Source organism: Chaetodon trifascialis, chromosome 19 (assembly GCF_039877785.1).
Source record: "Chaetodon trifascialis isolate fChaTrf1 chromosome 19, fChaTrf1.hap1, whole genome shotgun sequence".
NCBI classification, from domain to species: domain Eukaryota; kingdom Metazoa; phylum Chordata; class Actinopteri; order Chaetodontiformes; family Chaetodontidae; genus Chaetodon; species Chaetodon trifascialis.
The window spans coordinates 10,472,186-10,544,274 of record NC_092074.1 but is presented as its reverse complement, the minus strand read 5'-3'; the positions used below and the strand labels follow the sequence as shown (position 1 = coordinate 10,544,274).

At 41.2% G+C, this 72,089-nt stretch overlaps 1 protein-coding gene across 1 annotated transcript; it reads right to left on the bottom strand.

The window, feature by feature from the left end:
• Nucleotides 1-18,786: 18,786 nt before the first annotated feature.
• Nucleotides 18,787-53,346, bottom strand: syndig1l (synapse differentiation inducing 1-like). The gene is made up of 4 exons (XM_070987639.1): nt 53,047-53,346; nt 46,326-46,999; nt 29,981-30,118; nt 18,787-21,706 (listed from the first exon to the last, which is right to left on the bottom strand). The coding sequence occupies exons 2-4, from the start codon at nt 46,833-46,835 to the stop codon at nt 21,548-21,550; spliced, it is 807 nt and encodes a 268-aa protein (XP_070843740.1). The 5' UTR covers nt 46,836-46,999; nt 53,047-53,346; the 3' UTR covers nt 18,787-21,547.
• Between the last annotated feature and the right edge of the window lie 18,743 nt (nt 53,347-72,089).

Sequence of the window (72,089 nt, the reverse complement as noted above, 5' to 3'; positions counted from 1 at the left end):
CATGTGTCAAAAACCAAATAATTCTACAAAGACCTGTATTGCATTTGAAGCTGAGCTATTTTACTTTTAAATCCAGACATGATGCAGCCAGAACTGAGCACCTTAACAGTCTGAAGCTGCACCGCTGTTCACAATATATCCTCCAGTTCACCAAGTTGACTACAATGGGCTTTAACAAGGGACAGGCAGGCTACAGGACACACTGTTCATCCTAATGTCAGGTATAGACGTCTTGTAAAACTTGAGGATAACAATATGAAATAAAATGGTTTTAACTAAAGAAATACTGTGAAACACAGTCACAAAAGGTTAAAGATTTGCTGCTTTTCTCTACTTTTTGTCACAGTAAATTAAACATATTTGTCATTTGAAATGTTAGTCAAATTAAAAAAGCAATATGAACATCACATTGGGTTTTAAGGCAGTATAATGAGCATTTTCCACCATTTTCTCACAGACTTAACAACATATTGATTGTTTTTGAAACGTAATTAACAGATTGAATCATAAAAATGATCGTGTGCTGTTTGAAATGTCGTCTCCTGTCTCTAGCAGCTATACGGGGCCAGGAGGACGATCTAAAGAGTGTGAAATGAGCCAGATACTGTTTACCAAAATGGGTAGACCAGGAGCTGTTCCCCACTCCAAGGTCCACTGTTATTGCAGTCTGTTGTTTAACAGTCAATAGAGCAGGTAAGTGGCAGTGACTTGATGTTGTGGCACAAGCTACTCACTATCCCAGCTGAACTATACAACAGCCAATATCCTGCTCACATTTCTCTTCTTACCGAGCTTGGGTCCATATGTGCAGGACACTCTTATGGCAATCACCCAGATAAAAAAATGTGCTCACAACTGAGTTGAAAGGATTACTTTCTACAGTAACTCAAGGCTCGGCTGTCCACACATCATCCAGCAGAGTCAAAGAAAAGCCCATAATTAAGCTAAGGAGAGGAAATGGTCTGTCCCTGACATTTTTGCTGTAAAGCTTAAAGCAGTAATGACATGTTGCTGATGACTTTTTGCTAAATACAACACACGTCAATACTATACCTTTTTTATGACACCCCATTCACATTCCTCCTGTGGCTGGGGCAGTCGCAGGCACACGCTGCCTCCGTCCCCCTGACTGCAGACACTGTTATCATCCAGTGTCGGGGTGGATCTGTCTGAGATGTGAGTCATGCAAACCAAGTGCTTTATATACTTCACTCAGGAAAACCCTCCACTGCTCTGTGCTTCCACACCTCCACCAACCCTGTTGTCAGGCAAGCTTTCAAACTGCTGCTGGAGAGTCAGCGTGAGAGGAGCACTGAGAGAGAATAGCCTCCTCCTTGAATTGGTTTTCTCTCCTCTTCATCAAAGGGGTAGCACATCTAAGGTTATATGTAAGGTAAGCAATCCAAATGATCTGTCTGCATATAAAAATGCGTGCTAGCACAGGGTTCGGAGAAAAGGATTTGGCCTTTAGAGCAGACTCACTGTCTGCTGCAGTGTATGGACAGTGTGCTATACTTCTGTTGGCTCTTCAGTTGGAGGTTCAGACCTCACCTGCAGAAGAGATAGACAAAGCCTGTTCCTGTGTGTCAATATAACCCAGAATACTGTGCAGCTTCTACAGCTGCTGCCGTCCAGCAGGCCTGCACGACCAGACACAGGGACAGCTTCATCCTGCAGGCCATACGACTCATAGCGCATGCCCAAGAGCTCTTGGGCATGTGCTACTATATACTACTGCCATATTTATACCATACCTACTGATCCTGTCTATACATATTCCACTGTGCCAGTTCCACCTGCATGCTTTCAGTTTATTTACTGTTCAAAACTTTAAATCTAAGTATATTCATATCTGTATATCTGCATATCTGTGTGTGAGAGAGGGAGCCTGAGATCAAAGAATTTCAGTGCCACCAACTGTCTGTTGGGTCAACAAACAATATCCAGTCTAGCTCTGCTTTAATCTGGCCCTTGTGTCACAAAGCGGGTTTCGGGTCCAAGTGCAGAACCACCACAATATGGGTAAAACTTTTATCATGCTTTTAATCTTAAATTGGCAGAACCAGATTAGCAGCAACAAGTACAGTCTCTGATATTGTGCAGGGAATAAAACATCCAGCAGTCACAGGCAGGCAAAGACTTGGGACGTGCAGAATACAAAGTCTTAGAGTCTCTGTAAGTGTGTACACCAAACACTCAGGCAAACAACATCCAGGAAACAAAAAGCAGGACTCGTGGTCAGGGACAAAAGGCTAAGGTAGTTTCTGGGGAACAGGAGAACAGGCGTGGTCAGCAGCTGGAGATCATTCCATGAGATTTAGCTGGAGAGTCTTGCATGAGAATGATGAGTGGCCAAGAGTGAGTGTGACAGAGCAGATTGCTATGAGCTGCTATCAGGTGTGTGATCAGGTGAGCAGGCAGGTGGGCGTGGCTGAGAGTGGAAAAGTACTGAGGGCATCAGTGCGCAGATGAGGAAACAATGGCAGCAGGTAAGAACTTAATACACTGTGACACCTTGATAGAAAAATGGTGAACAAAGAGGGTAATTGTATGTTCACTACAGGCTCATTCCATCACTGTTATAACCCTGTAGTAGAGATAACATAAATTGGACTGTACTCAATTGCAGAAATTCATCAACATTTTCTTGGAATATCCATTATCTATACCGCCTATCCCTTTCGGGGTTGCGGGGGGCTGGAGCCTATCCCAGCTACAATGGGCGAGAGGCGGGGTACACCCTGAACCGGTCGCCAGCCGATTGCAGGGCCACATGAAAGGACAAACAAACATTCACACTCACACCTACGGACAATTTAGAGTCATCAATTAACCTAATGAGCATGTTTTTGGTCTGTGGGAGGAAGCCGGAGTGCCCGGAGAGAACCCACGCATGCACGGGAAGAACATGCAAACTTCACACAGAAAGGCCCCGCCTGACCCGGGGATCGAACCGGCAACCTTCTTGCTGTGAGGCACGCGCACTACCTGCTGCGCCACCGTGCAGCCCTTTCTTGGAATATGAGAGTGCTAAAGGTAACATTTGGTAACATTTGTTATTTGAGACTAAATGGACAAAAATAAAGCCAAAAGCTGACCCCCCCCCCCCCCCCCCCCATCATTAAATGTTATTTATTGAAATTTTTTCATTCTACAGAGAGTCTATACCAGCTTTGTATTCATGCAGGAATTCACCTCTCATTGTAATAAACTAATATATTTTCTTGGCTTTTAATGTTTCACTGTACACTGGATCACATGTTAAATGTGCAAATATTTATTTTTTTATGTATTTAGTGACTTTCAATATCTTATGAAGGAATGTACTTCCTTAGACATGATGCCGGAGCTGCCAACAGTTCTCAGTGCTTGCATGTGTCTTACAGGCCCTGTACACCACTGAGCCGGCTATGCTGATGGCGAATTTGGAGGTAACGGCTCTGCTGGGATTATGATGGCTGCATTTTTTATTATCATTTAATGACATTATAATTACATTTTCGTGTCAATGTGTCTCAGTAATTGTCCCCGTGGCTTTCAAACTATATGGCTGAAAGAGCATTCAGAGACACAGGAGAGCTGCACTGAATAATCAGGATTAGAGCGAGTGAGTAGAGAAATTGAATACAGAAAGTTATTTACTGCTGGTAGCCTTCATTTATATTACCATGAAAAAATGAGTCTTTTTGTTTTTATCAGTCTAAGAGGAGCTCTCACAGTTTGAAAAGGTGGCAAATAATTAAACTTCCCTCTATGAACAGTCTGTTGTTTGTGTACGGGGATTATCTGAGGAAATCTGCATCTTGGCTCTATTAAAGCGTGTACCTGAAATTAGTATTTGTTCACCACTAAGTATGTGAGACACACTTCTATTCTGAACTAATCTTCGTCATCACTTAATTACAGGCAATCATATCATACCTGAAAAAGTCCGTCCAATAACTTTCAGTAAAATTTTACCCGTCCATTTGGGTTAACAAATACTGTATGTCTTTTGGAAAAGGGGAGGAAAGTGAAGAACATGCATATCCTGACGCGCCAGATGGTTTGTTATCTGGGAAGATGTCCATGGAAACTGTTGGCAGGTGATTGGATGAACCATCTGCCTATTACTGTTTAGCACAACTCACTTCAACCAATCAGATCAACAAACCATGTGATGTAGTCAGAAAGGCAGCTCGAAAAAGAGCCAAGAAAAGCCTTCAGTGCCATTCCTTGCTCTTCTTTTAATAAAGAAATACTCTCCAGTGTCGATATAGCTGATGCTACAGAGGCATCTATGCTGTCATCTGTAGGAACAGTCGCATTGCCGATTGGTCCAAATGACTGGTTCAGCCACAGGTGCTTAACTTGAAACCTGGCAAGCTGGATTCTCCCATCATGTGATCTTGTGTGATCTTACAAGTCCAGCTGCCTCCTATGGTAAGAGCATTCAAGCTCCTCAGAGAAAGTGCCAGCTGGTTCGCAGCTGTGACGCCGCAGTATGTCTTCATCTCCGAGGAAATGGACATAATAAGTGGATGTTTAAGGAGCTCAAATGGCGTCTGTCAGTATGACGGACAGGAACAACATGGCTGGTGTCCTGCTGAGGTCCAGGTTATCCGTCACATGTTTAGAGTTGTGTGTGGATGGAGAGGTTGTTGACCCTTCGACTCTGGCTCTAAATCCATGGCTGAGATTACTGGCTTCCGATATCAGGCCATGCTGAGCCACAGTGGAAGATTGCACATAAATCTCTGTGAGAAAATAATAAAGGGCTTGTTCCTCTCATCTCAAAGCTTTTCATCTTGGCCCTGAAAAACACCCACGCAATCACACAGCTGCAGTGACACACACTGACAGTCACACATATACACACTGCTCAAAAGAGAGATATCGATTGAACTTCTAATAAATTGAAGAATACTGAAGAAAGGATGGTGAGTGGATGAGTAAAACCTAACTACACATCCATGAAGGGATTAAAAATGTATGATTTTTTTCTTGAGGTGTTGGAGAAAGTTGTCACACTTTTCTAAAGGGCCCCAGAGGCATCATTTCAGTGTTTGTTTCAGTGGGGTGCACAGATGACAAGCGACTGTGAAGATGAGCTGGTTACCAAAGCGCATCCTCACAAATGACTGTAGGATCTTCCAACTGTGTGGATGATGTATGAATAGCCTGACCTGAACTTGGTGCTGAGTATACAGCCATATCGCAGCTGCGCTCAGGATCGCAGGCTCACGCGCATACGCACGCAAACGCTAGCCAATATGTGCCACCTGCACCCGCACAGACCACACAACATCACAGCTGCATCCTTCACACACAAGCCCAAAGTTGACACATGGCTGCGCTCATATACAAACGAAGGCATTTATGTAAATTGAGGTGAGCTTTGAAAGGGAAATCAGTGGTGAAATTGCATTCCGTCCTTTTCTTTGTGTGGATATGATTCTCAGCATGACTGTGAATTCAGGTGCTTGAAAACATGGTATGTGTTTACGTTGAAAGGTATTCTGTGGATGTCAGTGGGGGCATCGTGCAAGCCAAAATTCTGGAGAGCACGATAAGAACAGAGGGCATGGGGGGCCTTCCCCAGGAAAAAAAGATAATGATGCAATTTTCTGCAATATATTCCAAGATTTTGAGGGAATTATTTTAAGACTTCATTTAATCACTTTTTGTGGGTCAGTAATCTCCCACTTTACATTCGGGTAAATGTATTTATTAAGAGATTTTCATGTGAATTATTCACTTTTACACCAGCTTCCACACCACTGCCACTTTTCTTCAGAAAGAGCTAAATCTCATCTGCTCTGCCCCAGAATTTCAAGGGGCATATATTCACATTAAAAGATTATGTACACAATGCAAATTAATTCAGTGAACATAGATGATGAAGTCACAGATGAAAGGGACCTGCTGACATGTTAACAGCTGTAGTTTCAAACCAGCTTAGTTTGCTTGGTGTTTCGCTTTGCTATATTCGCTTTATTTTGGTGCTGTGTCCACCACTTTCATAGATTCCTCCTGGTTGCGTGGTTATGGTCTGGTACCTGGTTGTTATCTTTTTATACTGCCCAGTGGTTGTAGCCCGACCACAGTAAAATAAAATAATAATAAGAAAAGAAGAAAATACAGGCAGATGGCAGGGTCTCTGCAGATAAACACTAAATACAGTATATGCTAGTTAATTAAATGCAATGCACATTCACTGACCAGTGTAGAACAGCTTCCACTCTGTCATTTAAAATCTACCCACACAAACATATAGTGCAACCTAAAGTACAAGGAATATTTTCCTGTTTGTCGTACAAATGCTACGATAATTTTAGTTTAATTCTGACAGTTTTTACTGAGCTTCATGTAGGTGGGAGTCAATGTGCGTTTCAGGAAGGGCACGAAAAACGTGACATCGTGCTTCTTGGAAAATGAAGTGAGCTTAATATAACAGCAGTATATCCAAATGAAATGCCGTGTGTGCGTGTGCTCATACAGGCGTTAATAAATACAAGCACATATTAACATTTGTCAGTGTGTGAGCCTGTGGGCCCTTCGTATCCACATATCGGCATGTGTATGCCTTCAAACAGCAACAGCCGCCTCGTTGCAACCCTCTGGCCCCGTATGTGTATACAGAGTCTATTGGGATCCCACAGAGTCAACAGAGCCAGACAGACCTCTATGCTGTGTGTCTGTCCGCCTGCTAATCCTCACATTTTCCATCCCTCCTTCCGAGTTAGATATCAAGCAAATGAAATGAACACACATCCCCAGTTGATGGGCTTCCATTTGAAAGCAGGAGGCATTAATGCGAGCCCCCTCTGCACTTCTCTCACACTCTGAGGCTGACGAGAGGAAAAGGGAAAAAAATGACAAGGCGGAACTCCCATGGGCTGCTACTCAAATGATAGATTTGTACAGAAAGCGCTTCATGCTAGGCAGAAGCATAAGGATACATTTCATCACCAAAGAAATGTGTCAAAGTGCTTTATACACCAAATATGATCCCTGCTGTTTCTTAAATAATAGAAGACCTCCATAAGGTTTGAATTCCCTCTTGATAATGAAGCCTGAAAGAATACTCAAATGCAATTATTTGGAAATGGCATTAGATTCACAGCAACTAGAGCCAGAAAAATAGCTTTTTTTCATTACCATCCAGCACCTCTGTATTTTGCCTTTCCCTTATTTGATCTATACTGCTTAATGTAAAATGTATGTTTCCATATACTGCATGTTTGAAATGGCCACCTGCCAGTCCAAAACGCAGGTAAAAATGCATTAGTCTTGTCACACTGCCTACAAACTGCCTCCTTTCTCCACTGCAGCAAGCTATGCCCTAAAGAGCTGCTTGAGGTGTCAAGCATGGAAACACATGACGAAAATGGCTCGCCAAATGGAGAGGAGAGACAGCTTCCTTTGGAAAACATTTCCCCCCCGAAGCTCAGAATGGCACGGTGCAACAAACAGCACCACAAAGACCAGTATGAAGCCAAATGCAAATGATGTGCCTGTTACATTTGCTAGAATATTGAAAGTCCGCTCACATGTTTTTCATGCTTAATGGTGCACATTCCCTCTGTTCCCTCCAGTTAATGGGTCATCTGCAAGCTTCCCTGCTGGGCAGTAACAGGTTCGCCACTTGAGCAGTAAACCTGGTGTGAGCAGTCTTTGCAGCTGATTGTCAGTTGCAGTAAGAAGCAGGCAAACAGCCCTTTTGCCAGAACCCCTGCACTCCACACAGATGCTAGCTTCTGAGGTCATCAAACTGCCAATGGGGACCAACACAGCTGACGTATGTTTCCCACTCAACAACACTGTAAACGTTAGCTTAGGTGGGTGACCCTAATCCCAGTGGCCCTCTCACAGGTAAAAGGGAAAAGGGTACACAATGCATGAGCCTTATTGCTTTTCCCGAGTTGCTTGTTAACAGAGCAGACAAACAAACAGGTCAAATAAGATCTTCAGATGTTTTTTTATTGGTTGATTCTGCAACTAATGATTCACGTCCAGTATCGCTCAGCACACCTCTGCCGTGGTCGATCAGTCTTCTCCTAACCTTCAGTATACCTCAATGACCATGCTGTGATGTTGTAGAATGTGAGAAGTGGAAATACTTCAGCATTCAATTTTTAAAATACCTGATATTATGATACAATTCAGGGTTGTGCAGAATTGTCAACATTATTGTCTGGCGATAGGATTGTGCACCTCTGTACCTTCTTCTCTCCAACCCAAGCTGGAAGAAATGCATCATTTTTGTGTTGTGTGTACTTTGGCGTGTTAAGTAGAACACACACCGTCCCTGGGAAGCTCGCAACAGCTGTTCATCTATACAAACAACTCGCACGATGGCTATGTGAAGGCTTTAGCCAGGAGGGAGGGCTTTCTGCCAAGAGTATGGCAACTTTAGGGGCTTTGTTCAATGCAGCAGTGATAGTAGACATCTGTGTGGTCATGTCTTGCTCTTTGTCTTGCTCTGTAATCTCTTACTATCTGATGAAATTTAATGAATCTTGCTAAGGTCCAAGATAAGTTGTGGCACTGCAGACATTAAGAGGATATGTCTAAGCAGCTAGATTGGCCCTGCTTTACTCCAATTAGCTGTGGGTAGAGAGTCAAACGAGGTGGTTTATCCCTGAGAGGAGATGAGGTCACTTTGGATCCATATTGATTTCAAGAGCTGTGCATCTATAGAGAGCCTGTGTAATATAGAATCAAGTTGAACTCATTTTACTTGATTCATTTTATGTACCTCCCTGGCGTCACCCAGAGGTGACCGGGGTGCAGGCCTGTGAGACCAGAATTCAGGGTTCACATTGAATCTGCATTTAGCCAACAAAAGCACTTTTTTTTTTTTAAGGTTTGGGAAAGATGGCGATTTTGCTTACGCCATGTGCTGTCACTGCCTTAACACATTCATAAAAAAGTTGAATGACACTGCAGTCACTATAAATGGATAGTGTGTTGCAAACTGCCCACAATGAAAAACAACGTCAGTATCAGCATTTTTGCTACGTGTCTGGTATATTAATTATCAACATTTCCTCATTATGTTAATTACAAAACGTAACGTAAGCCGGCATTATGTTTCCTTCAAAACATATTTGCTGTTTTAATTCGATGTATACAAATGTAATTTCTAGGGACTGAAGGGCCGAAAAAAAGAACATTCCCTTGATTTATTGAATCATCATAAGAAATAACCGAGTAATGAGAGTCCCATCTGCTTGGTGATATTTGTAGAATTATAATGACGCACCATGGTTGATCATATCTGTGCAAACTATGTATATTTCTCGTCATAATTTCTTTATTAGCTACGTGTACCAATGTGATTCTGTGCCAGTTCCAGCATCATTGTTCAACAACACTCAGTCACTTTCCATTAAAGAACTTCCTGGGGCATTAATAGATGAAATTCCTAGATTGTATCAAAGCAATTATTTGAACACAGTGTGATGCTTTTAAAGAATGAAATCGAGTTATTTTGCATTCAAATGAGCAGGAGATGCTGCGGGGCAGCTGGAAGACACATATTCTAAACATTAAAACAAAACAGCAGTGGCACCGTGAGACAAAAACATAGGATTAAGCATGTGAAAACAAAGCCTCTTAAGTTGTGAAATAGTCGAAGCATTTTTTTTCTTTATCCAGGTCCTGGTCTGGCTGTTCCAAAAGGGCTTGCAGAGCGATGCGAGAAGAGTTGGTGTTCGAAAGAAAATGAAAAGAAAATGAAAGTGAGTGAGACAGAAAGTCAAATCCCATCCCTCCCTCCATACCCTGATTAATTAGTTCCACGTTATCCATGAAAGTAATACACTGATAAGGCCAGGAACAAACAGAAGCCAATTACTAGCGTTTCCCTGCGAGCTCAGAGCTCCTGAACACCAGCAGCACCGATGAAAAACATTTAAGGCTTGTGGGCTGACTGGACAGGTGTTGGGGGTTGTTTGCAACCCCTCTCTTTGCCTGGCAGCACACAACACAATTCGTTTCATTACCAAACCGAGCACACACTCATATCAAGCTGTTTTCATCGATGATGGGAGATGAGACCTCACATAAAAAAGCCATCTACAACAACAGCTGTGATTGAAGGGAACCTTGGGACCTGAGCTGTGTCTCAAAGACCTCAAAAAGATGCACCGCGCATAAAAAGACACACACACACATGCAGCATAGCAGCATTTCTCTCTAATATCTACTTGTGTTAGAGCACTTTTTCTTTTTTTATACTGCTCTGATCCTGCTGCTGCAACATCATCAATACATTGATCCTGCTGCCGCTGTGCTTCACTCGCACCCTTTGACCTGGGGTAAGAGTTTTTCCACAATAACCCTAACAGCTGGATTCCTCTGCCCACAGGATAATTAAAGGATTGATTAACAGCCGACCGGTCTGCTAATGTATCGTGCTCAAAACCAGAGGGTCTGGAGCTTTTAGCTCCATCTGTCTCAGAGCCTACAGAGTCTGAAAGTGTATATATTTTTATCTAGAAACACTGCAGCTATGTTAACGTCCCTTATGTCCAACCCAGGGTGGAACTAGACGGTCCGCCTCAAACCATCAAGACCTGACATTTGTTAAAGAGCACATTCTCCTCCTCATTGTCATCATTATCCATTCTTGTAAAACACAGCAATCGGGCGCAACCATCCCCCCTGTAATCAGCTGCTTTTACTCATTGAAAAGCAGCGTCAGTGTAGGTGTGTATGGTCTCCCGGACATCAGTCACGAACGTCCACAACGGGCCTTTTTCCCGATCCTCAAGGGGAAAGGAAGAGTGTTGACAGGCACGATTGATTTGTCACCGGAGTCCAGCCTCGTAAACTTGGCTGTGCCCCGCGGATGTCGACAAAGCCTTCATGCAGACTGGCTCGCCATTGGATGGGGCTGTCATCGGGAGATAATTGACTGTCAATTAGGGACAGAGACAACAACGTGAGAGTCAGCAGGAAGGCAGTAAATCACTACCTGTCTGTCAAACGGCCTTGGCTGCACCCGGTCTCGTCTTCATTCCCTTCACTCTCTGTCTCTTTTTCTCCTCCACACGGTTCACTCTGAAGTATCCTGCTCTTTCACATTCTCTTGTCTGGTCTCATGCTGCCCTGATGATATTTACTGTACGTACAGCAGTGTTTTGCTTCTACTTGCGACCTTTGCGAAGAGTGATCGCTCCATTCACAACGTCAAGATAACTGAGTGAGTGGTCCCCATTTTAAAGGTCTCCCCCTGCCACCAGCTGATTGTTGCCACTCATTTCTTGCTTTGCTTGAAGGCCAGATAGTCTCAGTAACATTCCCCAGGTTACACACATTGACTCGTGTATGTGGCTAACCCTCTTTTATCTCGTCATTGTGAGATCTGAGTGCGCTTGTGGCGCTGAAACAGCATTTATCCTGGTAAGCTCTATTGAGTTGCTGGCTTTTGTCTGTGCTTACAAGCACAAACACAATGCTGTGAGGCTGTCAATACATTGAAGAGCTATTTAAATGGACCAGTCCATGCGCTTCAGCCGTAACAAACCCACAGTACAGTATGTCTCCCAGAAATGGAGGCTGCCACAAATTCAGTTTGCTTTTGCATACATGGCCACAAACTCTCCAAATTTGTGTGTCGTTGGAGTCCTCATTCATTTAGAACAGCGGACCGCTGCTAATCAAAGAGGCTCTAGCGCTGAAGCAGTTAGCCAGGCTCATAATCAGACTGTTGATGCCAGCTGGAAAAATTGAGTTTTAAGTGCAGCCTCCTGCATAAAATCTCTTGTTTCTTGAGCAATAAGCGGGAGAATGATCCATATTAATAAAAGAGACAAATCTCATCTGAAACTAATCTCAATAGACATCTGAAACTTACCACCACTGCAGCGAGGCTGAAAGAAGAAACCATGAGGAACAGGAGGAGTAAGGAGTGGCAGCTGCAGGGGACGCTCCTACAGAGCCGGGCTTATTGTTTAAGATAATGACAGTAGCAGGTGTGTGTGTGGGCGTTTGCCACGTTATTTCCTTTTCATGTTGCCTATCGCTGCATGCCACCATAAGACTCATCTAGTCTGCGGGCTGTAGTAAAAGTCCTGCCGTGATGCTGTTGACTCAGTCAAGCACGAGCACACTAAAGAGAAGGAGGCCCGATGTTATTCATCTGAAATGCTGTAATCTTTCAGGAATCATTAAAGTGACAGTTGTCTGGCTGGCGTTTAAGGAGGTGGACAGATTTATCACTTAAGAGCTCAGCATGTCATCGTTCTTACCATTTAGAGACTCATTCTATTAACGAGATGAGACTATCTAGCATGATCTTTCATCTAATTGGCTCACACACCACAATGGCTTTTAATAACCACATACATGTGCTGACCTGAGAAAGTCATGTGAGAAAAGGAACAAAGTAATTGACTTGTCTTCCCTCAGTTAGGAGTCGTATTCTTGCAACCTTGACATTCGGAAGTCAGTTTTGCCTTGTAGACATTCAATTGCTCTCAATTAACACGTGCAAATTGCTACTATATGGTCATAAAAGCAATGGATGCCCGTATTTCCCCTGCAGTATATCACTGCTTGAGGCAAATCGTTTTGATTAGCAGCAGCTCGGCCATACTTCTGCCGGTGTGAAAGGTCTAAGCCTCCTTTAACAGCTCTGCTGATTCCTTTTCAGTGTTTCAGTTAATGAAATAGCATTTGAATTCAACTGACACAGCGAGACAGGTGCGTCTGTCTCCCATGCCGGCATGAAAAGCATCCATTTTGTGGACAGAAGAAAGAGTCTAAATTCTGTCCTTTTTATCACCAATGTGGAAGAAAAATTAGTTATGTTTGAAAGCGGTTCCTCAGGACCGGCATCTGTCACTAGACACCCGCAGCACTACTCTGAGCAGGTCCCTTTGAGCTGTTCATTTCATTACGTTTCATTCATTCATGTTCCTCTTTGTCCTGATGAAGATAGCTTTTGAATTTCATAGACAGTCGTGACTGCTTGGAAATGTTTATTAGGCAGACAACCCTGAACACACACAAAAGCCAGTATGGAGGGAAAAAGATTAGTTTTCACTTGATGCTAGAACATGGACTGATGTGCTTTTGCCACAGGCAACAGATTTAAATGGCGGTGTGTGTGTGTGTGTGTGTGTGTGTGTGTGTGTGTGTGTGTGTGTGTGTGTGTGTGTGTTATTCTTGGTTTTGTGTGCAGAACAGTGTCAGAATGCTAATCAGTTGTATTTGAGAAGTGAATTATCTGAAAATGTTTAAGTCTGTACTCATGTCTTACAGCATCTTTAGACGTATTTTTACTGTTGTTGAGGAAGCCAAAGTCTGTGTGAGGGTGCAAATTCATGAAACGTGTTCATTTCTGAGACTGTATATTTTGATGACTGAGGACTGTCATTCAGTTAATGGCTGAATTGGCCCTTTGTAAAGGAATAGTGTCACATTTTGGGAAATATGCATATTTGACATGGAGAGCTAGATAAGAAGATCATTACCATTCTCAGGTGCAGTAGATATAAAGCTACAGCCAGCAGCTGGTTAGCCTAGCTTGGTACAGGACTGGAAACAGCTAACTTAACATATTACCCATGAAATTCAGTTAACTGGCCTGTGCGTACTCTATTTACTGTATTTAATGTTCTTACTGTTATTTCGTCCTTGTGGTGTTTCATCAGTGTTTTGTATTTTTGTCTCATTGAAAAAAAAACAACAAAAAAACGGCATATCAGATCATCCCAGATTTCTTAATGCGAGACATTCGATTAAGTATTATATCAGCCAATACAGCTATAACTCATGTCACTTTTTATTTGTGCTGAATATTAGCAGGTTATTAAGGTTTGTCATGCAGAGGTTAAGCATCAGATTTGCTGACTAAGACAACACCTAAAGGAATAGTTCAGCTTTTTGAGAAATAAGTTCATTTAAAGAGAGAAAAGAATAGCTTGGCCCACATGTTCATGCAATTAGCATTTCGATTCAAAAAGCAGCTAATGAACACATTACTTACCTGGACAGTGAGGCTAGTTTCCCCTTGTTTCTAGTCTTTATGCTAAGCTAAGATAACCTGCTACTGATTATAGTGACACAGTTGGCTTGAGAATGGCATCATTCATCAAACTCTCTGTAAAAACATGAATAAGATAACTGGCTGCTTGCTGTAGCTTCAGTGAAAATAAGTATACTGCATATCCCAAAGTGTTTAACCATTCCTATTCCTAAAATCTTCTCTGATATTCCATGTTACCAGTGTACAGGCCTGTAAAGATGAATAATTTAACTTGTAGCATGAATCTGTTATCCACGGTGATATCTGCTTTGTCGGCTTTTCATTTTGTCTTATCTTCCCCCCCAAAAAACGTGTTCCCCTCAGCTGCTGTCTCTGACCAACTTTGAATAGCTGTACATAAATTCCTCTGTGCAATCTCATGTTTCCCCCTTTTTGAGTCTGCTTTCCCTTGTTTGCCATTGAGTTGATAAATAATCTTCACAGATTTATCTGGCTCTCTCCTGAGGGCTTCAGAATCCATAAAATTAGTTCCATCTCAACCCCCCTTTCTCCCTGTCCTTACAGACAAACCGACAAGTGCAGAAGCAAGATAAAAGCCGGAGTTACGTGAAAACATTATCATGTGAAAACACTTTCACTGCATCCGAACAGGCTTTCCTGGAAATGCACCGGCTATACTCTTTGAGAGGTGTGCCGAGTCACAGATGAGAGTTTTTTTCTCAATATGACAGGTTCTTAGCCAGATCTGCATTATTCACTGGCTTTTCAACAGCTGTACAAGCCTGGATATCCTCATGTATAAAGAAACTACTGCTGCTGCAAGTTAAATGAGTAAAGGTGAAAATAATCGCACAGTTTCATTAAACAGCTCTTTCATGCATCTCCTCCAGGATCACAAGTTCATTATTGTGCAGGCATGACAGAATAGAAAAGCACAATCTCGCAATGAACTAGCTTTAGAAGTTAAATTTACAGGTGTCATTTACAGTTTTATGACAGTTTTACAGTTTTTATCACTGATGATGATGATTAGATTCATATTTGTGTGTGTACTGTAAAATGTGCTTCACTGTTAACTGCTGCCAAACTGAACAGTGAGCATTTTGATGCATGTCTCTCCATCTTCTGTGGATATTTCCATCTCAACTGACAAAATACTGCACAGAATTTCTAATCAGTGTTATTCAGCAGGGACACAATTTTCTTTTGTCCACCGAGATTTCCTTATTGACAGAGATGAGTAAAAGCAACTGTACCCCCAGCGAAAATCCAGTCTAAATATAGAGACTGGTGCGGAGAGATAGGTAAAGCTCTACAGCAGCGCTCAGCTTGGAGATGGGAATAAGTTTGTACCAAAGGGTTTTTTCATGACCAGAATGCTTTTGTGATCTATAGCCGTGGCCTTAGGGACTGCTATGGAAATAGAGCCGAAACAGCCTGAGGCCCGGCTAGTGCTGTCATCCAAGATGAGAACATTTAGAGAACGTAACATCTGTGTGCCTTCTTGTTTTTTATGGTTTGGAGCTTTTGAGACATCTAGTTGCCTCGCAGTAGAAGAGGCAGCGCCCACTAAGCTCCCTTTTTCTGAATAGTCTTGCATTACAAATTCACAAGGTCTGTTCAAAACCAGCAACTGTTCATAGAGCTATTTTTATTTTAAGTGCCTGAGTCACATAAGCTAAATGAGCCTCTTTATCTGAGGTTGCAATCTGTCCAAAACCTTTTTCATGCCCCGAGCAATTCCATTAAAACTAAAATTAGCATATCCTTTCAATTTTTTTTTTTTTTTTTTGTACCAAATCAATGAAAAACTAAAGCAACATCATGAACCAGGCCAAATCCAATAGGTTAGCTAAGTATAGATATTTGAAAAAGGATTTGCATTTTTTTTTAACAGCTGTAGGGAATGACCTGAGTGGGAGGAGGCTATTTGCTTGCTTTTCATTTTCCATTTTCCTCAGCTTCCTCCCCAGTTTGAAATTCTTCTATAGAGTTCCTCAAAGGCACTTTATCTCCCCAAACAAACCTCAGAAAGATTTAAGAGGTGTTTGGAACTACTGTTTTACCAGTATAACACTCAATGTTCTGGCAGGTTGGGAAAACAATGTGATTGCCAGCAAAAAAAATGTAATTTCTGCAATAAAATTCAGTCTCTTTCTACTCCTGTCTCTGTCTTCTGATTTAAATAGGCTGTCATCTCCACCTCTGTTGGAAAAAAAGAAAACTGAGTGAACGTTTATTGCAGTGAGAGCAATGGCAGCTAAGAAAAGAATCCGATTCAGAAAACAGTCAGTGAAGGACATGTGCCATGCAAGCTGTACTAAAGCACAGATTGTAGCACAGTGCTGAAGCTGCACCACAGCTCTTTTTGCCTAATCCATCCGTGAACAATATAACTCAAGCTTTGTAACTCCACTTTTTTTGTCATGTGTGGACAAGTGTGAGAGCTCGAGACGTGGAGGTTTCCAGGGTATTGCACTATCCTTGAGTGAAATACAATAACCAATCTCAGGACCTGCACTTGCAGAAAAAGACTGTAGTTTAGTCGCTTCCAGTGAGAAACACGAGGAGAATAAGACAAGGCTCTCCCACGATAATCTTTGGCATGATGCTCTAATGCAGGCAAGAAACAGTTGTTGAAATAATGAAAACTGACTCATCCATGGTTGAGAGGAACTGGAGGAGTCAGGCACAGATTTATGGAGTCAAATCTGAAAAAACTATTCTGTAATGATTGAAAGCTTGTGATCATTTTCTATGTGTAACTTTAGAATAACAGCCCCGTTCCCTTTAGAACCTGTAACTTCGCAAAATTATTTTGTAAGGGAGCATATGAAATCCCTCTTGCACAAATCACACAGAACACAGGAGGACAAGCAAAATATTTTCCTGTTCACTGTCTTGTTTGCTCAGGCCAACTCACTGGATGCTGGGAAGCGCAGCAATACTCTTTTGATCTATAGTGCTTATTAATTCAATCTGCCTGTGTGTCTAGTGTTGAGCAGAGCCTGCTTAGCATATCCTGGTGGGAAAAAAATGGAGCACGCTCTTTGTTTTGTTTTATTTGAGCGTTTTTCACCCTCGATGACTAGGCAAGCATCTCAACACTGTGTGATGTGGTGCAGCGTGTTCACCGACAAAGACATCAGCTTGTGACTCACTCCTCTCTCACTCCTGTAATGAGAGCTCTTCCCCAGCTGGTGCTGCAGTCACACCCACTGTTGTTGCATGTACACTGCCACAACACAGCCATGCTAAGCCTATCAGACCTCAGAATCAGCTCTGACACAGAAGGATTCAGATGCATGTATGGCTTAGCACGTACTTAAATGGGATGATTTTGTTATTTACATCAACTAAAAATACAAATTGGGATTTGATTAAAAAATATATCTACACATTTGAGTTAAGGGGGGAAATAAATCTGGCAACTGGGATTACAAATTAATATAATTCTGATCATAAGAAGATTTGCAATAATTAGTCTCATCAGTCTCAAATGTAGCTTAATACAAGTCACATTAAGAGTGCATGAAAGCAGAGATGTTGAAAAATTAAGTTAAAAGTGATGGATAAATAGCTCACATGTTTAAAAGCAATGGGTAAATGGTTGACATTTTTAAAGAGATGGATAAACAGTTTAAATAATTAGGCAAAAGTAATTAAACAACTGAAATAGAAAGGTAAAAGCAATGAATAAATAACAGAAGTAGCTGACAATAATGACACAGGCCAAACTGTTGAAATAGAGAGCTAAAAGTAGCCAAATGAATAAACAGCTGAAATAGCTAAAGTAATAAACAGTTTTAATAAATATTAAACAGTTAAAATAGTTAGCTAAAAGTAATGGATTCATAGTTGAAACGCATGGTTAAAAGTCGGTTGAAATAGTTACAGTGCAATTCAAACTGTTTTGAGTTGTTCAGCTGAACATACTGAATAACTTACGGAAGTTAATAATAAAAAGTTAACTGGCGAAATAAACTAATGGATAAGTTGTTGAAATAGTTAGCTATAACATAAAGCAGGGGGCTAAAAAAACAGTTTAAATAGTTACCATAGGTTAAACAGATGAGATGACCAAAAGTAATGAAACTGTTTAAACAGTCCACTAAAAAGAATGGATAAATGATAAAAGTGAGGGATAATCACTTCACATTGTGAACTAAAAGTAATGAATAAGCATTTGAATTTGTTAGCTAGAAGAAATAATAAACAGTTGAAAGTGTTCATCCAGTTTATAGGCTATTCAATGTATTTGGGTGGTGTTGATGAAGAGGTAGTTTAGCTCATCTGTTTAAGCTGCTGTGCTACATCAGACAAATAGGTTAGGAACCGCTGACAAAGATAATAAGTCACATACTCACCTAAAGTCTACCTGACAATCAAACCCACTGAAATGCAATGCTCTGTATGGGCTGCATGAATGTGACAGAATAATATGAAGCTGTGAAATGTCAGGTTGTCCTGTACGCGTGTTGTTTAGCATGTGAAATATTGAGCTGAATGCAGCTGTGCATTTATGCCCAATAACCATGACGGTGACAGCGCAGAGAGAGGTGTTCTTTCCTGAACGCAGCGATGAGAACACTGCAGCTGCAAATTTCAGAGCTGCTCCTCCGTCTCTCTCTGGAAAAACCACCTACACTCCATGACTCAGTGTGTGTTTGCTTTTGCTTTAAGGACAACTCGAGCATCTCAATTACTCAGCCAGTTCTCTAAGGTTGTGGAAGGTTTTTTCGATATGGGTCCGACAGGAGCTTCATGTTATATTCACCAGAGAAAAGCCACTTTTTGCTTTTAAGAAAGGCCATCCTTCCTTTCTGATTTATTTGTCATTACATTTGAACATTTCTTTATTTGCACTATGTACATATTGCCTTCACACAAGATAGGAAAAAAATGCCAAAACATAAAATGTAATAAAAAAAAGTTGTCTTCTTTAATTTGGCTTAAGAGCACGACACAAAGAGATCACTATACCCCCCCAGTGCTGAGGAATGCATTCAGCAAACATCTTTGTTGCTTGGACGTGTACATCAGCTCATCACAAAGAGGAAAAAAAAAATAACAACAGTATTTTAACCCGCATACTGTCGGAACACACTGCACAGTACCAGGTTGCCAAAGAAGCCAGATAGAAACACATCATTTCAATGACACGCTACATAACACAAAGCATGTTCATCATTATCAGCAATAAAACGTTCTCCGAGAGATGAAAGCAAACGTACAGTCTTTCAGTATAGTTACAGTGATGGTCATGATGTGTGCAGACACTGACGTGGAATCAGTAGTTCATGAGTTATCACTGGAACGTGTGTTAAGAAGGGGTCAGAGGTTATAAGGCCAAACATATACAGTTTAATGATCAGCTGGTCAGATGACCAGACACCTGATGAGGTGATCTCAGGGCTCAATCAGCACTCACCTTACTGCCTTTCATCAAAGTACAAGTGGATGTTTAATCATAACAGCAGCCAAAAATAAATGTAAAAGAAAAATAAAGAGAAGTCTTAGCTGCAGTCTTTTTTTAAGCAAAGCACACTGGAGAATATGGGCCATCTTCATCCTTCATTAGCACAACAGAACTGACGTACATGTTTATTTTAAAATGTTCATAGAGCCGAGGATGTGTGAATGGATTGTTTACTTGCAGGGTCTGACAGCAACCAGTGACAGCAAAAGTGGCTTATTAGTGAAATTAATGTGGTTGTGCTATTTTAGGGCTATGCTCCAGAGAGTAGACATTCCTTCAGAAAAAGCCATTACAGGGAGCTAATTGCGCACCATAAATGTCAGGTATGACTAATGCAGCACCTGTGCAGGGAAACTAAGTGTATAATGTCACCTCTTGAGGCTTCGCTGCTTGAACTAGCATCTACCTGTCTACTATATAAAAACACAGACTAAAATCTCAGTTATTAATCAGCCCTTCATACAAAGAGAATCCGTGAATTTGTCTGTTGAGCATCCGCTTTATGACTTGAGTAAGAATTCTTGATATTGTGAAGGAACAGATTGAAATATCTCAGTGCTTTATTCCTATAAAATGCCCTCTGTTTTAATAGCTGAACTGGGGAATGTGGGTTAAAGTGTTGCACAAAATATGAGCTTCCCTCACAGCCTGATCAATTCTAATTTAAGCTTTTTTATGATCTGACAAAAACAAGTTCTAAATCCAATCAATCATGCGTAGCAGTATACTGCTGGCATAGCTACAGTCATGCAAAGAATAATTGATCACAGCTAAATTCGAAGCTGTCAGACTGCAACCCTTTGTTTATATGTGCAGCCCGGAGGATATGTAAGGCCTGCCTTTTAATGACATTATCTACCTGATTTATAACTTCCTTGCTCATTGTGAACAGCTGATGTTTCATTTCACATTGTGTTGCCAGATGCAGCGTTTTTGGGACACCGTTTCCCCCTGAATTTCTGACCATCTGGCCACCTCACTTCTGTGCTTTACTTCCAAGGCTATAAATGAACATTCCTTAAAGCGAGATTAATCAAAAGTGCCTTCAGACAGCAGGGAACACACACAAAAAAACAGACAAACATGAAAACAAAGCACATTTGCATGTACGTAGGCAAACTATATCTGGCATGAACAGATTTTTGTTGGATTTCAGGGCAGGTGTTTGATGGATGGACACCTTGTCCAAGCTAAAATACAGGCCTGAGGCTCCATTCAGATGCTTGCAATTCATGCCAGTGCAGATTGTTCAATGAGAAAGATCATATTTGATCTCTTTTTTTTCACTCTCAGAGCTTTAGTCTTCATTGATCAAAATTGTTATCAGCAGTTCTGTGTTTTTTTTCCTAAAGTTTCTCCGGAAATAAAAGCCGTCTTTTGTCGCGATTTAAGAAACTGTGAGTGTGGTCACCTACTGTGAGGCAGGCAGCACAGACACAAACGCAGTCTTGGTATTTTGAGTTGATGAGGGAAGCTCACGGTCTATTGAAGACAGTCCTGGGTGGCAAACTGGGGTGATAGGAGACAAGAGGAGACAGGACTCTACGGAGAAGCTACAATTTTAACTGCAGCTCAAATAACAACAACATGGGAGTGGGTTTAAGAGTGATTCTGTTTTGATTGCTAACTCTCCTCATCCTCTGCTCTTTAATAGTGGCTTAAGTTCAAGGAGTTATCGTCTCAGTCTCTTCTCCTCAGTGTTTCTGTCGGGGCCTTGGAAGTTAAAAATCCAGCCAAAAGAGGATGAAGCCAACATGGGGTTTAAGTCAATGGGATGCAAACGGGACTCCAACGTGGAATAGCTCCATTACTCAAACCCTCTCCGTGTCTCACCAAAAAAACCTTTCTCAATCCCCAAATCCCTCTCTTCTCACCCTCCAGCTTGACCTCTCTCCAGTCACCGTGGCTAATCTTGGCTGACAGAGGGCCTGTGGGGAGAGAAAGCTGGAAAGAAAGGAAGGTGGAGGGAAAAACTGTACATCCCCAAAAAACTTTCCTCGAAGTCTGCAGGAGCAGTGCCGTTCCCAAGAGGGGGGTTGTTCTCCTCCTAGGCTCCCCGGAGGTGTGTTGGGGGGAGGATGCAGATGCTATATGTGTCCTGGTTTAGAAAGGTAGGCAATGAGAGCTACCACCACCCCCACGTACACACCGGTGCCTATAGTGATGGAGAGAGCGGCGAGGAACAAAGCCCGTCGGGAGGCGATGTTGGCCAGTGGGAAGTCACCTTTGTTCACTGCCTTGGTGGTCTTGAAAGGGGAAGATACAAGAGAAGAAGAAAGTCAGATACAGTTTGGAAGGACCTTAAGAGAAAGACTGACCTATTTTTCAAAAGAACCATAATTACAGAGGCTGTCTAGTGGTGGTTTGAAAAAAAGGGAACGCAGTTGGACGTTGGGTCCATTGACCGAGCGACTGAGTATAACCCAGGAGAGCTCATCATGCATGGCAGAACTAAAAAAATGGCAATTAGTGTGAAAATGTCAAGAACCAGAGGTTACGGCCGTATCAGCAGCTAGCACTGAATGATAAATGACACATGAGAAAAGCAGATTTATCAAAGTGTTCATTAAAATGAAAAAGAGCGGCACAGATTAAAACAACATGTTTCAGTACTCAGGCAAACCCAGAAAGTGTAGAGTAAAATTTAACAGAGTTACAGCTGTTTGAAAACAAAAGGAACGTCTATATTCATTAAAAAGCTGGTTCTTCATGTGCTCTTATTTTTACAGGCAACAACCCAGTCAGCATCACCCAGTTGCATTGGATTTAAAGCTATAGTGCCTTTTATAGCCCCCTATAGGCCCATATGGATCCTCTGTGTGGTGTCGTGTTAACTAGTCTGCTTAAATAATAGTTGCTTTTGAATACTACTGTAGCATGAGCCCGCCAAAGGCAATAAATATTACAGGTTGTTACATTTTTATGCACGAAAAGCACTGATGTTACAACTGCTTTTGGCTCAGCAGCAAAACAACAACAAAATCAGGCTTGTCAACAACACTGCCTTTCCTTTCTCCACTCATTGTGTTGGAGGCCCCTTTGCCCGGCCATCTCCCTGCTCTGCTTCAAAAAGGCGCGGAGCCACACCTCACACACAAGCACAGAATCAATCAGCATGCTGAATAACAACCAAGAGTAAATGATTAGGTACTCACATAATACTTTATCATATCATGTCATAGTTCATTTATAATGAATCCATTGTTAATACCCTTGTTTGGTAGATATATGATATCAATATCAATATAATGTACAACGCTTAGATGGTTTTTTTGATGACAAGTGAATTATTGTTCAACCTTTGCATATAGTGTGATTTTTGTCAATAAGTATTCATGAATAAGAAAGAAATCATTTCTACTTTTTGGGATAAAAATAACATGTTTGACATATTATGGACCTGGAAAGCTGATATAGCTATTATGATGGCAAATGAATGTTTACTCATCCAGCAGTCCAATATTCATTCTCCCTTTTGCTCTGGGTCATAAAATCGAAACAATGAAGTGAAGAACGCTGTGTAGAGCTGTGGGGAACTGCAGAGTGGGGCGGTAATTCTCTCTCAGCTTATCACTTTCACATTAAATCTAACATTTTCATCTATTGCTAATGTAAAAAACATTTATGACAGCAGCTTCAAATAATTTGTTCAAGTTAAAAACTTAAATGTGCCCTGTGAAGTTTTTATCATAAACAAACAAATGTTAAATTTAAATTCACTGCTAATCACCAATATGCACTGTATGTGTTTTTTAAATATTCATATACCTTTTTTTAAATACTAATTATTATGTTGGGCCTGATGTTTCGAACAGAAATGAAAAATGCTCGGTCCATATTGAAAAGTGAATACTATTAAGACTAAACCAGCATCACCAGTGGTCCCTGTTCTTGAATTATTACATACCATCTGCATTACAGATATGAACATTTTTCTCAAAAATACAGCAGAGCGGTTGAATATCTGTTTCTCTTGTACAGCCAAAATTCCAAAATCGTCCCAACTTATTGCTGTTGCTGCTAGCATCAACTTCTGAATAAGCATATATGTGCAAAAATAAATGGAGTTGAAATATATTGTTTTGTACTGTCAAACAGGATGACACAATGTCCCAATTCATTTGGAATGGGGAGTTATTCTGCCCATTGTTGATGTGTTTAGAGTGCTGCTTGTGCTGGGTATCCTCTGGCTATCACACTATTTGAATGAACTTACTTCCCATGATGAAGCTGAGGGAAGACAGATGCCTAGCCTGATTTGTTGTTTTCATTTATGTAGCTGGATGGAGGTCAGCGCTAAAGCAGAAAATGCACACAGACAACAGTACAAAGCGCTGCAGAGACAGTGTTCGGACTTTGTATTCGTGCTAACATTTTCCATCTCCGCTGTCGTCCCCTAAACTAATTTCTGCTCTGTTTCATTCCAAATGCCATCACATCTTAATCTATTAATTTGTATTCTAGCTGATGAGAATCGCTGGTGCAATTAGTCCAGCATGTTCACAACCATAATTTATTAGAACAAAATACACTGGGTGCGCTAATGTGCTGAATGTATGCCATTGAAATGTGGCGTGTGAGTATGTGAAATGACCTTCTGTCATTATTCTGCTGAATTCATTCTAATGATAATGGAGCTTATGTGTGAATGTGATGAAGCTGGTTTCGCTGGGTCTCTGTCTCCAACACGGAGGCCACGGTCATCTACAAAAACCCACTCATTTTGGAAGTGAGTCGTAGACGAAGTTTCTTATTCACGGCGTAGGATGAGATTGACTGTGGCTGCGATAGATGCAGTGTCTGCACTGATGCGGATTTTGTGTCAGTGGCAGTGAAGAAAACTAAACACTAAAACAAGGCTCTACATAAATGCTTATTCTGACCTTCAGCTCTGCTCACAAGCTCACACTGTGGATAAAAGTAGCTCTAACAAGGTTCCTTTTCAGGATGCCTAACCTTACTCATCACAGCAGAATGAGAGGCTCAGAAATCTGGGAGGACTTTGGAATCGAGCCACTGCTTCTCCTCATTGAGAGGAGCCAGCTGGTTCAGGTACGTGGCCCTGGGGCTCCTTTCTTTTCAGGTGTGCTCTGCATAGCTTACTGTACTGTGGCAAGAGCCTGAGGTATCTGAATGTAGCACCCAGTGGAGACTCTACAACTCCTTTCTGGAGCACACTGACATGCCCCCGGAGAAGCTGAAGGATGATCCTGATCTGAGAAGCAGCTGAAAAACTGATCGATCGTAAATGTATTCGGTGGAAGTGGATTTTAATCAACAGCTTTATGTGCATCACAACAAAATCAACAAACTAATCATACAGTTTAACAGTTAGTGAATCTTACAGTGTTACAAGTTTGGAACTAAAGAAATCAAATAACGATTAAATTCTAACATAAATAATAGAGCTAGTAAAATGATAATAACAAACAGCTCACATGTTAATTAATGTGCCGTTGTTTTGCTATCTATACAGATGTTTTTATGAATGTTTAATGTTTACTGTCGCCTTTTCATCTATCTACCTAGAATTATGAAAAATACTGTTTTATTCATAGCCTCTCCCCATTTGCACTACACTCATGCAAACAGAGCCAAAGCAGCCGCCCAAGACAGTGAACTCCCATCTAGACTCGACTATTCCCTGCCTGGCTCGACATTCTGGATCGTTCCGTCTGCAGTTTCTCATTAAGTCAATTCAGTAAAAGACGGATGCAAATTAGACTTGACACAGTGTGCTGTGCTAAGTCTCGCGTTTGCCTATAATATTAGAATACCACAACAGAGATGTTATATATATCACTGCAAAATACTGCCAAGCAAAGCAAACACGGAAAGAACAGATACCTTCCTGCATTTGTTTAAGAAGCAGAACTGCACAATGAGTATTTACTCATTTCATGTGGTTTATTATGTTTATTGTATTGGAATGAGATGCAAGTTCCTGATTCTAACGTTGCCCTTTTCAGCTTGTGTGAGGAGGCCGTCCTCAGTGCAACTGCATCTTGCACTGTGTGGTTGAATTGTTTCTCCTCACAAAGCAGCCAGCTCTCCATCTCACAGCACCTTTATCTACAGAATAATAAATAAATAAATAATAAATAGAAGAGACTCAATTCACCATTTATCAGTGGTGGTTGTTACTGCTGAAGAAAACTACACTTTCCGCTGTGCACCATGTGTTTCATTAGTGCTAAGAAGGTCTTAGAGCACGCAGTCCAAGGCAAAGAGAGCCGGATGAAAGGCAGAGAGAAAGACTCTTCAGACGAATGCCTCGAAAGGTCAAGAGGCAAATCTAGACAAAGGACATGTATTCAAGGCAGCTTCCATGTCAATACTGTGATTACAGAAACAAAAGCACCGTTATGAAGGCCTTGTGGGAAATTAAGCTTGAGTTTGCTTTCAAATCGAGACGGAGCACTTTCTATTTTTGAGGATGTATTACGCCCCCTGGCAAGACCTTCAAGAAGAGAGAAATGCCAGAGACAGTCATAACGTGACATCTTTCCATCACTGGCAGCAAACACAGTTGAAGGACACATGCCTGTTATTTCATTTCTCCAGTGAAAGCATTTGTTAAGCACTGCAATTGATTTATCAGCCTTTCCCTCCACTTTACAACAAATAATTGAATCAAAGCATGTTGTGTCTTTCTCTGAGGAACATGAGACTAAAAGACTAAACATAATGATATAACGTTAACACAAAAAGATGAGTACGCTTATGTCCTCTTCTCTCTATATGCCATGCCATATATGTCAATGTGAGGATTTTTCCTTGAATCCCCTTGAGAGGAAAATGGTTAGCAGCATTAAGGCTTTATCGCCACAACCTTGACAAAATGATTGAAATGTGGTCTCATAGAAAAAACGATAACAACTCAGACGTAGCTGCATGGAGACTTATATTGCAGTATGCTCTAGGAAGTCAATTCAGAGCCCTTAACAGGTTTTTCTTCGAAATAAACAAAACATAAAGCCTAAAATCTCTCCCTCTCACTGCGCCTGTCTCTCGACCTCCCCCACGCAGACACATATGCAAATACATAAACTGTTCCACAATAATTAGCTCATTCATTTTCATCCATTATGATGACTTGTATGCCGTAAGATAACTTCAGGGGAGTCTTATTTGCATAATCGTGAAAGGAATTGCTGCCGCTTCTCAACTCTGCACTTTGCAGCACAGATGTCTCAGAGCTGAGAGAAACATTTATCAGCATCTGCAAACAAAACACTCAACCTATTAGTGGCAATAATTGAAACTCAATTCTGCTTCCCAATCAAATGCTCCAAGTTAATTTCCCCCAGATATTCATGGTATTTTAGTCATTATCAGTTCTGTGTGTGGGTGGTTAACACTGAATCCTAAAACTGCAAAAAGCATTATTTACCATAAAGACCTTACACAGAATTAATGACGTTGTCTTCTGCAAATAGGATATGAGCAATTTAAAGCAGCAGATGAATGCATGTCTGTTTCTGTGAGTGTTTATTGATGCCCTCGGCCGGCTCTTCTGTCTGACTAGGCCTGACCTTCCAGCGGGACAAAAACACTATTGATCTGCCGTCCACAGACTCTATTACCGTCACTAACCTGTTTGTTAGTAAATGCCCTCGGAGTAAGTGACGAAGCTGATGTGCTATCATTTCTAAACTTTTCTCCTCTGCTCATTCAGATGCCCTTGCCTAATCCCATAATGCATCTGTCCTGCAAAAGCAGAGAGCAGCAACAATAAAAACAGTGAGGAAAGAAGGGTTTGAAGTTTTGAGGCTAGCTTGCTAAACTGTACAGATACATATCATTGTATTAATGCTCTGTTTTTAGGCAGATTTTTATGCAAAAAACACAATTACAGACCTCCCATATGACCTCACATATTGTACATACTACTGACGACTGGCTGTTACATTTAAATAAGAGCCAATATTACTGTTTGTTTCTGCCTTCACTTGTAAACAAGCCTCCATGAATATGCACACAATAAAGAAGCTATCAAATTTAGCCTATTTATCAGAATAGTTGAAAAAGTTACACGAATCCAGCAAGAAGCTAAAGTGCTAAGCTTCTCTGCTAAGCTAAAAAAACTAGCACAGCGCAGTCTTGTTTTCTCTTCCAACATGAAGGGATTTAACTACTGCCTTTGTTATGTTGGGCAACAAATTTATTTGGTAACTTCCATCCATCCATCCATTTTCTATTGCCGCTTATCCCTTTTGGGGTTGCGGGGGGGCCGGAGCCTATCTCGGCTGTCAACGGGCGAGAGGCAGGGTACACCCTGGACCGGTCGCCAGCCGATCGCAGGGCACATACCCACACCATTCACACTCACACTCACACCTAGGGGCAATTTAGAGTCACCAATCAACCTAATGAGCATGTTTTTGGTCTGTGGGAGGAAGCCGGAGTACCCGGAGAGAACCCACGCATGCACGGGAAGAACATGCAAACTTCACACAGAAAGGCCCGACCCGGGAATCGAACCTGCGACCTTCTTGCTGTGAGGCACACGCACTACCTGCTGCGTCACCGTGCAGCCCTAATTGGTAACTTATCAGATAAAAATTGTTACTTATGGAGCAAAGGTAGGTTAAATTAGCTATCTGTGGCTATCTTACACACTACCTTTAGCTTAACCGAACTGTCTTGCTTTAACCACAGTTCCTGCAATTTTTACATGGAGTTTTCAGAATGTACACATTCCTAAAGTAGGCTGTAATAATTCTTTCATGCTGGAAAGCAAGTGAAAGGTTCTGGCATGTTGGCTAAATAGGTATTTTATTTGGACTTTAGGTCAGTACAGATGGCTGCACTCTTCTCTCAGTGCAGAGCATGGAGCTTCACACAGACAATCAAAATCCAGATGGCGTTCAGCTAAAAACTTACAATATCCTCATGCTAACTCCTACAGAATTAATTCATTTAGGTTTGGGGCTCCCTGAACGACTGAATAAAATGAAACCCAGTGAAGTGGGTTATTGAGCTATAAAACGAAGCAAGACTCCCGCCATATCTTTCCCTGACAGCTCTTCTGGACGGCACCTTCTAAAGGAGGGAGATTGGCAGAAGAGCCATCCATCCCTAAACACAGCCATCACTTCCCCATAATTACCCAGGAAGAATCAAATTAGCTCCTGACAAGATAATTCACTGACTGCCTTAATCTGCCTCGGACTACTCTCGCCCACAGATAAGACAGCTAAATGCTCGAGCTTTTGATAAGAATTCATAGTCAACGGCAGAACAATTTACTGAGAGGCCTGTCTGTCTCAAGCATGCCTTTGTTTATGTGGTTAAACATACACTGCATGTTTGTGTGTGTGTGCTAACATGTTTAGCCTTTTCAGGTTGATGGTGCATGTAAGAGAGACAGAATTGATTAGTGGCAAGTCAAGTAGTGATCCCTTGGCTCTTTGACTGACACACCATCATCAGAGCTGCTTCCTACAGAATTGAAAAGAGGGAGGAAGTGCCGTTGGAATCAATTACACAACCGTTATAAGCAGGTTGTCAATGTCTTCAGCTAGGAACATATTGGAAAAGCTTCAGAATAAACAGTGTTGTCTCGGCCTACCTTGACAGATCGCAGTCTAAAATCACACAGGCTTTGAAAGTAACTGCTGTCTCTGCAGTTCATAATAATGTGGCTTCATCTTCACATCAAGGTAAATATCTCTGGCACGGCAATATCATTTTCAAGAACCTTGCCTTTGTAAATGTATAATGTTGAATGCCAAATCTGCTGCCCATTAAGGGATTTAACATCCAAGCTCTGTATATAAGATCTGAGTTCAGTTCCTTCAGTTCAGTTTTTCAAATGTCAAACATGGTGTATATGCATGAAGCCAGAAAGATAAATAAATCCAGAAAGCAGGACCTAATAGTGTTTTTGGTGTTATGCATTTCTTCCAACACTTTCCAAAACACAGCTCCAACAAAGCTGTTTAATGTGTCTGTGAGCTAATCACCTTTAATATGTCAACATACCTGTAATTGGGTTCATCTTCAATCCTCTTGAAACTTCCACTAGTTCAAAGGCCCTCTCTCGTGTTAGTATTTTGAACACCTCCTTTCTTAGAGTTTACAGATAGTGCCTTGAAAGTGATTTATGTAGTCTTCCTAAAAGCGGCTTTCAACCTGTTTACAGAGCATCAAGCAGCCATTACAGATTGGCCTTGAGTTATTGATGGGTAGCTCAGTAAAAAGTGGCCTTGCATTGGCAGTAAGAGAGTCAGCTGTCAGTCCTTTTTATGCGTGATAGCCCTTAACATTTTGGTGGTGACTCATACATAGAGCATGTGTTTTTTAATGCTTGCGTGTCCAAATTTCATGAAAATGTGTGCACCTCAACAAACAGATGCAGCATCATTCAGCAGGATGTGTGACAGACCACAACTCTGTGCATGTGTTTGTTTGTGTGTGTGTGTGTGTGTGTGTGTGTGTGTGTGTGTGTGTGTGTGTGTGTGTGTGTGTGTGTGTGTGTGTGTGTGTGTGTGTGTGTGTTATATTTGTGTCCTCACCCCCTGTGAGAAGTAAAATGCTGCAATCCCCAGAGGCCAGAAACAGCAGAGCATGGAGAAGATGGCCAGGCCCAGGTGGTCTCGTGGAGGGACGACTATGAAGTTGTCCTCGCTCTCACTGTCGCTGGAGCAGTCCGTCTGCACGGAGAACAGCAAGTCAAGGCAAGCACGTTCACAATTACTGAGTGGTGATGTAACAGCATGCAAACAGGTGGTGTCCAGTTAACTGTAAGATTCATTCAAACAACTGTGTTAAAGATTTACGGTTTGACGGTTTGGCAAATATACCAAGGGTAGAAGAGAAGATCAATACTCATCAATCAATACAATCTCTCGTGGCTATAGAAGTTAAAGCTACTCCTAGCAGCCAGTTAGCTTAGCCTAGCTTAGCATAAAGACTGGAAACAGAGGGAAGCAGCTAGCCAAGCTCTCTCCAAAGGTAACAAAATCACCTATCAGCACCTCTAAAGTTCACCAATTTGCATGTTATATCTTGTTCGTTTAGTCTGTACAAAAGTGTGACAATGACAACTCATGGATTTATGGGAGGTTATATGCAACCTAACAGCCATGAAATAGCCAAGCATGTTTTTATTTCTTATATTGTGTAATTACTGAACTTTAGCCATGCTGATTTTGTTGCCACTGGACAGTCGGGCTAGCTGTTTCACACTTACTGTTTCACATCTGCATTTGTGCTAAGCTAAGCTAACTGGCCGAGCTATGCATGCATGAAAGTGGTGTTAATCTTCTCATCTAGCTCTTGGAAATGTTGGCATGTCATATCTCCACAAATATTTGAAGCACCCCTTTGGGCCAGTCACATTAAAGTAATCAAAATTTGTAGTTTTGACTGGCCAGTGCACCCATTTCCAGAAACATTTGGAAAGATGTAATCATTAGTGAAGAAGACGTACAGACAGACAGATGGATTGAGGCGGATCTCGCAGTAAAAGATGGAAGAAACATTTTTCCTTTGCACAGTACAACAATCTGTGTACAGGTAGAGGTGATTTTCAAGCTGACAGGGTGGAGAACAAATCTGCATTCATTGAAAAAAGGCATTTGCGAAATGGGAAACAAAACATAGACGATTCACTGCATGCACCATCATTTGCTTCCACGTAATGTCACAGCTCGTATTTGCAGACTTTTTGTGACGGCCCATTAGTTTCTCATTAGTTTTGAGATATGCAGATTCCTACATTTTGGCATCTAAACAACAGATGGAATAAAAAAAAAAGCTACGGTTGAAAGTACACTTCATTTCAGATGTGAAATAGTTATGAGTCGAACACACCTCTTCCCTCAAGCTTTATGAAACTATTTCACGCTCCATGCAACATTCCTCACACAGAACTGAAATGCCTTTCAGCAATAGAGAATAGCCGTTCATACATCTGCATGCTGCTAAGGAGATAATAGATTCTCAGTCCTGATCCACAGCGGAAAATATCAGTGTGCGTTGTGATGACCACGTTTGGCCCAACAACCTTTGATACACACACTGTATACTGTATATCTTTGTGTCAGATATTAAGATATACCACAACAAAGGCAAGACTAAGAACCAAGGTTTATTTTCCACAGTGACTGAAAATGAAAAGAAATTGCAGATTGAGGCCATGGTTTCTATATGAGCCATTAAGCTGCATCCTTCACACATCATCCTGTTTGAAGGATGATCCAGCATGAGGGTGGAAGATGAAAAATAAATGAGAGAAATCAAGGCTAACAATAGAATGTTGTTTCAAAGAAATTTAGATTAATATTAAGCTGAATATTTCAATCACAGATGGGAGAAATTGGGGAAAACATGGGAACGTTGTATCGACTGCTGTCGAGAGCTCAGTCAAATCATCATATGTAAGATGGTAATCTGACAAAAGAAATGCTTTTCCTTCATTTTCACAGAGCAATCTTATCACTATATAATCTTTATTTTTGTATGTATTTTCTGTGGGTTTATAACTCTTAATCCTTGCATGTGTTTTTGTGGTTGTCATGTAACTAATGAATTTGGACGTTATTTCAAACACTAAGATTGCAGTGTTTCCTCCTTGACCACAGATTCATATTGTACCAATGTGGATAGATTCACTCCTTGCAGTAGGCACAGGATATAGGAATTGTTTTGACTGTTTTAATTTGAATTTTTGGGGGCATTTTATTCCTTTACTGCAGAGTGGGTGTAAAGACATGATGGTAAATGAAGTGGAGACGCTGCAGCTCACAGTTGGCCACCACGGCATCCTGATCTTGCTGGATTTTGAGTGATACTTTTATCTTGCTAAATCTAAAGGTACCTAAAAAACCCTACAAAAATTATATTACGGTTAGAATAAAGGGATTTGAATAAATAAATAAAGGTACTACAGAGAACTCTTTCAAAAGCATATAATTTTATTGTGTGCAGTAAGAGCATTTTATTTAATTTGTATAAAAAGTTAAATTGCTGTAACTGGGTGAGAGTTTTGGGAATGCTTTTGCTTTGAGGGGTGAAACAGTTTTCAATTAGTTTTAATAACATGCAGCCCTTGTAGTCACGTTCCCTGATTGATGATGGAGATTAGTGGGTGGATGGTTGAAATGTGTGGGGGCTATGCCCACTAACAGTAGGGACAAGACTGGATTAATTTAATCTAAAAATAGACCTCCAGAAGACAAAACAAGTGTACTAAACTCACAACAAAATGCTACTCTATTGTCAAACTCTACTTATGAATATGTTAAAAGCTGTGAGCAGAGGACCCTGCTGAGATGATCGATATATTTTCATTGTCTTCATAATGCAATGCTGAAGGGAAAAAGGTCATAACACATGAGCATAATGCAGCCTACATTCTGCATAATGCCATTCTGTCTTCATGGCCTTAAGCGCTACGGTGCAATCTCTGCAGAGCCAGCCCTGCTCTGCTCTGTGCCTTAGAGCTCACTGACAATATCTGCACAGCCTTCTGGCTGTTTGGAGAATGAAAACACACATCATCCAGGGATCATGGCTGTTTGGCTGGCTTAGGTTACCGGGGAAGACAGAGAGAGAAGTTAGAGAAGCAGAGGAAGTCAGTCAAGCAAGCGAACAATGGGGTTGGCTGGAGTCGGACATCCAGACAGGCCTGCATGTAGCTTCCTGTGCATGCAGACCTGTCTACATGCACAGGAAGGTCATTAATCATAAACCTTTCAAATGATTGCAGGAGATCCACAGCAGATGAAAACAGGCCACTGATTCATCTGCAAAGCTGTCTCATGGAGCAATTATTAGAGTGTGATCACACCATTATCTCCCATGTCCATGTCATCCATGAATTCAAATCACACTCTCCAAACCAGCTTTGGATTTAAGTCGCTGCATTTGATTCAAAGTGAACAGAATTTTGTTTACCAATTTTCTACCTGACTTTTAATGAGTGTGTACGTGTGTGTGTGCCTGTGTGTGTGTATGTGTGCGCACACTGTCATTCGTTCACCGCCTCCCCCGTTCCTAATGACTATGTATGCCAGTGCTGCTAGCTGCGCTCAGATATGTCTTGTGGGGCGTAATTCCTGTCAACATGAGGCAACAGGCTGACAGGTAATGAAGAGCTAATGGATGGTTTCACCACTCTGCCATGACAGCACAACCAAGAAGAGGGCTTGTGTAATTTATTTGCTGCCAAACTGCCTCCACAACATGCAGGAAATGTGCCCCTGTCCACTTTTTTTTTTTGCCCCCCTGCTCTCCATTCCCCCCTCTAGAGATTTGTCTGTGTGCCTTTAAATTTATTCATTTATGTCTTTGTCCTGATTTCAGTGAATATCTCGTACCATACCTCCTGGGCGTACTTGGAAGGCAGATCATATGAAGATGGCATGAAGGTGAGCGAGAATTTGAAAGTGTCTTTGAATTGAATTGTCACATTTATTTTAATGTTGTTTTGTTTGTGATACACTAACATGCCTGCAAATTCAAACTACTACAGAGAGAAGCCCTGCTCATGATTTGTTGAAAACAGTAAAATAAATAATTTATACAGGCTTTGTGCTCAGAACTCTTAGGCCGCATGTTATAACTGCAAAAAGATACTATGAATCTGGCCAGAGCACCGTAAAAGTCCTGTTATGGTACATCTGTTACATTTTCACTGTATATTTTGGATATTTTAGCAAAAAAGTTGCGCCTATTCTGTTCTCATGATTTTTCTGTCCCCCTTTTAATAAAAAATTAATAAAAAATGTGTCTGAAGCTCAATGTCCTTGAAGATGTCAGTCACAGTTTTCTTTATATACTTTTCTTTGATATGCTTATGAATGCAGACTCATGTTATGAGAGCTGACTTCTTCATTTAGATGTCTCTCGCCTCTATAGGGAAAATGTGAATATATTATCTCCCAATGCCATGCTATACGGTTCACCCAGCATAGTCAGTGTGAATCCATAACAACTGTAAGTTTTGTATGGTGGAAAAAGGAGCTTTAGCTTTAAGATCTGAGCAACGCAGCTGCTGGCCTGAATGTATAAGACAGTAAACTACACATTACAAACACACAAATTATGTGAATTAATAGCTTTACTGTGCAGATACACAAAGGTTACATATGTAGAGAGGTCTAGATGCAGGAAGAAACCAAAGGGAATTCAATTATTGGCTGAATGCATAAGAAAAGTTAATGTGTGGATGCCATTACAGATGAAATATAGCACAAAATTACATTTTCAGCACATTTACAACGCGGATACATATATTAGGTATACACAACAGCAGGTATTCATGGAAATTCACAAAAACTATGTATCATGATTGCTTTTGCAAGAGCATCCACATCCAAAAGGGAGCAAGCAGAAGTCATTAATATCTGTGCCCTCTTCATAGTCCCCGCTCATTTAATTATATTTCTACAAACTACAGAGACTGTTTTCTTTGCATAGGAGTCATCTGCAGATCATCTGGCCTCCCTGTCTGTCGCGGGACCATTGGAGCCATGACAACATTCAGTTATGCCCTCTGCACCCTAATACAGCATCAGTGCAACATGCACTCCCTTTGTATCCATGCTGTATTCAGATGGTCATGTTAAGTTATTCTGGGGTTGGAGCACAGATGTGACTGGGGTGTTATCATAAGGGCTCGTAATTTATCAAGCAGTGTGATAGAGTGCTACCAAAGGGGAGAGAGAAATACAAGCTTTACCACATGGTTAATAAGACCTTGTGATTTACAAAGGGTCAGCAGCCCAATGAGGTCCGACCCCCAGAGGGACACTCAGTCACAGAGCCTGTGATCGCAAAGATAAGAACCTTGTCATGATGCAGTCCTCTCACACATGTATTACACTTGTCGTGGGGATGTACTGCCTGCGGGGAATTAATGAATATGATATTTGTTGTTTTTTCTTTCCATTGCCCCAGTGGCCTCTAGTTGACAGGTGTGCAATTTAGGATGGTGTAATGAGGCTACAACACTACACACCCTGTTTAGTATTCCCATCATGTTCTGTAAACAGGTACAACAAGCAAAACTGCGTTGTGCAGCAAAGAAATCACGGATTAAATCAGACAAAAATAACAATAAACTCTGGTCCTATGACTACCTCTTGTTTATTTCATATTATTAGAAACACAGGTGTTTGGAGGCCCTTGTTGGTAGCAGTTTAAGGCGCTGCAGTATGCCTGGTTTGAGTCCAGCCTGGGATCTTTCTTGCATGTCACTCCCCACCTACATCTTATCTCATTTCCTATCACATCTATAATGTTTATCCCTAACAAAAGCATAAAAATGCTGAAAAATTACTTTAAAAACAGGAAAGAAAAGACAAAAAGAAGGGTTCAACTTTCATAATGCGCTCTAACATACTTAAACAACTGGTTGCAGAAGGAACATGCATAGAAATACTACATGAATACTATAACAGTACACAGGAACAAAAAGAGGTACAATATGTGCCTGCATTAAACAAAGGAAAGAAACTCACCTAACACTTGAAAGCTGCAGATGGGGCTACATCTAAATATCATCTTAGGGCCTGTATGCACGCACTCATGCAATCCTCTTTCCACACAAAACAAAAACAAGATCCAAGGATCCGAACTCCAAAGATTTCAGCTACAGTTAAAACAAATCCAACACCTTTTTGCATGCTGAGATAAGTGCCACTCTGACTGAGACTGCAGCTGCATTGGAGCGAAGCTGCTAGCATCAGCCTACTCCTATAGCCGTTTAATATGGGATATGACAAGGCTGTAATACATATTCACACCAAGTGAGAAGGTGACCTGCCACACTAATGGAGAGCAACAGAGTGGATATAAGGCTGACAAGCCCCGGGGTAACTGCCCACTGATGATACGTACATGACAAAAAGAGCCTTATCTCCCTTCAGTTTGTTTTTGAATAAAGAAAATCTAAATCCATCTAAATCCAGCAGACTGGTGGACAATCATGACATGGCTGTCCCTGAAAAAACTGCTCAGATTTGTAACATATAATCATCCCCGAAGGACTGATATTACTCAAAACTCATTGCATGACAGGAGCATCTTTCTCATTATTCACTTTTTAATACTCTGAGCTGCCATTCAGGCGAGGATTAGGGAAGCACCAGTGGAGTTTGGCAGGGAGGCAATACTGTGCTTCTTTATTTCATTTTGAGGAACTTCTTTCAAAACCAAGAATGAGGGGAATCCTTTATTTCTAATTTTCTATTTGACTGATACCACCACATGCCTTATATATCACTTTCTTCACTTAAAAGTGTTATTCAGACCTGCCACTTTGGCAGTCCATGTCACATTTTGAATTTAAAACATTACATTTTCACATGCTCATAAAATACAAAATAAACATCATCTTTTTACAACATATATTCCAGAATTCAATTCGATTCAAAGTGTGTAGTATTGCATGAAAACAAGCATAAAAACATGTAACCATGCTAGCTTTTACAGAGAGAAAGAGTTGTACATCTTTGAGCACAGAAGAACTTTATGGGACATTACAGTGCAAGTCTCTTTTCATACCCCTTCTACTTCTACATTTAAAACTACAATGATGCACCCCAATATAAAGACCGATATAAACCCACAGTGTAAACAATGGTGTTAAAGGGGGCATTTTTCCACGTTTGGTTGTGAGGGGAATAGTGAAGCCAAGTTCCCTACAGGGTCCCAGCATGGGACGGCCCCTCAAAAACACTGTACCTAAAGGCTTGTTTTTATTATAAGTAAAAAAATACTGTTGCCTGACTACATTTGGCAGATCATTTCTTCTACTAAAACAATACAAGAGCCTCTCCCCCTCAACGTCATACACCTTTAAAATGCTTTTAAAGAACAATGTTTTACTGATGCAAATAAAACTTTAGCAGCACCAGAGCAGTTTAATAACTTGAAGTGAGTCATCATTGACTCCCTCTATTAACACCAGGCAATCACTTTGAGAGTGATAACAGGTTCCAATCCTACATCTTCAGTTTTAATTCTGCAGCTACCTCTTCTGTGCACACTTGGATTGTAGTTTAAGTTTGCAATATTTTATAAAAATGAATTTTCCCCTCCGGGGGACTAATAAAGGCTTTCTGATAATGCTGCTTCTGTGGAGCAACAGGCCGAGCTTGCGTCTGTGGCAGTCTAAATCACCTTAACTCTGCAAATTAAACAAGGTTTCATTGAAGTCTTAAGGGGCCAGCATACTCCGTCAATAGTGCTCGTCAGATCGGTCGAATAGCTTCACAACCCCCCCAAAGCTTCCAGATATCAGACTAGAGGGGGCTACATCCAACTATTTCTGTAACTTTCTGAAAACCGACAATCTGACATCCACACCCACTTCATGAGGTGAGAAAGGAGCCAGGTGTTTGAAGCCCTCTCTCAGGCTCTCTTTTTTTCATTCTTGACACAACGATTTCTGGCACTTTTTATGCGTACAACCGAGTGCAACACTAAGAACGTCTTCCAGGAGAGGCTTTCTGAAAATGTACACTGGTATCCCCATGTTTACACAGTATTGCATCTTCCCCCTCTCTATGACAACCAGCTTTTCACTCCACCTTTATGCAGCCGCTGGGAATAATTATAAACACTTTTGATTTCCAACGAGGTCGGACAACAAGTCATATGACCTAGTTCTGATCAAGCATACTCTGGCCCTTATATGGTTACTTGTATAATGTGTGAGTAAGATGGCTTTCCACCTTTGTCCTATACTCTAGGTATAATGACAACCCGAAGAATGTTTTTCTTCCTGGTATGTTTACAGAAGTTCTTCAGAAATCAAGTCAAATTTTTTGACATGTCACAATTTCCATTACTGTTCTGGAGCCACAGATTCAGCTCCTGCTTTCTATAGCTCAGAAAAACGCACCAAACCATGGGATAAACATCTCCAGTTAGCAGTGAGGAGTCCGCTTCTGCTGAATTGAAATGATCCAAAAGATTGGTTTATCATTTAATGCAGAATGAGAAGGGATATCTCTGAAAGACTTCACTGGAATATATGACACAGGCTCATACTGGGTGCAGGGCCTGTCAGGATAGGAACAATATGTGTGCACTGAGCTGCAGCATGACTGTGTTTTGGATTTAATGAAGGCATAAGTGCTCACGTCCCCTCAGACTTAGTGAGAATGAACAACCCCAATAATCAAACCTGATCGGATCTAAAAGAGGGCACTTAGAAATATACTTATTTTAAAAGTCATCTCTCTACTGGTTTCACACCCACAGCCATGATTTTAGCGCTCCAATGCCTGCACTGAAAAAAAAAAAAAAAGAAAAAGAAAAGGTTCGATTAGAAAAGCTGAGAAGAAGCTATTTTTATTGAAATTTGGCAGAGGGGCAGGTCTACCACATGTTCAAATTATTATGTGAATATGAAATGTACTGATAAATGCAAATTTCATGCACTGGAGATGGTGTAACAGATGGCAGACAAATAGAAATGGTGGGTCTTTTCCCTATATCAAGTGCTATTTTTCTGCAGGTGAAAATACAGGAAAAAATAAATGGACTTAGTGCATGGCTCCAAGATCAAAGATATCCAGTGTCACTGGATCCTTAAAGCCATTTTGATACTATTCAAGGTATTTATTCTGTTAGAGCCATTGAATGTACTTCCACTCAATAGGAACCTCTCTACAAAGTAGCTTGCATTGTCAGTGAATCCGCCCTTCTTCCCAGGATGTCAAATACAGACGCTTTGTCATGTCAACTAACTCCAGTGAAAACCCATCCATGGCAATATAAGATGTTTAAAGAGCCAATCAGATAGGTACGTCTTGACGCTGTAAGGAAAAATGAAACAAAGAGGTGTTTTCAATAGCTGTCGGAACTACGGCAATTCCAATTCATTGCCAACCCAGAGGGAGCCACATAACGTTTTCCACCGGGGAATAATGGCTGCAGACTTGAAGCCTGCTAAGTGTGTGGGGCTACAGAGATTCACAGTAGAAATAGCACAAGTTGCATGAATTTCTCGTCATCATCTGTTCTCAAAGATCATTTCCTGCCCCAAATGATTGATAAACGTGTGATTTTAAATCTGGGACTTAAAATGCTCGTTGCCCAGACATTTGTGAGGAACAAGTGCAGCAATAGAATCTTAGTAAAATCAAGGTAAATTAATTCCTGCTCGTTCATTAACCCCTTTTAACTCTCCAATCTGAGGTTACTGCCAATATTCATAGGAATGAGGGGTTTAAACTAATGCCTAGACCCTGGCCTGGCCTGTTCAACCACTTTATTCTTCCTGGGACTCTACTCTGTTGTCAGATTTACTAACTTTGTCAGGTGTGTCCACATATAGCAAAGAGAAGAACTACCTGACACAGCTCCTGTCGCAGACCCACAGGTCCACAGTGACGAGCCTCTCAGATTATTATGGTTTAGCAAGGAGCAGCAGTATCTCCACTCAGACAGGACTGTGTTACTGTATCTAACCGCAATGTCCATCTAATGCAGATGCAGAATGTCAAAAAACACCATAACAGGTCATCTACTGAAAGTTCTCTGTCAACACTGACACACAAAAGAGTAAAATGGCTGAATTTATCCTTCTTCTTGTGTTGAGAAAGAATTACAATTATCTCACCTCCAACTCTCCATGATCACTATTGTTGTTAAGCAACACACACAATTAAGTTATCCTTGTTGACACGTTTCTGATTCTGTGTTCAGACAACTGAACGAGGATAAAGCAAAGCGGTAATTTGTCTGCGGCTCATAAATGCTACCTGTTCACCTTCAGTAATTTGGGCACTGCAGCACTGACAACATCGATCAAAGCACTGATCACAGCCCTAACAAGTTGCCCTCACCTTGCTAGGTATAAACCCTTCTTTTGTGTGATCTCAGAACATTCAGAACGAGTGTTTACAGCTTGGATGTGAGCAGTATGGAATCCATACCCAGTAGTTTTGGGGGTATGGGAAACTTTTTCAGATAGAGCTTGCTGAATGTGGACATGATCTCACCTGCCAGTGAGCAGTCGGACTAGGAGGGAGGCAGAGACAGAGGGGGGATGACTTGGCAGACCTCCAGTGCTTGCTGTATACTTGTTAAGCGCTGGAGCTGGTAAGGGGAGACAGATAAGATTTTCTTGGCTGTCTGGCAGTGAAGCCTCTAACATGGGAAGACTTGAGCTCTGTGTTAAGCTTGTCATTCTCTGAAGGCAAAGGGTTAGGCTTATTATCATGGACCATCTAATAAAAGTTCTGGTAACAGACTCTGCTTTCTTTTCCAATATTCTGCTAAAAAATAAAATGAAGCTGATGAAAAATGAGTGCGAAAGACTGAAAGTGGTGTTCCTTATTATGATATACAAACAGATAGTAAAACAGTAATACAACGGCCAACTAAGAAAAGGGATTGTCATGTGGAGATGGAAGGCATGAAAAGGCTCTCGACAAAGAATTTTGTCGAGACACTTTTAATGAATCGTACCAAAATTGGATGTTTGATGCTTGTACAAAAAGGTTTGTCATCTGCAGCTATACTGATTACTGACACTGATACTATACTATAACTATAAAGTGAGAATAAGAGGCTGAAATCACCCAAGGACAGCAAATTTCTCAGTTAATACCATCAATAGCTGCCAATGCATTTCAAGTCTGACAGGTAGGGACACTACAACAAAAAGAAGTATTTAAATCTCCTTGAAGAAATGTCTCTTCTCCGTGACTGATCCTCCTCCGAGGCTATCTGTAATTTACTTATGCACTTTGATAATTGGAGAGAATGAGCGCTGCATTCGAGAAATCCTTTTAGAAACACTGAATAGAGAACTCTTTATTCCACTCCAGTACTTTCCCTTCTTTAATTTTTGGCAATGAGTTCTGAAAACACCAGGGTTTTAATATCTGCAAGTTAAAGGGAAAGAAAAATTAGTACATCCTGTACCGCCTGGAGTTAATGACCTTTTATAAATTGGTGAGGATTTAAAGCTTATTATTTTACATTGTTTCCTGTACTGTATGCAACACCTGCTGAGCAGTGGCATTCTTCCATAGTACCTCTAAAATCCTTCCTCAAGCCAAGTCGTAGAGAAGTTCACAATAATAATTGATCACAGTAATCATCCCAGTATAGAATATATTGCACTATATTGACATATTTGCTACTGTATAAACCTATGAGGGATGAGTTTTGGTTCACAGGAAGAAAAGTTTCTGGTATTGTCCCCATTTTTGTCTGGTCTAGTTAAGCAGTGCTGATGAAAACATTTCAGATTACCTGTTTAATATGCATTTGTAATCATTCTCAGGATTGTAACGATTATGGATTAGACATCGTACAAGATTCAGACCATGATTGGTGAGAAACATTTTGCTGAATCAGGCAAAAGGCATTACACCTTGCTGGTTCCTTTATGAAATCAATACAGCTCTCTAAGAAGGAGCCGCATGTAAGGAGAAACAGGCAAAAAAAAAAAAAAAATTCAAGGACACAGCTGAGATGTGGACTGTGAAAAAAGGAGCAGTGGTTCAATGCTTAAAAGATGTCCCTAAAGGCCTCATCACACCAAAAACGGGTACAGCTAAATGTCATTTAGCAAGCAATTAGCTTGATCACCACTGGGGCAATAAGTTCACACAGTTAGCTGGAAAGGGTGGCGGTGGCTCAGGAGGTATAGTGGCCGTCTGCCAATCAGGGGGAACCTCAAAACTGCCCCCGATATTGCGCCATTGGTGTGTGAATTCATATGTATGTCGCTTTGGATAAAAGAGTCTGCCAAATGACTAATTGTAACTGTAAAAGGTGACACCTATTTGTACTACTGACTCTTGTCTCATAAGTTTCTGTCATTTATGCAGAGCAGCTTACGCTTCAGCTGAGGAGTAAAACAGCTAATAAGCTATGCTGGTGTCCTCTGGTCCCGAGAAAGCTCTTGATCAATGGTGCAAAATCACAGGCCAAAGTTCAGGATCTGCTCGTCATTCTGATTTTAGGAAGTGATTTTGCAGTTTTAAATGCTGCTGTGCAAAGGCCTTAATATGTTGTATTTTTAAACAGTGCAAAGCTTAAAGCATGTGCAGAATTCCAAGTATGTGCACTGCTGAAGGACTTCAGGATCAGGAACACCTTTGAAGATGCACTTTTTCTACTCATTTCGTAATATATCGCCTTCATACCTATGACAGGAGCAAATGTTGCCGTCCCATGTATCAATGCTCTCGAGCTGACGGTGCCCTTTAATGTTAAGACACATCATTATCATTATCGCTTCCTAAAATTCCTCCATCCAACTATACAGGCGCACACAACCGCTGTGTAACTATGAAGACGTGAACAGTTTAGATAGTAGCAGAAAATTGCCTGGATATAAAGCTATAATTTTCCATCCTTTTGTCACACTCCCAATCCCAACCTCCTCAGAGCAAGCCTCCACTACCTAAATCTTTCTTCTTCTTTGTTCCTCCCTCATAAAAAGAAAAAGAGACTGAAGCACAGCTGAACTGAAACAGAATCCAGAGTTTTCAAGTGAAGGTTTTGAGGCAATAAATGAAATATTCTGCATTGATGTATTTGAAACACGTGCACGTGAATTAATATGGGGACAGTACGGTACGTGTTAACAGTTACGACAACACATGCAAATGCAATTAAACACATTCAAATGAACTCCCTCATTATTCTTAGGATTTACATGAACCAACTGATGTAAATTAAATCATATTATATTATAGTATATTATAGCAATTAGACACAATTTGAGCAACAATCAGGGCCTGCTTAGAGTCCTGATGGCCACCAGAGGGCCCCCAAGAGTGCTTGAAATATCCGACGAGTGAGTGTAACAAAAACGCAATATTATGTTAATGGGCTATTAGCTAATACCACTTGTGTAATCAATTCCTGCTGCCTCTGTCAGAACTGGTGTCACCTTCATGTGCATTGTAACGACGTCAACTGCACAGTCAGTCAGACTAACATTTGGATAGATATGGCACCTCCAAACGTTACGTATTCCTCCCGTGCTGTCAAAAGAAAAATTCAGGTATAACTCAGGTAGGATTCAGGTATTTACAAGAGGAGACAAATAATTTGTCACAGACAGCATTTCAGAAAGTGTCGACAGCTCAAAAAACTTGATTTGTTAAGGGAGTCTGGGCACTTTCTCCCCGGCTGCCAACAGATCAAATTGCAGTTATTGTTTTTATAAAATCTGACAATTTTAGCATCAATAAAATGTTACTTCTTTTCAGAAAATAGTGTTGATGGCAAAAAGGTTACGGTGTGTTTGGCAGGTAAAACCAACTTTATACACAGAGGAGTCTTCACAGCATTACAGCAACACACCAGGACAAACTGCAAAAAATCTTTATACAAACAAAGGAATAATTTATCGTTTTACTTTGCGGAATACAAAAGAGGGGACAGCTTACTAAGATTTTGATCCAGACAACATTTCACAAAGTTCAGAAAGTCTCCCTGAACTCAATGGCTCACAAAAGTCACACAATTTCCAAGGGAGTCTGGTACTTTCTCCAGATGGAATATATTGCGGTTACTGTACTCATGATTCAGCCTCTGCTTCCATTTTACTGTGGTTACTACAACCAGTAGCACAATATACTCTGTTTCTGTGTGTGTGTGTGTGTGTGTGTGTGTGTGTGTGTGTGTGTGTGTGTGTGTGTGTGTGTGTGTGTCTGTCACTCTTGTATCAACAGTATGCACACGTGCTTATAAATCACGTGTGCTGCTTTTATAGTGTATTGCTTGTGAGCCTATGTGTGATTATTGTGGGTGTGCCTTGAGGATATTGCTGAGACCTCTGATTTATGGTCTGATGGCAATTTTTAATCAACATCTATTGATGTTTACTACAAATGTGTGTTTTGCCTACTAATGTCACACAGGGATTATGACCACTATATGGATTACAGGAATGTTCATGCCATATTGTGGACATGCAATATCAAAGAGTTGTTATGTTATCCTCATAAAACAAATAATAATTTTCTATCGTTATATATCATGGTAGAGTTAACCTATATATATACAGAGTTTTATTTCATAGTTGAGGAGAGTCCCTAAAGAAAATGCTGCCTCAAAAACAGCCTCAAATGACTGTAAATGTCGCATTAACCTGTCACCTTAAATCAAAGCTCAGAGAACAAAATAGAAATGAAGCAAACAAATGTATCTCTGCATCTGTGTGTCTGTTCATAAGCATGCAGGCAACACAATACACATTCCAGCTGCCAGTTTCACGCTATTCTGCTCATCAACAGTGGGTGGCAGTAATGTGCAAAGAAGCATCGCGATGCACTGCGAGCTGGCAATCATTTGGAAATGTTGCACGCATTAGAACATTCAGAAAATTGGCTTTATAATGGTTTAATGAGGAAGGAAATTCAACCAAAAGGATTATTAGAGCAGGATACACAATGCATTTGTAAACATAAATTTTGTTTGTTTACAAGAAAACCCCACAGGGCACCTTTAGGCTAATTAACATTATTTCCAAACCAACCCACAAAAACATATTTTGCCCTCAACTTGTTACAAACCATTAAGAGAGAAATTCCACAAAAGTAAATAAACAATGAATACTAAAAATAGTTTAACCGTTCTGTGCTTGCAAACATGCTATTCAGACTAAGGCACACAATAAATACATCTCGTACAATGGCGCCTTGTTAAGTGAACACTTGGAATGCCAACTAGTCCAGAGCATCTCAGTGGAAGGGCTTTGTTGTCTGTCTTCGCATTGTGTCAGGCTGTGGGCAGGGCAGTGGAGACAACCTGCACTTTGTGGTGTCAATGGTCTACTGCTGTGAGGCTGCATAACAAGTCCCACGGTGCATCTTTCTCTCTACGTCTCACAACTGGCTGTGGGGCCTGGTGATGCCTTTTTCATTTGCTTGTTCATTTGTGAACAGGAAACGTGTGGAAAAATATGAACAATATGGTAATGAGTTCACTAAGAGGAACCTCGGTACACGTGTCTGATTTGTTTGCTCTCTTTTTGTGAGCATCCAGTGAAACAGCACAAAGGAAATAAAAAGAAAATGTGCAGGTTATTTGCTCTTTGGCATCTGTACATTATTGTTTTTCCTATCTCTTTCTCTGATTTAAGTTTTTTTTTTGCCTAATTCTTCATTCATAATGTCAAATGCAGAGTGAGCCCCCAAGCTACACATGCACTCATGTCATGTTGCATTTCAGCTGCTACATGTTTATCACAACAATCCAGGTTAATTCGAGCAGACTCTGGGGCATGTGGCTGTCAGTCCATTAGCTCCTGCAGGACACTGGCCGAACTCAACACCCTATTCCGCCTGTCCAATCCCCTAAATCCTTTGGAGTGCTTTTTCCTATTGGCCGTGCCAGTTGAGGGTGAAAATACTGTGGCTAATGCTGTACTACTGTAGCACCTAATATCCCTGGGTGAGGCAGGCGTGCGTGATTTACTATTATCTAACGATGAATTTTTGGGTTGGGAATTGAGGCCAAGGTCAGTGGATCAAATGGGATTTGTGGTTAGGAAATTGTTAGTCTGATCCAGGCGTGGAGCATGTGATGATGCAAGTGGACAAACCCAACAGGGATACAAGCGTCCTCTTTCTCTCACTCGACACAAACACACTGCAGGTATCCAAGCCTATCAGCCTGATATGGTTCTTTCATTGAAAAGGATTGCACAAGTTTGTCCCTGACCGGCAAAGAAATGCACCTCAGCTGCCTTAAAAGCTCTTAAACTGAAATATTTTCATCTGTATCTGTCTCTTCGAAGGGTTTTAGCATCCTTGATGTTCTATACGCTGTTTTGGATGATGGCTACACGAGGTGCTCCATACTTTAACAGTGAAATCTTCAAATTTGTCACTTTCTTCCTCGACTCTACTCATGCATTCTCTCTCTTACCTCATACTCCACGTACTCCTCCTCCTCAACCTCATAGGAGACCGTTTGGATCTTGACGTGCTCGCCGTCTTCCAGCAGCTTCGCCTGGGGATCCTCCGTGCCGGGCGTGTCTGCACCCGTTGTGCTGGAAGCCTCCTTCGCCTTCTTCTCCGTGAAGGTGGTCTCACAGCACTCGCTTTTGTATTCCTTAGCCTTGATGCTGCCGCTGTCCTCCTTGTACAGGATGAAGTTGGGCCTGTAGAAGGCCTCCACCGCCAGATGCAGTGAGGTGGCATCCAAAAGTTGCTGAGATTTCATCTTCCCGTTGGCACTGTAACTACCTCCGCTCACTACGTTGCCGTTAGTCACCTTTCCTCCACCTCCTCCCTCACCTCCACCTCCTCCTCCAGCAAAGTAATTAATAATGTTTTCCTGGTACTGATTATTAGGGAAGTCGCCCCCATAACCATTGACCATGTGCTTGCTGTTCTTGTCCAGCAACGGGTTCTGGAGCTCACTGAGATTCTCCATAGCAACAGGGGGTAAAGGCTGAGCAGGTGGAGCTTCTCAGTGATGCTGGCTCTTGCAAAGAGATGGGACAATGATGTGTGAAATAAGGCAGGGCGTGCTTCTCAATGGCGTGCGCTGATGGGAGTGAAGGTGTTAGTGGCATTCAGCATTCGGCACTCAGAGATCTAGAGAGGAAAGGAACAGAAACAGAGAAAGGGAGAGTTTTTAGATTCCATATGAAATCTGGAGGGAACATTTTATTTGACGTCTTCCAGCAGGTAACAGTTTACCGAACACTTGCTCACGTCAGATCAAAGTTCAGCTGTCGTTCCCTCAGCAGCAACGTTTTACAGCATCCCGCATGTCGAGAGCTGCACCCTGCAGATGATTCAATTAAGTTTCATTTGCTTCCTCCCTCTTGACACTTTAAGTAACATACACACTCACACACACATATCCGGGGTACTGACAGCAATACATCAAAGCACTGCCATCTACTATAATTTCATTGTTACTGCTCCTTTGTTTGGGTCTTCTTAGGTGTCATCAAGCTCACTTCCTGATATGGATCAGGCTAAAAGGGCTGTAATCTTCCACCTCTGTGTAAATCTATAGCTGACAGTTATAGTGAAAGCAGTTTGACGTTGGCTGCAAATTGTCTTTACGATGTGAAAATATGACACAAGTTAAAAGACAGGTTAAAGATAAGCATTAAAAACACAGTTGGCAGAGCATAAAAAAATATTCTTTGCCACTAACCTGTAAGTGTATTGCAATTATTTTAATTAATGATGAAGAGTTATTTAAGATGGCTATGTCTACTACACATCCGTGGCACCACTCACGGCCAGAAAGATTTTTTCAAGCAAAATGATTAAAAAGATTTTCTTTCTTTCTTTCTTTCTTTCTTTCTTTCTTTCTTTCTTTCTTTCTTTCTTTCTTTCTTTCTTTCTTTCTTTCTTGCTAATTATGAAATTTAGTCACTTCTGTGTAAACCTGATTCTGGCTGGATTGCTTATCCTTGGTGTTTTTGCTCTTGGTGTGAATTTTTTGATCTGAATTGATCTTAATGAATTTGAGAAATGTGTGTGTGTGTGTGTGTGTGTGTGTGTGTGTGTGTGTGTGTGTGTGTGTGTGTGTGTGTGTGTGTGTGTGTGTGTTTTATAGGGCATTTGAATATTTGTGAAACCTTATAATTTCATACTTTCAAATTTGGAGTTGAGATGCTGTGCAAAACACAAACAAAACAAACTATGACCATTTGTTAATCCTTTTGGACGTATGCTCAATTAAAAACAAGGCAAAGACAATATATCTAATGTTTTACCTCATCAACTTCATTGATTTTTGTAGATATATTCTTATTATGAATTTGATGCAACAACTAAATACTGGGAAAGATGTGGAATGCTCCAAAAACAACTGCTTGGAACATTCCACAGTTTGGAATATTCCACAGTTTGGAACATTCCACAGTTTGGAACATTCCACAGTTTGGAACATTCCACAGTTTGGAACATTCCACAGTTTGGAATATTCCACAGTTTGGAACATTCCACAGGTGATAGTATCATGATTGGGTATGAAAGGGGCATCCTGGGCTCAGTCGCTCACAAGCGAGGATGCAGCGAGCAACTGCACAACTTGAAATTGACTGCTGAAATATATCCAAGAGGAAATTCAGACCACAATAAATAGTTTCCAAAACAAATTATTTTCGAAATACCTTTTGTGATCAAAAGTGATCAAATGATAACCTTCTATCTCTCCCAGCTATTTGCATGCTGCAAAAAACAACCCAGAGTTCTCTGATTCTCATCTCCACCCTTAACCTTTGTCTGATTAATCTGCATTTAAAATAGAAATGCCGAAAGCAGATTATTTCTTGAGGTTCTGACCCCAATCGTGTATGGCTGGCTTACTGCTCCATCTCCAAATGCTTAAAGGTATTTCCAATTGAAGACAACAAGATTACATATAATACAAAATAGCATTGTGGTGATGGGATATGGATAATGGCTTGTTGGTACACAGTTTCATAACATGTACACTAATCGTTTGATAGATGAGTCGTGTATTCTTTGATCCTTTGGTTAATCATGGTCAGAAAAACCTCCTCTGATTCATATTAAGCAAAAGCAATGTGTTTTTTCTTTTGCTTAAGCTTTCCATTATGTGCCATACATTTATTTACCACAAGAAAATATCAAGATCTCAACATTACAGCTTCATAGACTCCATATTATAGGATGTTATGGAGCTCTACGTTAAAATAGTCTCCCATTGGAGTGGACAGAGTGCCACTTCATCAGTGTCCGGAGGAAGAGACAGACTGGCCCATAACCTGCAGCGTGCTGCCATTTTCATCCTCTACTCTTCATTTCCAGTGTAATCACCCCTTGTGTCTTACATTCTCTTACTCCTTTCAAGCTGCAGTTCTTTGATTCTCTCATTTTTCCCCCAACGTAGGTTTTTGTTTGCTGTACTTTTCATGTTTTCTGCCCCATGAATAAAATACAAGCCCCGCGCTCCCAGGCTTCCTGAAGCTCAGAAAGCACCGGACAGCCAAGAAAGTTTTCGTGGTTCCTCCCCGTTGGACCTTCTGCGTCTGAATGTGCTGACATTGTTGTTCCACACCAGCGCGCCCCTTGGTCTACGTATGGCTCGGGGGCATCGCGCGCTCATGCAGTACTTAAGTCAGTCGACTGAAACTTTGAGCACTTACAAATTCTCATGAAAAACTAAAGATGAGCAGGTGCTGAGGTTGCAGTCTACTTAGGATGCTATTGCTGCATTAAAACTGCTGCTTTTCTGGGACACGATGGTCTATGGCATCTGCCTTGCTGAAGTGTCCTTAAAATACTGCACCCGTGCCATCTCCAGGGGAGATTTGTTGCTGATAATCAGTTGCGACCTCCTGGGTGGAGCTGATGAATAATCTGAACTGATTTTTTGGACATGAGCTGCATCTATTTATTCGTTCCAACATGGTGTCAAAGAGGGCTTTTACGTAACACGCCCTCGTGTCCCAGAGTTTTTAAAATGTCAGAAAGCTTCCCCCTTTTTTTTTTCCAAATCAAAGGATAGCCACTTAAGTTAAAGGAGCTCCAAATAGCATTTTAACATCAATAAATCATTACTGCATTAATACTGAAACACAGCTGTGATTAGCATAATCACATGAGACAGTTTGCAGCAGGACAAGCTACTTCCACTGGTTTCTGATGATCAGATCTCGCAGCTCTGCGATATATGGCTTCAACGACACAAAAAAGGATGTTGCTTGTCCAAAAAGACTTTCTCACAGCAGCAGAAGGCCAAAAATGCCTTCTGTATGCTTTCCCAAACAGACCAGTGCCAACAGATCAATGTCAATGAACTCCCTCTGGCTGACATTAAAGCAGGTACAGTGGCTGTCATGAATACAGCCATAATAAGTATGAGTACTTTCCTGTTTCTGCCACAGTAACACTCCTACTCTGCACAAATGCTACAAGCTGACAGCGGATTACTTTTCATGTCAATACTTAGGGATGCTCAGAGAAATCTTTTTGGTGTTGTCATGCTTCCAGATACGTTACTGCTGTGTTGTTGGTGCAGAGCGGAGCTTTTTTTCCCCAGTTAATGGGAATTAAAGTGTGAATAAGCCGTTTCAGTGCAAACTGAGCAATGTAGGACACCTCAGTATCAGTGAGGATGAACACCAGAGAAATAACCACAGTCCTGCATGTTGATGTGTGTGTGCGCATGTGTTTGTGGGCGTTTGTGTTCCGTGCACGTACGGCTGTGAGTAAATATTCGTGTGTGTGTGTGTGTGTGTGTGTGTGTGTGTATGTGTGTGTGTGTGGGTGGATGTGTTTGAGAAAGAGCAAAGAAAAGACGGAGAGGGGGGAACGAAAGAGAGATCATACTTATATGCGATTCTCTGGTTGAGTGCGTTCGACATGTTGGTAGACAGAAGCGCCTTGGAGGCACGAGGAGCTGGGAGGTACAGCTGAAAGCGAATGAGGCAGAGCAAACGCTGTTGCGAAGAAAACAATTCAGCATGACAGAGATGGCACAAGCGCAGGCTGCAGTGCTGCCGTGTGGGAGGGCCCAGGGGTGTCTGACGAGGGGCTAATAGATTAGTGAACAACCTGTAAGCATCCAGGTGCGTGCGGCTAAGAGTGAGACCGTGAACATGCCAGCCGCACAGATACGTCTGTGTTCCTCAACCCCATTAGACTCCAGTCAGCACACTCTATTTCCCTGTGTCAGCCCGTTGCCAATCAACCCCAGACCTCTGACCCTGAAGCCGAGAGCGGGTATTATCAGCCAGGCCTAGAGGCCAGCGTGGTGAGATGTAGCTGAATACCAATGTGTCTTATCTGTCAGCCATGTTTATCCTCCCATTTCATCCAGCCTGTGTCTCTCGCAGCTTTCCCTGTATACCTCATGTGGAGACCTGCTCACTGCACTTGACAACTTCCTGTAATTTCATTTTGGAAGCAGGGGCTGGCGTTCCATATGCATAATAAGGTAACGCCAGGTAGTTATTGATGATCACAGATCAGGATAATGCACAAGGGCTCATTGCAGAAAATGCAAACTAGTCCCCAGACTGCATTTGTCTGCGAACCTTACCCTCTGGCATCAGCACATGAAAGTCCAGTGACAGATTAAGCAACAGAAAAGGATGAAGAGAGTAATGGGCTTAAAACCCTGTTGACTGATCCTTTTATGAACTATTATCATCAAAGGAGACTGTGTAGAACGTCGTAATCCACTTGAAATTAATCTGAATCCTAGTCCTGTGTCAGCAGCCAGTGCTGATAGTCTGTCCCCTCCGTCTGCACGTCTATCTGTGGAGCTGATAAAACATTAAACCCTCAGCAAGGACCCTTCCACAGAGGACTCTCTCTCTCTCTTTCCTCTGGACCCTTGTCTCCTCTCCCGTACAACAACATTCTTATCACTTGGCTTAGTGTCTTCCACACCTCCTTCAGATGGTTCAAAGCATTCCTTGATTAAATCCTCCATTGAAAATCTCAGCAACATGCGTTTGAATAATTCAATGGGACGCTGCTGTCAATACCCACCACGGACACTGTTGCTACAGCGGTTTGTTGTCAATTAGATGCAGGCTAAGTTGGCTTTGTTGCCTATACATCATGGTCCCCAGTAGCTGACGGCAAGATGCCAGAATTTACATAGATAGATAGATAGATAGATAGATAGATAGATAGATAGATAGATAGATAGATAGATAGATAGATAGATAGATAGATAGATAGATAGAGTTCCACAGTGACAAACAAAACACTTCGAATCAGGCAACACAGTGTCATACATGTGGAGTGAATCAAAAGTGAAGCACATTTGAGAAACATCTGATTTTCCAGACATGCTGCTGAAGCTGTGAGTTGAAAACCAGCCACTTTCTGCTGAAGGTTTTTCAATCTATTAGAGCTGCAGTTCAAGCAGCGATCAGACCTGACATCACTTGTGCCATCCCAATTGTTGCAGACACCAGAGGTACATCAGAAAGAAAAGGTGGGGATTGATAGCTCTCTTGTGTGCGTGCGTGCATGCGTGCGTGTGTGTGTGTGTGTGTTAGAAGGTAGAAGATGAGCTCCTTGCCGCATGCCTCCTGATTTTGCACAAAGCTGCAACAATTATCCCTGTCATCACCCTACAATGACTTCTTGCATGCATAAAAATAAAGATAATCTGACGGAACGCAGACGCTGAACCACTCCTTTTCGTACACTGATGTTTTTTTCTTGGCTTTCTTTGTTTACAGGCTGAAAAATATTCCTGAACGCACTCTCCGGACAAGTGTTCTGACCAGTCTCCACACAGAGAAAAGGCAGTAGGGCAGCGCAGAGCCTACAGAGTGACATGATGACTTCATGCCAGGAGCATATTTCAGTCATAACACACACAAAGACGAGCGGACGGGATTTGTGATCACGCGGTCGCAGGTGGAAACTGTGTGCGGAGTTCTTCATCAACAACATCCTCCGTGACAACAGCCCCATTGCATTGCGACGCTTCACTTCTTTCTATGAAGCAATGAGCTACGAACATGTGCGTAAATGTAAAAACACATTTTGCGTAAAGGCAATTTAAACCAATTTTAAACCATTCTGAACGCGCTTTACAGCGTTAACACGCGCGCGCTCTGGAAAGCAAACTGAACTAAACAAAAGAAAAGACGCTTTTAGCTTTAAAGGGTGGATTCAGTCCCTACCTTTGGCAATCCAAATACTGTTTGGAGGACGCAAACACTCGCTTGTTTCCGCCCGAACATTGTGGCTGTTATGCTGAAGGTGTCGGCCAGGGGGGAAAGACATTTCTTTAGACTTTCTCATTTGAAGGAAGAGCCAATCATTTCGGGCGAACAGGTCTCCGCTCGGCAAAAACACCGCCGTCACACTCTCGTAATCTCTCTCCTCTATAAATGCGAAGGTCTCCCTTCCCCATAAAGCGTTTACCTTGAGAGCTGACTGAAATGTTGTCGCCTTCGGAAAGTTAAAACACCTTCAGAGAGAGAGAGAGAGAGAGAGAGAGAGAGAGAGAGAGAGAGGTGAGATGGTGAGAGGAGGAGGAGGAGGAGGAGGAGGAGGAGGCGCAGAGCAGTCCGATACGCTTCGCAATGCGCGTAAAGGGACAAAACAGCGTCCACCCTGCCCGCATGCATGCGCTTACTTTCACTGACTACAACTGAATAAACGAGGTTAATCTTCTCTTAGAACGGATGTTTTTCCCTGCATATCATCACCAGGCAGCAGCATCCAAAGAGGAAGAGAGCTGGACAAAATCATGTCAGACACCTCCTCATTGAAATTACTGGAAGCCTACAGCAGGAGCTACAGTTTAGATGGCTCCTGTCAGTTATTGAAACGTGTGTAAAGTGTGAACAAACAGCACATAGCTGTCAAAGTGAGCAGGATCATGGCTGGGAGGGGTCATCTCTCATGAGTTTCTTTGAGGGCAGATAGCAGCAGCTGAAGTACCTTTCTTAAACAGCCACTACAATTACTCTGAGTGGGCCTGTCTGCTGTGAGCCCACTGATTTGATTAGTTCATGTGGATGACAATAATGTCAAAGAAAGCAGTGGCTGACATTTTTGTGGCACTCAAATTAGTCACTTTCTTCAGTTTTAAAATAGACCTGGAGAGCCCAAACTAGTGATTAGCAGGCATCAATGCAATGTTCCCAGTCAGCTGCTTATGAGGAGCAACGGGCTCCTGCATGATCAGAGCAGATTCCAGCCATCATTACAGCGGTACTCTGATTGTGTGTTTGCTCTTGCTGTTCTTGCCGGTTTAAAGTGAGCTAACTCAGATTGTGTCAGTCAGCTTGGATCAAACCACACCGATAGAGACCTGATGATGCGGATTAGTTGAGTTTTGAGAGTTAAATTCTCATGAAATATTAACTAAGAGTGTTATATTATTGTTATTAAGAAAATTAAAATAAGAATCAGAATGAGCTTTATTGGCCAAGTATGTGTCCATAAACAAGGGATTTGGCTCTGGTTTAAGGATTACATTTACTTGCAAAGAAAATAAGGATAAACAGCTCAAAACTATAAGTTCTAACAAAATAAACAATAAGAAATATATACACAGTGCAACCTCCCTATAGGTGGCGTTGATGCCTGATCATCCACCATAAATATCCTGCCCCTTTGAACAGATATTAATAAGAATATTGGAAACACATAAACACATATCATAGGATGTGAGGAAAAGAACTATTCTGCTAAATCCATGTTTCTTTTTGTCCATGTTTCTAACCACGTTTTGGAGTCCAAATAAGCCAAGGCAGGACTGCACAAGAGTGCGACTGAAGAGAATAAAATTCCTCAGATATCTCCAGAAGAATTTAGACTGATAGGGAATTCTATTAACGCTGTGTGGAAATGAAAGCTGAAGAGCGGAGCAGTTTCCTGCTGTCGTGCTGAAGGACTGCGCTTCATAAATGTCGTGTCATTTTTGCTGGTGCTATTTTACTGGTGTTTTTATATTTAGAAGCACAGTGTGATTAGAAAAAGCTGGGCCAGGCGTCACCGCAGTGTTCTGATTTACTGTCGATGAAATCACATTGCGTGGATGTTGAATGTTAATATATATGAAGGAATATAAATACATTCTGATTTATGGGCCATAACTGTTAAATAGGTGTGGTTTATGCTCCTACTGTTAAATGAAGGTTATTATTTAAAGTTCAAGACAGCCTCCACAGGGTTAATGCATAGTTTAAGTAGCTCATTTAAGTGAATGAACTTCAAAGGTAGGCAGGCACCAGGTCTGAAATCCCGTATCATTATCTGGGATCTAAATCGTCTTCAACAGCACGCAAGTGGAGTCCTGACCACAATCTTGTCAGTTTGATCTCTCAAGAAAAAGCTCCTACGGTTCCAGCGAGGGATCTGCGGTATTGACACTTCCTTCCTTTCATGTACAATACATTGTGCGTTTGGCATTTGAACGTGGGCACTACAGAGCAACACGGGGGGAAAAAAAGGTCAACAAATAGCCGGAAAGTGAGAGGATCAAAAATAGTCTTGTAGCTGCGCTGATCTTTGCTCAGGATGACCAGGGGAGGGACAGAAAAGAGGGCAAGCACACAGGGAGTTGGCTCTGACAGGCTGTGTAATAGCCTGAGTGTTCTGAAACACTGGTCACACCTCCACTTCAACATTTTTCCCAAACCACCGTCTGTCTTTCCCCTGCAGTGTTTCCTCTTATTTCTCTTTTCATCTTCTGTCCTCTCTTCCTCACCTCTCTCAATACTGCCGCAATCACATCTGACAAACACATTCAGATCCAGTGGCTAGCTGCATTCAGGACCTCATCAGAACCCCATCAATCATAGACATCATACGCCGCTTTCCTTCCTTCCTTCCTTCCTTCCTTCCTTCCTTCCTTCCTTCCTTCCTTCCTTCCTTCCTTCCTTCCTTAAATTTTTAACGCAGCTTGACCATTGAACAGACAATTTAGCCGCATCCTCCTCTGCTTGTTGGAGGGGGTCACTCGGCTTGCTGCCATACCTGCGGGCATGCCTCGCATTACAGATGGGCTGCAAGATCCAATTTGTTTGTGTTGAGATGACTCCAATTCCTTTGCCACAGAACATTAGGGCTGCAAATTAATATCCCTGGGCTCAGCGGCTCGCAGGTTGGTTTCGAGACAGGAGACAGGCTCACTGGGATAATGGCTGATGCATGGAGAGATTCTCTAGGACCTGAGGTAGCTTTTCTTTAACAAGTCCTTGCTCTTCCTTCCCCTCACACCTCTTTTCTTGCTTTTCCCCCATGGTTTCGTCTGTCACCCTCATAAACCTTCTCCCAAAAGAGTTTAGGAGGTGGAGGGCTCATCTACAGTGTCGTGCTCAGAGTTACAACATCTCCAGTCACTCTTACCTCTCAGCAGACACTCACAGGGAGGAGCAGAAGGGAATGCAAATGAGCAGTAATAAGAGTTTTCAGAGCCAGATGATGGTGATGTTTACAGAGGTTGGATGGCAATCAATTGTGGATATCATCATAGATTATGCAGGGTTTATAATGTATGTATTAAGTGTTTAATGTGAACGGTGTGTGTTTTCTTCATTTCTTCATTGTAAAACATTTGTGTTAACACAGACTACATAAAGCTTGTTCAATCATAGATGTCATAATTCAGCGTAATTCAGTTAATTTCCTCCATTGTGACAACGAGAGAAATGTGCTGCTGGCAGCTCTGGTGAGGCCTGCCATCTGTTCTTGAACCTAAACATTGATTATGGTTCTTAGCATAATGTGCTTGTGCTGAAAACTGTGATATGGCACATATGACTGTTGCTCTGTTAGCAGACTGTAGCTTAACTAGCCTCAGAGGAAGTGGTAGTAGCATTTTTCTTACCTTCAGACGGAGCCGATATTTCTCTGATATATTCAATTAGCAGCCCAGCAATAAATGCAGAGGAGTTATTTTGTCTCAGGAAAATGTTCAACTATCCGAATAAATACTGTGTATGATAATCAACATATACACAGTGAAAGTTACCCTGGGTCTGTGAAATCATATTAAACACTGGCAGAGTAAATTCATGACCCTCAGGCTAGAGCGTTGTCTCATGGCAATACTGCAAGGTGGGTAGAGTCTAACCTTTGTTCCGTGTTTTTAATGTGGCTACTGCAGGCGAGCTGAAGGTTTCTATGTGGCATACTAAACGTTACCTCAAGGCACACAAAAAATATGCTTTTATGGGCTGCATATGCCCCAGCTGAAGGTAAGATCAGTAGGTGAGAACATCAGTCAACAGAGGTTGAATGTAACCAAGTGCATTTACTCTGCATTTATGTACAAGTTTGAAGTACATGTACTTGAGTATTTCCATTTTATGCAAGTTTATACTTCTACTCGACATTATTTCGTCTGACAGCTACAATCACAAGTTACTTTCCAGTGAAAACCACGTATCTCCACGTATATTTGGTGATTTTGAAAGTGAATGTTTGAGATAAACTGAAGAATAATTCTCTTTCTTCTTAAGATAAATTAACTATTTAAGAGCCCTCTTGAATTAGCTGTAAAATGGTCACTGCAAACAGATGATCTGACAGAATTTGATGCATTGCTGTAGATTAAATGACTCAACAGTATATAAAGTAGTTATAATTAACTCAACCTTAAACATCTACAGCAGTAAAATGCAACAAATACATGAATACAGCAGTAATATTAATCAAATAATATCATAGAATTGTAAAACACTGACAGGGAGCATTTTACTGCACAATGAGTACTTTCACTTTTCATATTTAAAGCACATTCTGCTGATAATACTTTTTGGATGCAGGACTTTACTTGCAGTGGAGTATTTACAATGTGGTATTAATACTTCATCCACCGCTGTCAGTTACATACATTAAACTATAGCATAGAGCCTAAACACCAGTGTTGCAGCTTCTAAGGCTGTGTAGAAAGACAGAATTGGTGCCCGCATGCTATCAACACACCGCCGTCATCCCTCTGAACTCAGCACACAAAGAACCCAAATTATCTTAATTGTTGTTTCATCTTTTGACTCTAAGCCCGCTCAAACGCGTGGCACTTGCCTCGGTGATTTAAATGAAATCCCATTCATTTTTAGAGGTGGCTCTAACTTTGTTTACACGTTCATGGGATTTTACAACGCGAATGAGAGCAGATCACAGTTGTTTTTCAAACAAAGCTTTGTGTTCTCCGCGCCAAACGGAATAGAGAACAAAAAGAGGTCTGAAAATAATCAAGCAAGGAGTGGACCCATCCGCCGAGCACACGCTGCTGAGAAAGGACTTTGAAGGTCTTTCATGAATTTTGTTCTCGTTTGAATATGAAGAGAGCAGTCAGAGGAGATTACTGGAGGAAGCACTGAGACTGTCAAAACAGACGGTGTTTAGACATATCTCTCCACTCCAGCGACTGTACGTCTTTAATGTACATTCACAGCCATGATTCACAGGCTAGTCTACAATAATGCTTTCTTTCCTGCCCTCCCCTCATGTCAAACATTAATTGTTTTTACGCTTATAAGCACTCTTCTGTTTATAGTAGCTGGCCTTTTACTAATAAGCTTCACTGGAAATCTATCAAGCCTTTCATTTTAATAGTCTCTCTTTCCCTTGTTGAGATTGACATTTTTGCCTTTAAAAATCATGCAGCAATGTTTCGTTTTCTGCCAGAGATCCATTTGTTCTTTGTCTATTAAACGGTAAGAAAAAACCTCACTTCACTGCTCAGTCTCATAAAAGAAGTACAAAGACTCACTCGTGCATTTAAACGTCGTTGTTAATTGCTAATCACATCACGTTTTTCATATTGTGTGTTAATCTCGCCTCTAAAATTGTCCCATATGGAGGAAATGTCTTCCTCCATATAACTGCACACAGAGCATATAAATAAGTTCTTCAAATTTTGATGTATTTTCCAAAATTGTACAGATGAATGAACTCTGGGGCATAAAAGTGTAAGTAGACATAAAAAGCAGTGAGTTAATTCAGGCATGCAGACCTGCTGACACTCAGAATAATCCCTTCCCTCTAAGTCACCTGTCAGAGCAAAGTGAACGTGATTCGTTCGCTTCAGCCTTCTCCCACTGTCATTTGTTTTAATGAATAGTTTTCAGGATAAGAGACTTAAGCGATTCTTTGATAAAATAAGCCTTTCCAGTATGTAACTCATTTGACAAGTTCACAGTTTTGTGAATGATGAGGGTCAGTCATTTGAAATTTCAGCCATTATGCAGCTCAAGATGATGAACAAACAATAAAGTGTTGGCATGAAGGAGATCCCTTGAACAGAAAAAGAGCAAAAATAGGGCAGGATTGGCCTGAAGGTGAACTTATGAAGCTCCCAGCACAGTTCAAGGTTTCCTTTTAAGTGGGTCTGCATGTCTGTGAATGCAATCTGCTGTAGTCTCTTCCAGCGTGGCGAAAAAAGGCCAGTGTACTGTACAAATCAGTCTGAATGGTATTTTGCCTGCATTTGCATTAATATTACGCCATGTGCTGGATAGAGTACAAAATACTACAGCAGCTCTGCTCTCAGCTCGCCCTCCTCTTTGCTCAGGACCCTCTCCATCACTGCTGTATCACTGCCAGACTTTGGGTGTCCTATCAAGCTTCTCTCTCCGCTTCTTTGATTCCACCACCTGCCTGCGCTTGTTGTGCTGCGCCTGCCCATGACTCTTTCAGCCACCAACCAGTCACACTGCTTGTTTGACTGCGACTAACCCCGAAAGACTGCTTTGCAATCACACAACCTGCCCCCCAGTGAGCGCTGGACAACAAACGGAGCCACTGATGTTTGAAAAAGAATATCACCAACAAACGCTCCAGTGTGGATTATAATGACTGTGATTAATCAAGCAGAGAATGTAAATATCTTAATAGCAGTTGTGCAGCTACGTAGAATGTGTCTGTGTCTGCCATTTTTTAATTTGGTCCAGGGGGTCCATATATCACTTGGAGATAAGGTCCATGATCAGTGTTGGGAAAGTTCACTTTGTACATGAACTAGTTCAAAGTTCAGCTCACAGATTTTAAAATGAACTAGTTCAGTTCAAAGTTCATAATTCAAAATTTTGAACTAAGTTCACCGTTCCAAAAATGAACTAGGTCATAGTTTTTTTTTCCATATGCTGCTGCGAGCTATTATTTTTCAAAATTATTGCCACAGCCCATATAGACACAGCCCACAGACAGCAATTATTTTATCAGTTTTAACACTGTAACTAAGGATTTTTCCCATTTTCCCATTTCCTCACCGACCTTGTCATAAAACTCGTTTAAATGATCACACGACGCCTCCTTGCTGCTTTGTCGCCTCCATGCTGCCTTTTGTTTTGATGATGCATGCAGTGGTGCGACACGGTGGCTGGTGTTATCAGACTGGGTGTTTTTTCCGCTACATATTAAGGCCTGTTTACGGTGTGTTTTAGCCAGGTTGTCGCCCGGAAGGCTCTACAGAAATCTGCCACCCTATTGAACAAAGTTAAACTGAGAGAGCGTGCAGTTCAGACACCAGAATGAATGAGTTCACAGTAACGTTCATCAGGCAGTAATACAGTACGTTGAGTTCACCTTCGCCCCAAATATGAATGAGGTCATGAACTATCATTCAATGAATGCATTCAGGCACAGCACTGTCCATGATATATATTGATATGATATATTGATATATATTAACTATCGACTTCTTTCAAGGGAAAGAAAAGCTTCTACTTAGTGGGTTAAGAATCAATAATGTGAGCAGAAATCAACTCAAACTCTTCAACATTTGCATCTTAAAGCTGGCATGGTATCATGAAAGAAGGGTGCCTGTCAGACTACCAGGCCTAATTTCACCGTCCCTTAGAGCTCAGCCAAGCCCTCTGTGGCTGTCTCTGACTTGATCCAGGATACATGATTGGCAACTGTTTAATGAGGACTTGTGTACCTTTGATTACTCAGCCCTGCTAATGAACAGCATGTCATTTTTGCCCTATTAGCAGAGAATACAGTCCTGGCTACCCTGGGTAATCAGTAGAGCAGCGTGTCCAAATGTCAGTCAAAGGGCACAATTGATATTTCATGCAGCTCCCTGTGGAAAATTCTAATCATCAGTTCAAACTTTCAGATATTATTTCTCTGGGTTGATGTCATCTGCTCTTTGGAAATGGCTGGAACTGTGATAGTATATTTATTGAGGCCGTCCTAGTATTTATCGCACAGTTGCACGCAACTGTGCTGCTTTTTCTTTTCTTTTGTCTTCTTTTGTTTGATCAGGACTGACATCCAGAGATATTTTCAGGTTGTGCTGGAAAACTGCAGCTCTGGCAGAATTTGGGGCATCGTTCCTGAACGAGGAGTCATGAGGGACAGTAGTCTGAGTAATCTGGATAGAGTTTGGATATCTGTATGTCAAAATCACAGTAATGCTCATTAATCTTCTTGAGTTTATTACGTTTTATTCAATTTGGGGCCCTTTCTGCCTCTGAAACTGTTATTAAACCTTTCTTTTAAAGATCCAGCTCCAGACAAACAACATCAGACTGTTCATCCTAAACAACCTGGAATGAATTATATCTGACCAGCTGCTCGATTGCCTTGCTTCTAATGACCTTTTTGAGCATTTTCAAAGAGATTAGGCTCTAATCTGTCTGAAATCTCCCTAAAACTGCCTGAAATTGACTTAACTAGAGTCTATTTCTCACCACAACTTTTTTCAAAAGTGGAATTAGTTATTGACTGGAGGTATCCGTTAGTCTCTCCATATTCCCAGGTAAAATAACATTAGACTTAAATGATACTTTTTGAAAAATGTACAAAGCACACTGTTATTTTTGTCACCTTGAGTAGTCCTTGAGTACCACTTGAGCACCTCTTGAGAATACTTGAAGTGTAAATAGTTTGCTTAATTGGCACAACTTTTTGTGTGTCAGTTTGCTTCTTTTTGACCTGGATTGTTGAATTTAGTTTCCCTCAGTGCTCATTGAAATTCATTGCAAGTACATTTACATTGTTGCCATATATTTCCTCTCATGTGCAGAGGACACTGTTACTGTAAGTTGCCATTAGTCCTAATCATCACTCAGAGCTGTGTACGGTCTGTTGGCTTCCCCCTCCCAGGGGTTGTGACTTCTCTGCCTCCAGTATATTGTCCTGCTCCTCTTTCTTGAGCTTCCAAGCTCACATTTTGATTTGCCCCGTGGGTTAACCAGGTTTATTATTTATCCTTTAATTCATTCATTTACTTAGAGGAACTCCGGAGCATAACCACTGACTCATTTGCATTACTTTCTCCATTGTTCTCTTCCCTTTCTTTCACATAAGCATTCTTGGGCTGTCAACGTTTGATTACTGAAAACTATGGTGTAAACTCTCCTCTTGCAGTGAGAAACAAAAACAGGAAGACTACAAATGAAATTCGAGAATATTCTGGGGAGCGATGAGTCTGAACTGTTTATACATTCTGTTTATAATACAGTAAAAAGACTTGATTATTTAGCTGAGATGAACACAAATGTGGATTTCAAGGGGACTTACACATGCCTGCATATTGCTAGCATTGTCAGAGAAGAAGGCGAGCTCTCAGATAGACAATGTCAATGTGCCTTATTTGTGCAGAGAGGTGGTTGATGGAGTCACCTTCATTGTGGGCAGACATCTGAAGAAATCTCGAGATGAGTCAGAATGCTGCAGGAGGAATATTCACAGCTGAGTGCTAAAGGAGGCAAGGGAATCTAATCACCAGCCAAGACTGAGTTCAGAAATGCACACAAAAAACACACACATACACACGCACACCTGGAGAGACCAGAATGACTACAAAACAAGGCACAGCATCAGGACCACGCTTCACTGGTCTCCAGCTGAAACTGGCTCTGCTTCTCAGCTCATTTTGACATTAATACAAAGTGTATGTGAGTTTTACTTTCCTCTGTAAACTTTACATTTATTTCAGCCACCACGGGCCTGGTTAGGTCCATAAATCTACATAAACATGTCTTTAAAAATATGTATTTGGAACAAATAGTGCCACAAATATTTTCAATATATTGAAAGTGACTATACTGTATGCTGCTATGACTGCAATGATGCTGTGCTGACATGAAGCAGATCATAACATGCAACAGTAATTAATTCTCTCTTTTTCTGATGGTGTTTTCCTTAATATAAGGAATAAAGACTTGTTAATAATTCATGGCTCTGGTGGAAATCAATTTGTTAAGTACTGCAGAATAATCACCCTAATTTTCATTCAAATATTGGGACCTATTTATTTATGTAGTAGCACATTAACATCCCTTCACTGCACTGTGATTTTGTGGTCCACAGAATGGCCACAATTACAACGGCACGTACCCGCAGCTGAATTAAACCAAATATGGGGCTGATAGGAGCGAATAGGTTTGTGGACATATGCTTCTTGTTAATGCCCCAATTAAAGCCTCATTTAGCATGTCTCGTACAGCCTAATCTCTTTGTAAAAGATATTGACGACTAAAGGGGGATATGTGTAGAGCAATAAATTCCCTCTCACTCTGCAGAAAGTGATGACACCCTCCAGCTACTCAGATTATGACTGAATGACTCAGCCGGAGGTGAGTATTGGAAATAAAACTTAACTTGGAGTTACTATACCATGCTCGGAGAATCTGGTTCTCAAGGCCGTTTCTCTGTAAATTCAATTAAAATGTCAGACTTTGTGTTGTTCCATGCATAACGCTGGGGTATATTATATATTTTCTGCGACAGAGGAGGGCTGGAGATTCAAGCGGGTGCCTTGTAAGTGAATTTTCTCTAAAGCAGCTTGTAACAGGGTCCTCAGTAATACGGAATAGCAACGAGGACACTGAATGAACATTTGCTCGAGTTTTCACAATATGCTGGACTGTTACCTAAAGAGCATTTCTCTTTGGTGAGGTGTATTAAAAAAAAAAAAAAAGAGCATGATTTGACTGGCATGTATTTGTGGTAAAGTAGTGAGATCACTTTGGTTTAATGACTTTGTTGCAGATTATTCCGATCAACGGACAGATAGCTGCTTCCTTACAACATGCTTACTTAGCGGCTTACTTTTGTTCTTTTCACACTGCCTCTCGGTAGGTCAACATCATAATTAAACGGAAAAATAATAAGGAAGTCTGTGTGTTGTGTACAAAACCAAATCAATCGCAATTTTTTCCATATCATCTTCGCTTCAGTAGACAGACAGAAACGAAGCGCAGCTCTTTGTGAAGGTTGTAAATCTGCCATTTCTTACAGATGAGGATTGATTAACACAGCTGCCAAACCATTAGTCCTGTCATGAGGGAGATTTATTCATTCGAGTTGTTTTTTTGCTTGTTTGATAACAGTCGGTGGTTTAAGTATTCCAGCGCCGCCCTGCTCCAGGTATGACGTAGATAATCACTGAAATGATGCTGAGTGCTCCAACATTATGTCCAACAATACATACAGGGAGTGACTCACTGGCTAATTCACTGTATAAGAGAGTGGGATGTGCATACAAACGTTGCACATTGCACAGTTTTGATGACAGAGCTTTGCCAGTGTAGAGAGGATGACAAAGTCAAATTTCTCCTGTACATGACACTAGAGAAAAGGCTGGGAACGTGAATATGCTGCACAAATCAGCACGGTACGTTATCAAGTGTACCTCAGGATGGCCTCAGGTAGATTATCATAGTGTACATGATATCACATTACATTCATTTAGCAATTCAAAGCGACTTACATGAAGTGCACTCAACCTCCAAAAGAAAATATCTAAAACTGTAAATGCCTTAAAGCCTATTCAGTGCAAATGACTAGAGGTTGTTTTTGTTTTCTTTATTTCTTGTGCAAAAATTTTGACCTACATGGTCATCTTCTGGGGAACATGGACAACCACTGAGATTCATCTGAGGACCCTGAGCCAGGGCGATATGATGCTATACACTCTGTGACAGTAGGAATGTGTCCACTTACAGAGATTTGGTAATACCACTTCCACGGCAGGAGCTATCCCTGAGCATCTCTGCTGTATACTGAGGGCAGGCTATTTAGAAAACCAGGACTTTTTTATGAAAGAAAAAAAATATCTTGAATTAATATTATCAGAAATTTTTTGCGTTAATGTGCAGCTCTGAACAGAGATGAGAAGGAAGCAAAATGGCTCACTCGTTAGCTATTTCCATCATCAGCTCCGGAAAACATGCTGTTTTAATTCAGAATGTTCCCGATTAAAACTTTTTTTAAACAAGTTTCAACATTTTCTGGAAGCATTCTGACGAGGTACAAGAGTATATATGGTAGCTTATACTGACATGTCATCTACAGTATAAGCATTAATTGTGAGAAAGACAAACACTGCATTCACATATTCTGTCATATATCATGTTCATGTTTTGGAACATTGGTCAATAACATTAATTAACAGCACTAGATCAATTACATTCTGAATTCATTAGTTAGTTTTAGTTTAGCTTGATTTTTTTTGTTGTAATTTAGTGTCATTGTTTTGTCATAACTTGGCAGGTCAGCATTAAGATACTGAAAATAGCACTGCTCTGTGTCATTCATGGAGGACAGGAGTTATACACAGAGAAATATGCATACTGAGAAATCCAGCAAAAAATAGTATGATGTTGGTTTGCTTATGTCAACGCTGTCTCACTCTGCTCCTGCCTTCCAAAATCCTCGTCCCTGAGCAGGCAGAGGCAATTTTCGCTCCATTATGCTGTGAGAAGCTGAACAGGCTAAATGAACAAGCTCGGAACAAGCCAAGCCATTTAAATGGCTTTACATGTAAGGCTATTTTTAAAGCAGTGCAACATTGTTGACCAAATTGGCTTTTTAAATCAGCTTGTTGTCTTGTCACGCTGTATTTCACCAGTGTTTATTTAGGCTACAGAAATACACGAGGGTATAAGCACACCATGCCTTCACCTGAAATGCTGAGCTTTCTCATGCTCCCTCGACAAAACAATGATAAATAACAGCCAGTAAAGGGCACATAAATGCAGGCTTTTCTGAGTGACAGATCGAGATTGACAGTGTCTGTTAGAATCCGGTTAGAATAGGATGTTATGAGAGGCGGCATTCTTGGCATCAGGGTTTGACATGTTTTGTTTTCTTGTCTATCCCTCCCGTCTGGGTCTTTGTGTTTTTACAGAGCCTGCCTTTTTCCAAGAGATGCTTTTTCATTACAAACAGACATTTCTCAGAGGAACTGCGACTGATGCAAGCTATTCACAGTCATTCACCTGACAGTGGTGTCACATGTCTTCTTTGTCTTTGCCGTGTTCTTCACAATAATCTCTATCACTTGATGCATACTGGGTGTACACGTTTTTATGATGCAATGCAAGTAAATGAATAGTGGAATCAATGACTTAACCGATGAACGGTTTTCATGTTTTGTGTTCCGGCTCAATTCAGAATATTCCAACACTAACACTGCATTACAGCCTTGTTAGTATGAAACTAGCGTTCAGATGAATGCAGAGTAATTTCATGAAGTAATTATAGCAGTAAATCAAAAGATAATTGCAGGAACAAAACCTCTATTTCACTGCAGGTGCTTTACAGTTGTCAAAGACTCAACTTTCATGCTGGGTTTCATCTTATGTTTGCACATTTATTTTCCAATTAAACATATGGTCTGTTTACTTTGAGTGCGACTCGCAGGAGGTTCATTTGCATGAACCTCGTATGCTAAAGCTTCTGACATATTTTTTGCTCTCCAAAGCATGAATTTTCTTTTCAAGTCCCGTCAGGGCCAGCTGCACGCGGGAGAAGTGAGCCTTAAAGTTTCGTTTTAATTCCCATCTGACGAGTCTGTGATTAAAACAAAGGCGGTTTTTCTGCAGTACCTTGGCATTTCAGCTAAGTCATAGGGGGCATGTTATGGGAACTGACAGACTTCTGCAGAACCGAATGAGCCTTCAGTGTTCTGTGTCTGGAACAAGAGGCGGGAGTCTCTGTGCAGAGAGATAAATTTAGGAGAGAAAATGTCAACTTCTGTTGTGTGCTAGATTTGATGCACTGGAGATGTGAAGGTGAGGCTGGTGCGGCATCTTTTGGTCCAGCATGCACGCACACACACACACACACACACACACACACACACACACACACACACACACACACACACACACACACACACACACACACACAAACCCACCCAAGAAACAACCTTCTGCAAGGTTTGCTTTTTTTGTTCGATTCTCATGCCCATGCTTTCAAGACTTTCATGCCTAATTTTTCTGACATTTTATACTGAATCTTATGCCTTCTATAATAATGCTTTAAGAGACGCAACCTATTGTTTAATTGTTTGCACAGAATTAAAAATTCTCCAGCTTTGATTTGCTGCAGATGAAGGTATTTGCCTGCACTATGCAGTGACCATTAACAGGTTTAATTAAATCTAAATAATGAGAAATATTAATCAGCTAATCACTCAATTAGCTAATCATCAGAGGACAAACAGATAATTACATTTAACATATTAGAAAAATATTCATACTCGCCACCAATAAGGCAAGACAAGCTAGTCACCATAGCAATGTGTTGTGACAGGAGTAATTCTCACACCAACAGTCTGCTTGCACATAATACAGCACACTGATTAGTTTAATGGAATATTAGCATATAGACTGGCAATGTCCCTGGATGGAATTAATGGTGTGACACTGTGGTCAAATATGTTGTCCTGGGTTATTAAACGAAGAGGTCCAGCATATCAGAGAAAGAATTCTTTATGAGAGGCAGGCCAAAAGGTCAAGGAATGCAGACTCCTTTGACAGTTGTGTGCACATCCCCCATGAATGGCCATTTTCATAGATTCTCTCCATGTACTCCAGGCTTTCATATCATGGACTGGTAGGGGTATATTAAAAGTGATTATAGATTGTTGGTGCCCCCCTTCTATCTGTTTGTCCATCTGTGGATCCATCGGACAGGGAATCCAATATATCACATGCTCCGACTGTGTCTGCAGTATACCCGAGGGCATTTCATGTCTGCAAGCCCAGATAGGAAGAAATTCGACCAAGCTTACAAATCAGTTTTAATGAATCGCTGTGCACCCAGACCCCTCCCTTCTGCCGCTTTCAATTTTTTCACTCTCCGCCTCTTCTAATACTTTTCAAAAACAAATGCAAGAGAGATGTCTGCATGCTTCAATTACTATTTAAGCCTGCCCCAACCACCCCCTCCGTCAGCATCATCTGATATGAGAGGCAAACGAGAAGCAAGAAGAACAAGTGTGATATTTGTTTAATGATTTCAGGCAAATTATAAAGGCGGCACATGCTCTGAAACTCTGAAAAACTTTATTAAATGGATTGGTTTCATTTGCCTCTGAGGCAGTTTGCATTATCATGGCATGATAATACCAAGCCTCTAGCTGATATTAGACTGCCTTGGAGATAAAAGTACACAGCTGCCCTTTCATGTATTCTCACAAATGTTCATTACAGTGTGTGAAAGGAAAACAAATCAAAGGACCGGCTAAACCCAGATGACGAAAGAGGAAGAGGAGAATAACTGGTAGCAGTGTTGTGTGCTATACAACAACAAGTGAAAAAAGCACTTTAGAGTCATTCGAAGCCTCTGCTTTAACACTTTTTTTTTTTCCTCGATCCAAACTCCTAGAACCAGGGGAGTTGGACAATTCATCATACACAACAAATGCATTGACACATACTCGGTGCACTTGCAGTGGCCCAGAAACCCACAAACTAAAAAGTATCCACAGTATAGCATATATGCCTACCAGTCAACTCGAGCATACACAGGACACACTCCACACTGTTTTCCCAAGGGGATATGCAACATGCTTTGTGTTCCACAGACTTGTTATCAGGAGGACCATAAATAAAAGATCGACGCTATTAGAATTGCGTTATTGTGCTGATAAAGCAGGTGACATGCTTTGGTTTTGCTGTCTTAACTTTTGGCCTGCTTTCACCAGGCATATGGGGGGAAACTGCTCTGTTCTCTGCCTCTAATGAGTGTGCGGTCTATTGGATGCTACACCGATACACCATCAAAGAGAATGATCATCAGTAGTGCACACCTCATTTACTTCCTCATTTCTCTTTCTTATATTCTCTTTGCCTCCCTCTCCCCCTCACTCTCTGTCACTCTCACCCGCTTCTCCTCTCCCTCTCATGAGTACCATACCTTACTGCGACTACATTAGGACCACTCTAATCTGTATGGCAGGGCGGAATGGGATGTTCAATGGCCTTTTCTCGTTTCCTAGCTGAGAGGGCCGTGTAATGTGCTAATGGGCTCTGCGGCTGCTGCCTGACCCCCTTGGTCGAGCGTGCAGAGTCAGGGCTCACAGCTGTGACTCCCCTCTTGCTACTATCTCAGCCAAACAAGTGTAGCTTCACTGAAAATCTTTTTATAGTTGCAGAGAGACTGGCCATCCGCTTCTACGGTCATTAGGGCGCTCTAGGTGAGGGATCTGAACTGTCTTTGCTGCATGTCTGTGTGCCGTTCCACTAATAGGTTTGGAGAGACATGCACTCTGACATGAAACTGTTAAGCACCAGCACATTATCATCAGCCACATGAAGTCTATAGTATATTTTTGTTCTAGAGTGATGTTTTAGAGAGGAAAAGATATCAGGCGTGTTACTTACTGTAAGTATGATTGGTTTTGAGATGCAGTATAAGAAGCACTTTATGGATCCAGGGTTAGTATGACTGTTCTGAACTTATCTGCTCCTCTTGGCACATTCACTCATGCGTTTTTTTGTTTTTTTGTTTTTTTTTTGTTCTCTTGTTTTATTACTGATTCATTATTATTCAGGGTGTGAGGCCTATTCATAGGAAAGAAGAAAAACATAATTTAGCAAAGCTATTGGCTATGCACTTTGTCTTTCTTGGTCTGTTATGTTGTTCTATAGTTCTTATTCTAATGGATAACCCTGACACTAATAAAAAAAAGAAATAGAGAAAACACATTTCAAGGCAGCTGTCTGCACTAACTTTTTCAGTTTTAAGTCAAACTCAAATTCACAAGTTTTGAAACAAACTAAAAAAAGTTTTGCCAACCTGTATAATTTTGTTGAATTCTTTTCTTCCTTAGAGAAACTTGAAACTTGGTCCTTTAAAATTAAATGTTTGCAACTGAAAATATTAAACTATTAAATGTCATTCACATTAATTAGCAACACAGCAGTGGAAGCAGCTGCAGGGTCCAAGTGTCGATCGAGGTTAAATATAAAAGGCTGACTATCTCAAGAAAAACTGCTCTGAAGGTAAGTGTGAAGACTTTTTGGTGCTGTTCAATATTAAGATCTTGCACTCGGTATTCCACAATTTAAAAACAGTCTGTTACGAGCATGTCCTGCATTCAGAGTCTTACTGTACTTAAAGAAAAGTGTCAGTTTAAGCATTTAGAAAAAAGATTTACTCACCATGCAGCCAAAATGGGCTCTGCAGGTGGTGGATTATTGTTATTATTATTACTGCATTTTAATGCTGTAGATGACTGCAGCAGAGCTAATTTCACTCAGTGTATATACCATTGGCTGTTTAATTTAATGCAAAACAATGCATTGATGTATATGCTCATTGTAAGTTTTCAAAAAAGCATCCAATTAAAACACTCCAGTAAAATACAAGTAACTGAAGACTTCAGTACTTAGTTACTCTTCAGCACTGGTGCCCTTTTTAGTGTGCCGCTCAGTTTGAAAGGCTCCACAGGAGTAATGCCTTCATTATATCTCCATCAGAGCAAGGCGAAGGAGAGCAGATGTGAAACAGGCTTAAATCTGTCAGATGAAGGAATGTGAGACTATAAAAAGTTTGAAATGTTCTGTTCTGCAGGACCTGATGTTGTTCACCACATCACAGATTCTGGCTGAGATCTCAATTATGGTGCTTGCTGAGCACAGAGTGGTGTCATGATTTTTCCCTAATAAAAGTATTTGAAGTAATTCAAATATCAGTGTGGGCTTGGCACCCAACCTATTGCTTTGTTAGTCCCATTGGGTGCTGAGCTAGTTACCAATTTCATGTTTAATGACATTGAACTCAAAAGACCAAAGCTATGGTTGCTATATGGGCAGACTTGAGTCCGGTTTGATAGATCATCCCGTATATGTAACTGAAAAGTGTCCACAATGGTCATGTCCCCTGAAAACCGTTGAGGGAAATGTAGGAAGTCAATATCTAAAGAAGAGGCAGATGAAGCAGTTCACTGAAGGTGGATTCAGCAGAAAGAGAAATCCTCAAATCCACTTAAAGTGACATTTTCTTTAAGATGATTTGGAAATACTCATTTCTGACTTGATGGTTATTGTAATGCAAGACTTAAAATATATTTGGAGTTAGTAATTCAAACGGAAATACTGCTCTCACAGTTCAAAGACATCCTTTAAAATATTTATATATACAAAATGAATAAAATGCTTAGCTTCCCACAAATGCCTTTGCAATCTGTTGACCTCCTCCTCCTCCTGCAGAACCACAATCACAACTGAAAACATCTCTTGGTGTATATATAATAATAGGAAACATCTCAGACCTCTTGTTTAACACTGTGTGTCTCTGTGGTTTTTGCCATTATAGGAAAAAAAAATCTCATGTCTGAGCGGAAAGTAATGATTGATGATCACAGTGATCTGGAGCCAGTTAACGTTGTTGTTGTAAAAATGCTCCCTAAGGTGACATGTAGGTGTTGTTTTACCTTAACAGCTCCCTGTAATATCCTCATCACCTTTAAAGAGCTTGAGGAAACGACCATCTCACTTCAGGGCTGGATTTCTGGCTGACTCTGCGTAACCTTGGAACATCCCATCAGTGGGCTTAAAAGCGCCTGCACCAGTACTGATGCAGGTATAACACAGTTTTTATAGTTCTTTGATTTCTCTGAAAAGTGTCCACACTATTTTAGCTTGTCCCTAAAGCCACTCTGCTGACCACATGCAGTGCGGAGAACCAAATGGGATGCTGGCAGCCAGGGGCAGTGTGACATTTTGAATCAAGATGCAGGCAGTAACAGAGGCTGGGCAGGCCCACTGATGGAAGGGTGGCGGCACTGTCTGCGGGCCTTTCACAGTCACTGCTGTAATCAGTAATATTGTTCATAAACACAGTATAGAAATTGCCTAAAATATGCCTTCTGAATCCTAAAATCCAAACACTTATTCAGTTTATAGTATTCAGCCTTGTATACCTATCATATATTTGCACTGTACAGTACTTGTACAGCACACTGTAGTAAGTTTAAAGTACTCATTATCTTATGCTTTATTGTCTTGACACAAAT

Coding starts and splice junctions, on each gene's coding strand:
- syndig1l (XM_070987639.1), bottom strand. CDS start 46,835: ATGGAGAATCTCAGTGAGCTCCAGAACCCGTTGCTGGACAAGAACAGC. Junction 30,119..46,325: donor AGGAGTACGTGGAGTATGAG/GTAAGAGAGAGA, acceptor TTCTCCGTGCAG/ACGGACTGCTCCAGCGACAG. Junction 21,707..29,980: donor CATTTTACTTCTCACAGGGG/GTGAGGACACAA, acceptor TCCCCTTTCAAG/ACCACCAAGGCAGTGAACAA.